Source organism: Bubalus kerabau, chromosome 22 (genome assembly GCF_029407905.1).
Source record: "Bubalus kerabau isolate K-KA32 ecotype Philippines breed swamp buffalo chromosome 22, PCC_UOA_SB_1v2, whole genome shotgun sequence".
In the NCBI taxonomy this organism is placed as follows: Eukaryota; Metazoa; Chordata; class Mammalia; order Artiodactyla; family Bovidae; genus Bubalus; species Bubalus kerabau.
The window spans coordinates 52,871,309-52,942,787 of NC_073645.1; the positions used below are offsets into that span (position 1 = coordinate 52,871,309).

The window sequence follows — 71,479 nt, forward strand, 5'->3', positions numbered from 1 at the left end:
TGGCAATCTTGATTCCAGCTTGTGCTTCATCCAGCCCAGCATTTCACATAATGTACTCTGTATATAAGTTAAATAAGCAGGGTGACAATATATAGCTTTGACATACTCCTTTCACAATTTGGAACCAGTCTGTTGTTCCATGTTCAATTCTAACTGTTACTTCTTGACCTGCATACAGATTTCTCAGGAGGCAAGTCAGGTGGTCTGGTATTCCTGTCTCTTTCAGAATTTTCCACAGTTTGTTGCGATCCACACAGTCAAAGGCTTTGGCATAGTCAATAAAGCAGAAATAGATATTTTTCTGGAAATCTCTTGCTTTTTTGATGATCCATCAAACGTTGGCAATTTGATCTCTGGTTCCTCTGCCTTTTCTAAATCCAGTTTGAATATCTGGAAGTTCACGGTTCACTTATTGCTGAAGCCTGGCTTGGAGAATTTTGAGCATTACTTTACCAGTGTGTGAGATGAGTGCAATTGTGCAGTAGTTTGAGCATTCTTTGGCATTACCTTCCTTCAGGATTGGAATGAAAACTGACCTTTTCCAGTCCTGTGGCCACTGCTGAGTTTTCCAGATTTGTTGGCATATTGAGAGCAGCACTTTCACAGCATCATCTTACAGGATTTGAAATAGCTCAACTGGAATTCCATCATCTCCACTAGCTTTGTTCGTAGTGATGCTTCCTAAGGCCCACTTGACTTCACATTCCAGGATGTCTGGCTCTAGGTGAGTGATCACACAATCATGATTATCTGGGTTGTGAAGATCTTTTTTGTATAGTTCTTCTGTGTATTCTTGCCACCTCTTCTTAATAGCTTCTGCTTCTGTTGCTGCTGCTGCTGCTAAGTCGCTTCAGTCGTGTCTGACTCTGTGCGACCCCATAGACGGCAGCCCACCAGGATCCCCTGTCCCTGGGATTCTCCAGGCAAGAACACTGGAGTGGGTTGCCATTTCCTTCTCCAATGCATGAAAGTGAAAAGTGAAAGTGAAGTCACTCAGTGGTGTCCGAGTCTTAGCGACCCCATGGACTGCGGCCCACCAGGCTCCTCCGCCTATGGGATTTTCCAGGCAAGAGTACTGGAGTGGGGTGCCATTGCCTTCTCTGCTGCTTCTGTTAGGTCCATACTATTTCTGTCATTTATCGAGCCCATCTTTGCATGAAATGTTCCCTTGGTATCTCTAATTTTCTTGAAGAGATCTCTAGTCTTTCCCATTCTGTTGTTTTCTTCTACTTCTTTGCACTGATCACTGAGGAAGGCTTTCTTATCTCTCCTTGCTATTCTTTGGAACTCTGCATTCAAATGGGTATATCTTTCCTTTTCTCCTATGCTTTTCCCTTCTCTTCTTTTCACAGCTATTTGTAAGGCCTCCTCAGACAGCCATTTTGCTTTTTTGCATTTCTTTTTCTTGGGGATGGTCTTGATCACTGCCTCCTGTACAATGTCATTAACCTCCGTCCATTCATCCATTCCTCCATGCCGTTCTTCAGGCACTCTATCAGATATAGTCCCCTGAATATATTTCTCACTTCCACTGTGTAATTGTAAAGGATTTGACTTAGGTCTACCTGAATAGTGCAGTGGTTTTCCCTACTTTCTTCAGTTTAAGTCTGGATTTGGCAATAAGGAGTTCATGATCTGAGCCACAGTCAGCTCCTGGTCTTCTTTTTGCTGACTGTATAGAGCTTCTCCATCTTTGGCTGCAAAGAATATAATCAATCTGATTTTGGTGTTGACCATCTGGTGATGTCCATGTGTAGAGTCTTCTCTTGTGTTCTTGGAAGGGGGTGTTTGCTATGACCAGTGCATTCTCTTGGCAAAACTCTATTAGCTTTTGCCCTGCTTCATTTTGCATTCCAAGGCCAAATTTGCCTGTTACTCCAGGTAGCTCTTGATTTCCTACTTTTGCATTCCAGTCCCTTATAATGAAAAGGATATATTTTGGGGGTGTTAGTTCTAGAAGGTCTTGTAGATCTTCATAGAACCGTTCAGGTTCAGCTTCTTCAGCATTACTGGTTGGGGCATAGACTTGGATTACTGTGATATTGAATGGTTTGCCTTGGAAACAGATAGATCATTCTGTCATTTTTGAGATTGCATCCAAGTACTGCATTTTGGGCTCTTTTGTTGACCATGATGGCTACTCCATTTCTTCTAAGGGATTCTTGCCCACAGCAGTAGATATAATGGTCATCTGAGTTAAATTCACCCATTCCAGTCCGTTTTAGTTCACTGATTCCTAAAATGTCGACATTCACTCTTGCCATCTCCTGTTTGACCACTTCCAATTTGCCTTGATTCATGGACCTAGCATTCCAGGTTCCTATGCAATATTGCTCGTTACAGCATCAGACTTACTTCCATCACCCATCACAATCCACAACTGGGTATTGTTTTTGCTTTGGCTCCATACCTTCATTCTTTCTGGAGTTACTTCTCCACTGATCTCCAGTAGCATACTGGGCACCTACCGACCTGGGGAGTTCATCTTTCAGTGTCCTATCTTTTTGCCTTTTCATACTCTTCATGGGGTTCTCAAGGTGAGAATACTGAAGTGGTTTGCCATTCCCTTCTCCAGTGGACCGTGTTTTGTCAAAACTCTGTGCCAAGTCCCGTCCACCTTGGTGGCCCTACATGGCATGGCTCATAGCTTCATTGAGCTAGACAAGGCTCTGGTCCATGTGACTGCTAAGAGTGTCGTGATTAAACTCGACTTCACTTAGGGCAGACTGAGAGCTGCTCTGGGTGTTGACCGAGGTGCCACAGGCAAAGCCCCCTCTGGCCTCCTGTCCAGCACCGCGGGCTGGCCAGCACCCAGCCACCACCTGCTCCCTGAACCGCCGGCCCGCACCTGCACCCAGCCACCACCTGCTCCCTGAGTCCAGCCATCCGCACCTGCGTCCGGCCACCACCTGCTCCCTGAACAGCCGGCCCGCACCTGCGGGCTGCAGCCTGCCTCTCCTCTGTGAACACATGCATTTGCTGAAATGAATGATTTCTGGCTCTAAAACTCAAATTACCATTTCACTCAAAGAAACACAATTTTTGTCTCCCTGATCCAGTTAACATCATCCTCAGTAGCCCCTTGGAGGCCAAGCCTGTGGGGAGGCAGGGACAGCCTGTCTGCTGGCGGCCTGAGGTGGAGGCTCAGGACATGTGGGAAGGAGGCTACAGGCTCAGCACGGGTGTCTGTGCTCCCCAAGGTGCCTGACTCACCCTCCTCTGCGGCGCTCTTGCTTGGTACCTCTTTGACATGAACCATCCCTCCACACATGCCTGGGCTCTGCATCGCTTTGGGTCTTAATGTTGGAGATTGCTTTGTGCAAACACTTTGGCTCTTTCCTTTCTTTATATAGTTTGCACGGGACTGGCTGTGGTACAGACTGGGCTGCGGAACTGGAGGCCCGGTCCCTGGCCCTTGAGCTTACTGAGGTGGGGGGAGTGAGCTCACCAAGACGGGGAGGGGTGGGTTGTTGGGGGACACAACCAGAGCCTGGAGGAGGCTCAATGTGCAGAGCTGGGGGAGCCCTAGAAGAGGCTGGGGAGCAGGAGATAAGGAGCTGGCTGGGCTGACAGACAAGGCACAGCAGGAGGAAAACGAAGTTTTCCAGAAAGCAGGAAATACCCAAATACTCAGTGCGGGGTGGGGGTGGGAGGGGGCAGGCAGGCAGCAGGGGAAAGTCTGGCTGGAAAGATGCTCAGGCCACTAGGGGCCCTGGGCCTGGACCCAATCCCTGCCCTGCAGAGGAGGGGAGCCACCAGGGGCCAGGGAGGGTGAGGTGCTGGTGGGCCATCGGGGCAGTATGCTGGCCAGGGCTGGATGGTGGATGTGCAGCTGAGACAGGGGCAGGGCCTCAGGACAGGTACCCTGGACACCCCGACCCCCACATGCAGAGTTGCCCTAGGCAGCGCCCAGAGTGGCCAGTCTGGGGCTGTGGGGAGGGCAGGAGGCTGGGCTCTGTCAGTTCCGAGACCACTGGCCATGCCTGAGGCCTGGCAGAGGGGCTGGAGGGCTGGGGGAGCCCTCACAGGCAGCAGTTAACCTCAGGCTAGGCAGGCAGCCCGGTGGCCCCCCAGAGCCTGTGTGGGGCTTCTGGAAGCTGCAATTCCCCTCCAGTCGCCCTGAAAACCAGATGTTGTCTACAGGTAAGTATTGGGAGCCACCTCCACCACTTGCAGGAGTCGGACAAAGCTCACCAGTCCTGGTGACCAGATCATGGAAATTCTACTGGAAGCAGCACAAGGAGCCAGGAGCTAAGGGATGGAGAGCCTTGCTCTCCCCGCTCCTCCTCCTGGGCCAAGAACTGCCACCTCTTCCTTCTCTCTAGAGACACAGCACACTTGCCTCTCTGTTGAATGAAAAGTGTTTTGCTTAGCCCTGAAGCACGTCTTCTATCACACACACACTTGCACACTCGGACTTCAGTGTCAGTACAGACATCACTCACGTCCACATCCTAACCACCCCACCATGTTTTGGTCCCTGAACCTGCCAGGCAAGGGTCCCTTCCCTGGGTTCACCACATCCATCCTCTGGGCTTCACCTGAGAAGCACTTCCTGGGAGGTGTCAGTTTCATGTACAGCTTCCCCCCACCCAGGAGGACTAAGGATCCCAATTGTTGCCTCTGCGACAGTATTTGAAAAGGATTCAACCAGAAGGAAAGATAACCACCCAAGCTGCCTTGGGCTCCCATCAGGAAGCACCACCCTCCTGGACTCTGGGGAGTGAACACACGTGTGTGATCCGGACGCTCAACTCCATTTGTTCTCGGATTTAAAACTCAAAAATCCACTGGGACTTTGAGATCACTTCCAGAAGAGCATCCAAAACAAAGAAGCTTGTGCTCTGGAAAAGCAAAGTGATGGAGCAGGTATGGGACAGCATAATTGAATTAGCCCAGCTGTGGATGAAATGTCAATATTTTAATAACTTTCCTTGAGAAAACACTTCTGTCTTCCCTTTTGTTCACTGTCAGCCCTGGTTCTGTCCCTCTGCGGGGCCAGGCTGCAGCCCTGGTTCTGTCCCTCTGGGTGGCTGGGCTTCAGCCCTAGTTCTGTCCCTCTGTGGGGCTGGGCTACAGCCCTGGTTCTGTCCCTCTGGACAGCTGGGCTGGAGGAGCTTGGTGGTAGCCATGGATTTCCCGCCCCCTCCCTCCTCTCCCACTCCCGCCCACCCCTGGGTCAGACTGGATATAAAGTTAACCCGGGTCAGACACAAAGGTGCTTCAAAGGGCATTTGGAGCTCTGGGTTTATATTTTCATCTGAGTGACAAGAAAATGAGACCACTTTTGCAGTTCAATTTGCTTCAAAATAGCTGTGCCAGCAAAAGCACTCTTTCCTCCCACAGGGGAACGGGCATAAGCACACACACACATGCACACACATGTACGTGTGTGTACATGTGCACGCGCGTGTGCAGAATGCACGTGTGCAGGTGCACGTGTGTACATGTACAGGTGCACACGTGTGTACACGTGTGCATGCAGATGCACACTCATATGCATGCACACACACACACACATACATATGCATCGTCCAGCCCCACAGTGAACCTGCCTCCCCAAAGGGAAGCCATGACCACCACAGCCAGACGCTGCTGCAAGGCCGATGGCCTGGTCATCGGCTGCAGCTCAGACATGGAAGGGCTGATGGAGGAGCGGGGAGGGCCTGGCGGAGATGGGGAGCTTTCCTCCAGGAAGCGCGGACACAGGCACAGCCCACCTTCCCGGCCCCACTCCCTAAGGCAGGGGCTGTGGGAAGGTGGGGCCTGAGCAGACAGAAGGTGATTCTCAGGTGCTGCTTTTTGCACCCATGAGGGCCATACGTCTCCGTGCCAACACTGCCCAGGAGCAGAAGGGGCCAAGGGCTTTGGAAGCCAAGCTTCAGACATCAGAGGCAGCAGAGCGAACCCGGCAGGCACTCCCCAGCCATCAGCGCTCACAGCCCAGAACCAGGCAGCATCTCCAGCGCCACCGCGGCCCCTCCCAGGGCCACGCAGGGTGGGACACAGGCACAGAAAAGATGAGCTCGGCCACCAGAGGAGGGGAAGGTGTCACCCGCTGCCCCCGACCCCAGGCCAGGAGCTCAGGGCCTCGGCGATGCTCACTCACCGGACTAGCTCCGTGCTGTTCCACATCACCCCCAACTAGATGTTACAGAAACCCCCGCCCCCCCCCAGCCAACACACGTCATATTCTGGGGTCTGCCTGTGGGGGGCAAGTCTGTGATACCCCAGGACAGGCACCCGGCCAGAGAGAACCGACCACATCATCAGCAGCTTGAGGACAGTGCACCCGTGGCCGGGCTTCCGCCTCTGAGGTGCCTGCCCTCAGCTCAGATTCCAAAAGCAAGACCCCTCAGAGCCCGGGTGAGCAGAGAGCAGCTAGCCATGCTTAGTCCCCAGAAAGACAAATACTGCACAATGCCACTCACAGGATGGATTTTAAATCGCCACATTCGCAGAATCAAACACTGGAGTGGCGGCAGCTGGGGCCAGGGTGAGTGGCCAGGGAACAAAGTGTCAGCAGAGGAGATCTACTGCAGGACTCCGTGCTGGCACTCAGAGGCGTCAGGGTAGATCTGCGTCTCAATGTAACAAAATGCTTTAAAAAAAAGAAAATCAAGGAATAGAAACAGTAAAACTCCTTCAAAATGGGTAAGAAAGAAGGAAAGGGCATGTGCCACCTTCCGGATTACCTCGTGTGGGGCAGGACATCACCCACAGACGGGGGTGCAGGGCTGGAGTGGCTCAGAAACAAACAGGATGCCAGCCTCTGCCTGTAGTTCAGAGTTATGGTCGGGGAGTGAGCTCTCTGCTCCTGGGCATGGGGCCCAGGTAAGGGTGAGGGTTCGATAAAATGAGATGGGGTGGCAGGCAGGTGGAGAGAGCACCCCCAGAGGGAGGCCGGTGGGCCTCCCGCAGCCCCCGGGCAGAATGAAGCCAGGACCCCGAGAGCAGAGGGGGGACCCTCCTCCAAGCGCCCCATTGCCCATCTTCTCACACATGGTCGGGTGGGCTCCTGGGGGACCTCTGGTGCCTGACTCGAGGGGTCCCGGGCTGCCCCTCTGCTCCACAATTGAGGGGAGCCTCCACCGCAGCACCTCTTTAAGAATGACGCTCTAGAGGAGGCGTCCTCCGCAGGAAGGCTTTACTGAGATTTCCATTCTCTGATTTCCTTCAGGACCGTCAGATCCAGTATCTCAGAATTATCATTTTGGTTCCGTCATTCAGAGCCATTTGGATTTTTCCATAACAATAATGGGGGGAAAAAAAGGAAATTCATAACAGGACTGGCCGGGGACTAAAAATACCTGGGAACACACACCAGCTCTGTCTGAGGCAGAGATAACAGCTCCGCTGATAATATTCCCCTACATTTTACGTATTGATTTGTCTCAAAAACGAAGTCATAAACATAGAGAATACCTGACATTATTCCCTCGGAGGGGGAAGGAGAATCACAGCCAGAACAGGGAGGTAATGACCGCAGGCCCGCAGGTCTCTGTCCGACTCCTGACCTCACACCTGCCCCGCAGGGCTGGGAGGGCGTGGGCCGGCCCCCTGGTTCTGGGGGCTCCCTTCCTGGAGCCGCATCTCTGCTTCGGTGCGTATCAGCCCTGACACCCTGCAGGTCCCGGACAGCCGCTCAGCAACCAAACTCCGAGGACAAGACTCCTCGGGAGAGGCCTGGACATGCGGGGGAGGGGACCACACAGGCCCTGGGGCTTTCGGCCTCCGTAATGCGGGACCCATCCCTGCCGATAAACCCACACTGCCTGAAACAGACCCCAAGGAAGCACTGGGCAGTCAAAGTCCTCGAGAAGCTGACGTCCACCCTCCGAGAACACCTCTGTCCCTCCTGTGCGCCCCCCGCCCACCCAGACCTTCCCTGTCTGAGGGCCTTTCCTCTGATTTCAGGCTCAGGAGGAGGACAAGGAAACGACGTAGTGAAGCTTGGAGGAAGGGGGGGTTGGAGTTCAAGTTTTCCTCTAGGGTGGGCTCACATTGGGCGTGGCTTGGGTCTGAGCGTGGCTTGGGTCTGGGCGTGGCCTTGCTTTGGGTAGGCCTTGGTCTGGGCGTGGCTTTGATCTGAGCGTGGAGAAGGCGGTGGCACCCCACTCCAGTACTCTTGCCTGGAAAAATCCCATAGACAGAGGAACCTGGTAGGCTACAGTCCATGCGGTCGCAAAGAGTCGGACACGACTGAGTGAGTTCACTTTGACTTTCTTGGTCTGAGTGTGGCTTTGGTCTGGGCATGGCCTTGATCTGGGTGTGGCCCCTGCTCCTAAGGGCTGGACATTTGCCATCACTCCTGGCTCTCTGGTGGCCAGCACTCAGATACCTGGCCTGCTCCAGTTTGCTGGGTGAGAACTCCAGGCTGCCAGGCTCCACGTGGGCTCCACATGGTCCTTTGTTATATTCTCACAAAGCCTGGAGGATACACTCTCCATGTGAGTCCTAGAGTCCACATCACACCCGAGTCGCCTGAGCCAGGCGTCCTGCCCGCCAGCCCCTCCTCCTCCTCTGCTGGGACGTCCCCCGCGGCTCTCCCGACTCCACTGTAGGTGCTGGGCTGAGCCAGCCTCTGGAAATGTCTCTCTGGCTGCTGCTTCAGTGGCACCTTTTGGCCCATTGAATTAAGCAGAAATCATGCCCAAGATTTTCAACAGAAAACTGATGTCATCAGCTTCTGTGAAAGTGAAAGTGTTAGTCACTTAGTCGTGTCCCACTCTTTGTGACCCCATGGACTATATAGCCCACCAGGCTCCTCTGTCCATAGGATTTCCCAGGCAGGCATACTGGAGTGGGTAGCCCTTCCTACTCTAGGGGATCTTCCCGACCCAGGGATCAAACCTGAGTCTCCTGCATTGCAGGCAGATTCTTTACCATCTAAGCCAGCAAGGGGCTTCTATGGCTACTATTCAAAACAAACTAAACAACTCTACAACTTAATGTTTACTGATGACTTACCTTGTTTAATCCCCACAAAGCCCATGAGGCTGATACTGTTATACCCATGGAACAGATGAAAAAAGCAAGACATGGAAGTGACCTGCCTGAAGTTACCCGGCTAACCAGCATCAGAACCTGCTCTCCACCCAGAGGGTGCACCTTCAGGGTACATTGACCTAACTCCCAAAGGGCTGCCTGGCCATGTCAGTGAGTACAGGAGAAGTCGGGGAGCGTGCCGTCCCTGTGTGAGCCATGGAGACAGAGGTGCCATCTCTGCTCCGCACACCAGGCAGGACCCCGGCCACAGGGCACCTTCACCCACTACGTGCCACGTGCACAGCCCACAGCTCTGCCATCACTTTTCCTGTTGAGTCTCCGCTTCCCAAAGCTCACTGCTAACCTCCTTCCCTTTCCCCTAAGGTCTCCTGTTTAAGGGTAAAGTCTGGGCAGGAGGCACTTGTTAAGGAGGAATTGTGTGGGTCCAGGGCTCCAAACATCTTGACCTTAGCATCCAGCACATGACGCAGTAGAAGCGGGCCCTGCCCCGCACCAGGCCCGCTCTGCCACCCGGAGGGCTTCTGTGCTTCTCTTGATAATTCACTCGCAAAGTCTTTGTCAGGCTCTTTCTGCCACTTAGTCGCAGGTAGGAACAAATAAAGAACGGGTTTGTGTACTTGACAAGGAAACATACATCTACAAGTGGCTGTAAAGGCCAGCGTGTCAATGCTTAAGAACAATATCAAGTGTGTTTTTCAAAAGAACATGATTTTTTTCCCAACAGAAAACATTCAGACTTGTGTAAGTCTGAATGTCTTAGACAACTATCACAAAGGTGCTGGCTCTCTGTAAGGTGAGCTTACAGCCTGCTGTCCAAGAACCACAGACCTTGCTCTGTTCTGAGGGTCTTGGTGGCCCCGAGGTGAGCCCCCGTCTGCAAAGAAGTTGGTCAGTTGGAAACAGCGGTGTGTCCCCGGCAGCCCTGGGGATCAGAGCTTTAACTTGTCCTGGGCCTCGCCCAGCAGCTCTGACCAATTCAGTGTGAAAGGAAACCACCAAGCCCACAGCTGACAAGTGGCATCCATCACCGGCATTGTACCTCTCACAGTTCACAAACACCATTCTATTCCCTCACATCTGTTCACTACTCAAAAGACCAAAGTGAAAGTGAGTGTGTTAGTCGCTCAGACGTGTCCGACTCTGTGCGACCCCATAGACTGTAGCCCACCAGGCTCCTCTGTCATGGAATTCTCCAGGCAAGAATGCTGGCATGGGTAGCCATTCCCTTCCCCAGGGGATCTTCCTGACCCAGAGATGGAACCCGAGTCTCCTGCACTGCTGACAGACTCTTTGCCATCTGAGCCACCAAGCAAGATCAGAAGACCAAATTGGCCATTAAATGTTCTGCCACCAGCCGTCAAGCGTTCCAAAAATCAAGTTTGCACTGTCGACGATTACTGGCAGAATCAGTGAACTCACTCTTCCCCTTTATTTGGAAAATAGCATTATAAAATGTATGACTTTAGTCAGTGTTAGTTCTTTAGGGAATAAATATAATCTAATGGGTTATGGGTCATGGATACTTTGAAGAATTCAATAAAATTCGGGAGTTTCTCCCCAGGGAACTGTACACTCATGCACCTTCAAAAGTTTCTCATGACGCTTCAAAAGAACAAGAAGCAGAATGAAAAATACTTGTTTTGAGGAACATTCTAGAAACTGACCTTATCAGATGACTGCAAATTAAAAGGCCCTGATAACCATGAAAAAAGAACTAGTAGCCATGACCCCCTGAGTTTTCTAAGTCACACCAAATGCCTCTTTGTCCTGTTTTGTTCTTAATAGGTAAAAAAAAATATATATATATATATATGTATATACGTATATAGGATATAGAGAGAATAAACACATAAATATTTATGGTATGTGTATTTATCCATATGAAAACATATATTTATGAAATTATTGAACACAAACTTAATTCCATGCAATAGTTATTGATCACATGGTGGGCCGGTCCCTGGGCCAGGTGTGGGCTGCTTGGAGAATTGAGCTCCAGTTTCTGTCCACAAGAGTCACACAGCCTGGCAAGGAAAATGGACTTAGATATAATGACTATGATAGAGCGCTGTGGGAGCAGAGGGCAGGCCCACTGTTTCAATCTGGCTTGAGGAGGCAGGAATGAGGGGAAGGTAGAGAGGAGAGTCTCCACCACAGCTGGGGGCAGAGCAGGCAGGGACCGCATCTGGAGCGAGAGGCCGCCATTCTGGGTGGTGGGGCCGCGCCAGGGAAGCTCAGCGGCACCGTGTCCTGCTGCACAGACGGAACAGTGGCCCCTGGTGCGCACTGCATGTGTTCTGAGCCACTTACCTAACCACCTATCACCATTAGACCCTTAGGATCATTCCACTTTTTTATTTTTCAAATGCTGTGATTGATAGCACTTTTTAAAATTTTCCCTAAAAGTCTTTGTGAGGAGAGGATTTGCAAAGTAGAAGCATGAACATGCCCTGCCCTGAAACTATTCACCCAAGCACAGTTACAATCATGTTGGCCACAGAGCTGTTTGCAGACCAGAATTAAATCCCATAAAATTACACTGGGCAGTTGTAGAAGAGGAAAAAACGCCCTGGAAATAGCTCAGAAGTATTCAGATTAGAATAATTTTCATAATTAAATAAAATTTAATTTTTCATTCCTATTATAAAAGATTATATCAGGTTTCTCATTTCTTGGAAAATCAGAGAGAACTTAATAACAAATACCATAATTATCTGCGAAGACTGAACTGTGATTAAATTATCAGGTGGCAGCTCCTCCTGAAACTACTTCTTCAATTAGCTAAAGCTGGCAGTATGTATGAATATTTCCAAAGATATTTGCATACACTCACAACAAGCTAACCAGATATTAGAAATATAATCTTTCTGTTATATTAGAAATACGTTTAAGATTAAGTTATATCATTATGTTTTTTCTATTATTAAAGTACACACTCTTGATTTATTACCATAAACTCTCTAATTTAGAAACTGTAAATGCTTCTCCTGGTCCTTGATGAGATTTTCCAACTCCATGTATAAACAGAGGGAGGTTCTGTTCTCCTGGCAGCCAAGATCTGCTTGGGAGAATATGATGCTGACCAAACCTCAGGCGGAGCTGCTCACAGCCCATCGGGGAGGAAAGTCCACCCAGGTGTGCAGCCGGCTGACCAGTCTGGGCAGGAGCAGGAAGGGCACCCTGAGCATGCTGGGCCGGTGACACCAGGTTCCCATCTAGGGGAGGGGCCCCGCCCACAAGAATGGAGCCACAGTCAACCCAAGCCCTCCCTCCCTGCTGGTGTGCAGCTGCCCAGAGCAGAGGGCACACACAGATTAGGACAACTCAGCCTCACAAGGGCATCTTCAGCAGGACGGGGAGGCCTCACCCGCAAGCCACATGGGGCCCAGCACCACTGCCAGAGGGGGCCGCGGAGCAGGGAGGCGGTCCTCGCCAGAGGGTCCGCGGGGGTTGGGATGGACCCTGCCCTCGCTGCCCTGCCCTCCCCCTTCCTGCCTGGGTCCCCCAGCCAGACCCGGTGGAAGCCAGAGGCCTGCACGTGTACCCTTCACTGGCCCCCCAGGCCGGCATGCAAGCCTGAGAAGGGAGCGATTTGCGAGGCCCAGGGAGACGCTGGATGGGCAGGAACTGCATCGCTGCGTGGACTTGCTGTGTGGAGACGGGGGGCTCCACCTGGGAGACCCCACGGCAGGGGCCTGAGGCCTGCGTGTCTCTGCAGAGGCACCTGCCGCCTGCACACAGCAGGACTTTCCTCTTTGGGCTGGGGAAGGCTGGGGGCGGTGACGGCAGGAAGACCTTGGTGGGGGTGGGGTTCCATGGAGCTGCCCCGACTCCCGGAGGCCGCTGCTCCGGCACGTCCTTAGCTCTAGGCTCGCTCCAGCCAGATGCTGGGTCCGGTTGTGTTTCCCTGTTGGACTCCCAGGACCAAGCGGGGCGGTTAGAGGAAGGCGGGATGAAGCGCGGGCCCTCGCTCCCGGTCTCCACTGTAACCTCCTGTCTGATGGCTGCGGTTAGAGGAAGGCGGGATGAAGCGCGGGCCCTCGCTCCCGGTCTCCACTGTAACCTCCTCGTCTGATGGCTGCAGTTAGAGGAAGGCGGGATGAAGCGCGGGCCCTCGCTCCCGGTCTCCTGTAACCTCCTTGTCTGATGCCACCTCTATGGCCTCTGGATGGCATCTGTGCGCCAGTGCCCCTGACTCGGGCAGAAGCGGCTGCTGGGCAAGGCCCCGCTCAGACCCTCGCCGCAGAGCCCAGGAGAGGCCTGACCCTGGACGGAGGGTGGGACACGGCGTCTGGAGGCGTCCCCTGCCCTGGACAGTGACAAGGCTCAGTCTCCAAACCCGTCCTGCTCCCATCTCCTCTTCCAGACAAACCAGATGGGAAAGGGTTGGCCCGTGATGCCTGTTGCAAAGAAACTATGTCTGTGACCCTTCTGAAAACATCACAGAGTGCCTGCAGACACTCGATGCCCTGTGGAGGCCCCAGCTTGAGGCCAGGACTGTGTCCAGCTCAGAGGCTGACCGTCCAGCACATCCGTTTCCTGTAGGAGGACGAGGCTGGGCCCAGGGCCCAGCAGAGAGGAGGCCTGGCTGCCCTCAGGAGGTAGGGGCCCCCGGCCACGCAGTCCTCTGTTGCCTCTTTGAGGCAGGCACGTCCACAGACAAAGGTCTCTCTGCTCAAAACAAAAATGTTATCCCTGAAAAGATGCTTTTCCCTTCCCAAAGACTGAAAAAGTATTTTAGGAATAAAATGCAGTACATTCAAATTAAAGTCTATTCAAATCATGATACTAAAAAGGAAATGTAATATTCATACTCAACTTGTCATCTTAATTAATTTGTCTGTATTATTCCAGGAGTCCTAAAAAAAAAAAAAAAAAACAAAAACAGGGTTGTCATCAAGAGGAAACAGCAGTATAAATAAAGCAATTCAATTAATTCACTATCCATCTTAGCAGATTCATGGGAGGAAAACCTTTCCACGGAAAAGTGGGCTAGACAAAACACTCCCAGAAAAAAGATGTTTGAGAACAATTGCTTTATAAAGTGTGACTTTTTAAAGCTATATACAATATTATCCAATCTGAAATTTCAGCATGTTTTTTTCCCCTGGGATTTTTTTTAAATGCACTTTATTTTTTCAAGAGCAGTTTTCACAGCAAAATTGAGTGGAAGATACCGAAATTTCCTATACAACCCCTACCCCTGCACACACTGAACATAAAAGCAGCAATCAGGTGGCGTGCAGGTACCCGGGACCCACCTAAGAGCCCACTTAGGGCAGTGGAGATGCTCAGCGCTAATGTCTTTTCTGCCCTCTGCTCAGCCACTCAATCGTGTCCAACTCTCTGCTACCCCATGGGCTGTAGCCCACCAGGCTCCTCTGTCCATGGGATTCTCCAGGCAAGAATACTGGAACGGTTGCCATTCCTTCCTTCAGGGGATCTTCCCAAACCAGGGATCTTCTGTCTCCTGCATTGGCAGGCGGGTTCTTTACCACTAGCACCACCTACGATTATCTTGAAAGTGAAAGTCGCTCAGTCGTGTCCGACCGTTTGTGACCCCATGGACTATACAGTCCATGGAATTCTCCAGGCCCAGAATACCAGAGTAGGTAGCCTTTCCCCTCTCCAGGGGATCTTTCCAACCCAGGGATCGAACCCAGGTCTCCCACATTGCAGGCGGATTCTTTACCAGCTGAGTCACAAGGGAAGCCCAAGAATACTGGAGTGGGTAGCCTATCCCTTCTCCAGCGGATATTCCCAACCCAGGAATCAAACCGGGGTCTCCTGCATTGCAGGCAGATTCTTTATCAACTGAGCTATCAGGGAAGCGTCTTGAGGGAAACACAAATTAAAACTACAATGAGATACTACAGCTCACCCACTAAAATTGTTCAGTTTGAAAAGACTGACATTACCAAATGCTGATGAGAGTGGGTAGCAACTACTGGTAAAAATGCAAAACGATACAGCCACTTTGAAAAATAATCTGCCAGTTACGATGTTAAATATGCACTCACCATGTAACAGGGCAATCCCATTCCTACTATGAACCTAAAAGAAATGAAACATATGCTCTCATGAAAATGTCCTTGCCCATGTTCATAAAAGCTTTATTTGTAATAGCCCCCAACTGGAATCAACTCACATTCTCATCAACCGAAATGGCTAAGTACATTGTGATGCAGTCACACAGTGGGATGATTCCCAGCAGCTAAACAGGAAAGACTACTGAGAGGCAACAACACGGATTAATCTCAGAAACATTACACCAAGTGGAAGAAGCCAGACACAAAAAACACAGGCTGTGTGAGACTATTTATAAGAAAGTCTAGAAGAGGCAGAGTTTCCTGGGCTGGCAGGGAGAGAAGCCACTGCCTGCAGAACACAGGATCTCTGTGGGGTGATGGAGCTGGTTCATGGCGCGATCGTGGTCATGGCCACATGACTATAAACAGTCGTTGGAACTCTCTGAACTGTACGCTTTAATTCTGTGAATTTTATTCATGTAAATTTTACCATAATGAGGCTGACTTAAAGATACTTGTCTTAACCACTCCCGTCTGATAACCCCATCAGTCCTCCATTGCCCACAACACAAAGTCATATGACCTTGTTCCTGACTCTCTCTCCAGCCTTACCGCCAGCGGCCGGCTCCTCCCTCCTCCCCTCCCCTCCCACACCCTCCACTGGAGCTTCAACAAACACTTTCAAATCCTTGGATCAGTGCTGCTTCCCTCCGTGCCCTCTGTCTACCATTTCCTTTGCCCGGAACACCCATCTCTTCCCTCTTCTTTCATCTACTGCAAAGTATCCTGTTCTCGAAGACCCAGCTGGAAGCGTTTTCAAAGACCGCTTAGCAGGGTTTACCCAGGAAAGCAGACACAAATATCTGAGAGCCCCCCTGCCAGTCACCATTGGACCAGAGTTCCTGCCACAGTGATATGTTCATCTTTTAAAACAACTCATACAGATTGTTAAAAAATAAGATAATTATTAGCAGATCTTTGTAACTGCTTACAAAAAAAAAGATAAAAGAAAATTTACAATTAGGACTCATAAGAAAGTCCGGCAAGGCCACTGCTTCCAAGCTCAATACACAAAGATGAAAGCATTGTCACACATCAGCAATGACTAATTAGGAAATATGATTTACAAAAGACACCATTCACAATAGCAAACAGAAAAGAAGAAAAAATAACTAAGCTCTCTAAAATTAAACCTAAGATGGCCCAGATGTTTATGGAGAAAGTAATGATAAAACATCACTCAAGGACATTAAGAAAAATGAATAAGTAGAGAGACATCCAACGTTGATGAATGGGAAGACCCAATTTCCTAAAGATGCCAATTCTCTTCAAATTAGTCTATAAACTCCAAGCAATTCCAGTCAAAATCCCAAAGGCTTTTTTTTTTTGTGGAACTTGTAAAATGTATTCTAAAATGTATATGAAAGCATAAAGATCCAAGAATAGTCAGGACGATTGTAGACAGAAGATGGTGGAGGAAGGACTTTCCATAGGAGGCTGTTAAGGTTGATTATAAAGCTGCAGTAGTTGTGATGTGTGTTAGAAAGCCCAGGAGTGACCACTCGGTCAGTGGAGCAGAAGAGCCGGCTTGGGAATGAACTGACAGACCTGCCCACCCACTCACAGAAGTGCTGCAAGTCAAAGGGAAGACGAGGACGGATCAGTGTTCAATAAATAATTCCAGGATGCTTGCCTTTCCACGTTGGAAAAATAGTTGATCCCTACTTCTCAGCAAGGACAATTATGAATTCCAAATGTATCAAAGGCCTAATGGTAGGAGCCAGGAAAAAAGGAAACATTTTCCTAATCAGGAAAAAAGGTACAAGATGATTCTAATGAATCACCAGGAAAGAAAGGAGAACATCAATCATGAAGGGAAAGACTCATAAATATGAAAATGAAAAAGTTTAGTATAACAGAAGACACCCCAAACAAACCAAATAATCCAGGCACGTAATAGAAGGAAATAAAGAAAGTGAAGTCGCTCAGTCGTGTCCAACTCTTTACGACCCCATGGACTATAGCCCGCCAGGCTCCTCGTCCATGGGATTCTCCAGGTAAGAATACTGGAGTAGGTTGCCATTTCCTTCTCCAGGGGATCTTCCCAACCCAGGGATCCAACCCAGGTATTCCGCACTGCTGGCGGACACTTTACTGCCTGAGCCACCAGGAAAGTATCTGTAGTTTATGCAATCTATAAATTCTGAGTATCTAGGAAGGTAGCAACAGTTAGAACTGGACATGGAACAACAGACTGGTTCCAAATAGGAAAAGGAGTACATCAAGGCTCTATATTGTCACCCTGCTTATTTAACTTCTATGCAGAGTACATCATGAGAAACGCTGGGCTGGAAGAAACACAAGCTGGAATCAAGATTGCCGGGAGAAATATCAATAACCTCAGATATGCAGATGACACCACCCTTATGGCAGAAAGTGAAGAGGAACTAAAAAGCCTCTTGATGAAAGTGAAAGTGGAGAGTGAAAAAGTTGGCTTAAAGCTCAACATTCAGAAAACGAAGATCATGGCATCCGATCCCATCACTTCATGGGAAATAGATGGGGAAACAGTGGAAACAGTGTCAGACTTTAGTTTTCTGGGCTCCAAAATCACTGCAGATGGTGACTGCAGCCATGAAATTAAAAGACGCTTACTCCTTGGAAGGAAAGTTATGACCAACCTAGATAGCATATTCAAAAGCAGAGACATTACTTTGCCAACAAAGGTCCATCTAGTCAAGACTATGGTTTTTCCTGTGGTCATGTATGGATGTGAGAGTGGGACTGTAAAGAAAGCTGAGCACCGAAGAATTGATGCTTTTGAACTGTGATGTTGGAGAAGACTCTTGAGAGTCCCTTGGACTGCAAGGAGATCCAACCAGTCCATTCTGAAGGAGATCAGCCCTGGAATTTCTTTGGAAGGAATGATGCTAAAGCTGAAACTCCAGTATTTTGGCCACCTCATGCGAAGAGTTGACTCATTGGAAAAGACTCTGATGCTGGGAGGGATTGGGGGTAGGAGGAGAAGGGGATGACAAAGGATGAGATGGCTGGATGGCATCACTGACTCGGTGGACATGAGTCTGAGTGAACTCCGGGAGTTGGTGATGGACAGGGAGGCCTGGCATGCTGCGATTCAAAGAGTTGGATATGACTGAGCGACTGATATGATGTGATATGAGGAAGGTACTGACTTTCCTACAAATCAGCAAGCAGCAGAGCCCATTGAGCCAAACACACAAAGGCTCTGAAGACAAGGCCACCTGTGGGGAAGGGAGCTGACCGTCATGAGGAAGTGTCTACTGACACAGAGAGACAGCCCTGCACAGCCTCCCACTGCAGAGACTACAGCAGGTGTCGGGTCCACAAAGTGAGGACAAGGGGGCCTGGTGGGGAGTGTAAGCGGAAGCCCACCCTGGGGGTTACATAATATAAATTCATTACTATAAAGTATCTATTTACAGGTGTATAATATTTTATACTTCAGCTGTGCTGCATGGCATGTGGGATTTTAATTCCCTGACCAGCGATTGAACCTGCACCCCTGCAGTGCAAACAGGAAATCCAAACCACTGGACCTCCAGGGAAGTCCAACATACATGTACATTTTAAGACACACACAAGCTGCACTCTGTTATTTATCTGTGCAGAGCAAGGAGGCTCTACTCATGGGCTAAAAGTGCGTCCCTCTCAGGGCTGGGAAATGTCCACAGGAGAGAAAGATGGGAGGGTCTCAGGCAGAGCTTCAGTATTATCTAAAATGCTCTATATCTAAGGAAAACATAGAGATCAGGAATAAATAGCGCAAAATGTCAACATGGGGAACAATAGATACATTGCTATTTCCTAATTTTTCATCTGTAATTTTCCATATGTTTTTTTAAAGTGCCCAAAATGATACTGAATTATCTACAAATGAAATGACATGATATCGCGAGTTTTGTTTAAAATACGGCAGGAAAAAAATGGAGTGGAACTAGCTGAAACGTCATGGGCAGAATCTGAGTTCTCTATCTCGGCAGAACAAATTACCCCCAAATTTAGTGGCTAAAAGCAGCAAGCATTTATTACCTGGGGGTTTCTGTATGTCAGGAACGCAGGGGTGGCTTAGCGGTGTCTCCGCTCAGGGTCTGCTGGCCGGGCAGCCTCCTCTGCAGGCTGGCGGCCTCAGCCCCTCACTGGGGGCCTCCACAGGGGCCTCCCAGGGCCCTTGCAGTGTGGCAGATGGTGCCCCCGGCCCCCAGGATCCAAGAGGGAAGAAAAGAGGAGAGCCCCAAGGGTTCCACACCCCGACCCCAAAAGGGAGAAGACAGGAGGAGGCCCCGCCTCCAGCCAGACTCCAGGGCCCCAGTCCAGAGGCTGAAAGCCCTCCTATGGAGAGCCAGCACTTGGCTTCCTAGGCCCTACATGAACCAAGCCCTGAACTCCGAGCCATCTCTTTATCCTGGGAGGACTTCATCGTTTATTTCAATCAGCTGGTTTGAGAGCAAAAAAAAATCACGTTGCAAAGTAACTATTCTTGCAAAATGGGAGCTGATACAAGTTCTACAAAGTTGGAAATTAAATGACTGCTCTTTTTCTGAGACATATGTTAAGCTAGTAGCTCATTAATCTTCTTTCTGCTCTAAGCCTGTAACAACCTGGCTACTAAATCTTTAAGTCACTGAATCATTACTCTTTTATAATCCCCAGTGCGGGGCTCAGAGAGAAGTTCATCTTTCTTACAGCATTTCAACAGAAGCCGGCTCAGACGGAGCAGAGCAGGGTACCACTGGATCAGGTGGTCCTGTCAGGGAAATGGGTACATCGCTGGGGCCAGAGTCCGACTGCTGACCAGCTGGAGTGCTGACCGGGTGAACAGAAACAGGGAAAGAGAAAAACACACAGGGGAGGGTTGCTGCAGTATTTACACGTTCGTTCAGGGGCTACCAAAGCGGTAAAGGTTCATTGCAGGAGAACCCAAAGACTCGGAAGTGCCCAGAGAAGAAGGCAAGAGCCCGCCCTAGTCACAGCTTCTAGAGAGCGAGCTGGTTACTCTGTTCTGGGCGCTGACCTCTGGCCCACAGCCGGGCCCACCTGTCTCCTTCTGCTTTTCCTGAAATATCCGAGTGCATTTTCGCGTCGGAAGCCCTGGCTCCCGCTCTCATTCACGGCCTCCTCTGACACTGTCTTCTGTCCCCCTGGCCCCTGGGGGTTCCCTTAGGGGCCTCCTGTGGTTGCTCTCCTCTCTCCATCCCCTGCAGACGCCTTCTATGCGTCTCATCCCTACCCACCAGCTGCTGGATGCCGCACACCTCGTCTCTGTGCCCAGTGGTCCTGCAGACGGTCCCACGTGCCTTTCCCACCTACATGGACAGTCAGCTGACCTATGGATCTGCCACAGTGCCGCTCGCCAGTTTCCTGGTATTGAGCACTGACATGGCTTCTAATCTTCCATTATTACAGCCTTTTAATTATTATCCTATGCAAAAATCACATCTAGTAATTTCTCCAGGACCAACCCCTGGATCGGAGACTTCTGGATGGAGGGTTTGCCCTTTTTAAAGCTCTTGCCATCAACAGACAGCCCTCTGGGGGCTCGGGCCCCCCGCCAGCCTTCCCCTGCAGCCCACCCACCCTGGGCTGCATCTGCGGTCATCGTCACGGTTACAGGTGAGACGTGGTGGCATTTCACTCTCATTTTGTTTGCTTGACCACTAACGAAGCAGCCGTTTCCTCAGGTCTGTGGGTTGGTTTCTTTGACTTGGGCTGTCAGGAGCTGGGGAGATTTGACCATCCGTGGGCCAATTCTTGGTTTGTCTTCCTCTTACCTGCCCCACAGTCCTCCCAGAACGTCACCCGCCCTCTGCGACAATCCACACACAGCCGTCAGCAAGGTCGCTGTGTAGGGGACGCTCCCTCTCCATCCTCTGAGCCACAGGCGGGCGCCAGGGGAGAGCTGGGGACCCAGTCTCCAGGGCTGCTCCCCTTCACCCCACACAGCTTTAGATTTATTATTATGGTTGATGCTGTTATTGTTGTTAACAAGGGGCAACCTCCTGGAAAATCATGCTGGCTAACCTACTTAACATCTAATAAGGTGAGAATACCAGGTACCTGTGAGACGTAACTAGAATTCCCAGGGTGTTCATTCCTCCGGCAAAGAACCCCAGTTTTCCAACTTTGTCTCTACGACCCAGGACACAGAAAGCCAAGTGTGGAGGCTATTGATAGCAGCTTGAGTATCTCAGAGAGAAATGAAAGTTGATACAATTGCTGTGCAATCTTTATTTATATTCTTGGAACCAGCTTCAAATGGAAATACAGATAATGAGAAGACACTGATTAAATTGCCCATATGAATATTCATCAAATCACCTGGACTTTCCTGTTTCTGAATAACAAAGCTTCCTACCTTCTCCAAGGAAAGGAGTTCAGCGCTGATTAGAAAACAAAGGGAAAAACTGAGTTTGAATTTCTGGTAGAAAAAAAAGCAAAAGTCTTTAGTAAACAATGTCATCTGTTTCAGGGTCGAATTCGATCTTTTAAGTTCCACCTTCAAAATCTAAGCTGATGTAGTTTCTTCACACAATAGACATGAGAAATAAGAACTACAGTCAGCCCTCCATGCCCCCAGGTTCTGCATCCTCAGTATCACTTGTTAAGGATCAGAAATATTCAGAAAAAGTACCAGAAAGTTCCAAAAAGCAAAACTTGAATTTGCCGCTGGAAGTTAACTCCTTTCATGACATTCCCATTGTATTTACAACTATTTACGTGGATTTACATTGTGTGAGGTATTAATCTAGAGATGATTTAAAGTATAGAAAGGGTGTTGGAGGGGGTTATATGCACACACTTGGCCATTTTCTATAACAGATTTGAGCATCCTCAGATTTTGTATCCTTGCGGGTCCTGGAACCAACTTCCCACAGACACAGAGGGATGACTGTATTTCATATGAATGGATGTATATTTTGTGAGTGCTGTGGGAATACTCTATTTTAAAGGATTGCCCTGTTCTGCTATGGTGCTGGAGTTTCCTTTGACAGATGTCAAACCAATGTCTCTGTCTGGCCAAACATCTAACAGGGAAACAGTTCTGAAAAAATTTTAAGCTGAATATTTGAATACACCTGGATTTTGGTGGAATTTTCAAGTACAAGCAAATACCCGATCTAACCCACACTTCTGCTTTGGGGGCGGTGGTTCTCATCTGTCGCTGACGAGGGGGGAGCAGTCACCAGGTACACTTAGAACTCTCATTCCCGCCGTGAACTTGTGTTCAAAACAGTCTCCAACCACCTCCAACTCTGTTCTCCAGACTCACCTGGGATTGGCCCTAGTTCACTCATCCTGAATTGCGATTCCTCAGCTATTCCCCAATAAACTCAATTTTGCGGGCTGAATCGGGTACCTTTTTCTTTTAAAAGGCTGACGGGGGGTAAAGAGGAGAAAAGTCCAGGTGAGACCAGCACATCACAGCTGCGCCCCGGGGCGTGTCCACTGGGGTGTGCCGTCCAGGGCACAAGGGACAAGAGAGCCCATAGCGACGTCATCACAGGGCTGGTCACGGGCTCCTGAGCCAGGGCCCCGGGGTCAGGAGGGGGCCGCCCAGCACACTGCTCTGCACTCCAGTGGCCGAGGGCCCTGCAGGTGAGCAGCCCTGGATAAGACGCCCCTGACCAGGTCACCCCCGGGGCGCCATTACACAGGCGTCCACATGGGTCTGCTTGGCTGGCTTCCTCCTTAACAGTCAGAGACAGGACTGGCAGCAGAGGGCACGCGGATTGTTGGAAGGAGGCAGATGGGTCCAGAGGCCCTGCATCCAGTCACTGCCGTGGCCAGCAGCCAACCCAAGGGGCTCTCAGGAACGTGCCAAATTCTGCCAGATGTCACCTGGGAGGTGGCCAGCCCACGCTCTGGGCCTGTGGCCTCAAAAGCTCACACCCTTCCCCGCGGTGCTGTGTGCTCAGCCAACCAGGACCCTCAGGACGGAAGAGAAGTGAAGGTCTGGTCATCACAGGAAGTCCACATGGGAATCAAATGCCACCACTCAGAGAGAGTAAGGTACAGCTTCAAACGCCACCACTCAGAGAGAGTGAGGTACAGCTGGTCCTGTGAACAGGTAACCCGAGGTCACACGATAATGTGCTCAGCCAACCAGGACCCTCAGGACGGAAGCGAAGCCAAGGTCTGGTCATCACAGGAAGTCCACATGGGAGTCAAACGCCACCTCTCAGAGAGAGTGAGGTACAGCAGGTCCTGTGGACACGTAACCCGAGGTCACACCGTAACTGTCACACCGTCACATTTGTTTTTTATATCGGACTATTTTCTATTTTTCTATTTCTACTTAGTAGTAATTATCAGTCTTAACTGTGAGTAGTTGCTTCCAACTTGAGACCCATACAAAACAATACATTTATTACAATTTTGGATGAAATTATTGCCTTGAGTTAAATTTCCAAACAGTTAGGAAAGGCGACCTCCTGTCTTGGAACCTGTGAGTCCCTGCAGCAGCCCTGTCTGCACCCCACGCCACCCCGGGCCCAGCTGCCCCGTGACTCCCTACTCTGCCCACGCGTGTGCCAGGCGGCCAGTGCCCAAGCTGACACTGGAGCAGTCCTCAGCCAGTGAGGACGCGGGGGTGGGGGTCCCCAGCCCGTCACTCCTGGGGAGGGGCGGTCACTGAGGCGCAGGGTCCATGGTGACTCAGAATCCCCTCCCCCCGGGCCCAGGTGTCCACTCAGCCCCTCCCGGCCCTGGACCCTCATCCAGGTTCCCCCCCAGCTCATGTCCCCACACCCAGCTCCGGCTTCCTGGCGTCCACTCCCCCAGATGGACTCACACCCCCACCCTTGTGGCAGAAGCTGCTGCTATTTATTTCAATAAAGTGCAGCTGTGCCCTGCTGCGTCGGCCACTCAGCCTGCGTTTGGAAGCAGACGAACCCGTCCGTGTAGCCGAGAGATGGTGACTTTTTTAAAGGTGACCTTGAAACAGAGAAGGATGAAGAAAGCACGAATGGCTGTCAGTCCTTCCCGCTCCAGAGGAGCCCCCGCACCCCACCAGGCGAGAGGGCAAGGCACGTGGGCCACCCAGAGCCGTGACGGGGACAATGGTCAGAACAGGGGCGGGGGTGGGGGGCGGTCCTGCTCTCCTGCCTCTGGGATCGGTTCGCGGAGCAGGCCCGGGAGTCCTGATGGCAGACTGGCTGGGGTGGGTCAGGGGTGTCCACTGAGGTCATGGCGTGGAGGGGCCCCAGGGGTGAGGGGCGAGGAGGGCAGCTGTGCCAGTCGGGGTGGACAGGGAACCCCTGGAACGCGGGAGATGTCTCTCACCAGTTCCTGAAAGCAGGGTCCTTGGAGTCAGGACCCTTTCTGCTCCCCCCACAGCCCACACGCAGTGGTGCCAGCCCTGAACCCATTTCTCATCAAAATACAGAGCTGCAGCATTTCCCCAGGTTGGTGCCATTAATGGATTAAAGGGGACCCAGCACGGTGGCTACAGAGTTGCCATCACAGCAGGTCCCATCTGTGGTCAGCGTCACCCCAGCAGGCTGAGATGGTGTCCCACGGGCAGGGTGTCTGGGGAGCCCCCGGGAAGGGGGGAGGGACAGGGTTAGCAGAGGAGCTGGAGCTGAGAAGCAGCACACCCCGGTGAGCTCTGGAGTCACCTGGCCCTAAGAGTCATCCTGGGCGGGGCCCCCCTGCCGGGCCCCTCGCCCCGTGTACCTGGGAAAGATGTGACCTTGGAGATTCCTGCGGGCCTGACCTCCCGGTTGGCCGCCTCCAGGCCCCCCACCCTGTTTGCGGGAAACTCCAGCCTCCATGAAGCTTCGGGGATCAAGACACACATCTTAATAAATTCCCAGGCATCCTCTGGCCCTAATAACTGCAGAAAAGATGGAGCATCTGGAAGCCCGGGCAGGGGCCCCCCTGGAGGGAAATAAGCTTTTGTTGGATGAGAAGTGTCTGGAAACACAAAATGCAGCGATAGAACACACCCGAGGCATCACTCGGGGCCACAGCCTGGCAGAGACGGATGGTGCGGTCAGTAAGATGGATGGAAGGTGTGATTAGGAACAAAACGAGACAGGAGACAGACGCAGGCCTGGCACCCCTGAGTCACAGCCGCAGCCACACGCTGCCCCCCACCCCCGGCGCCCGCTGGGCAACCGCGGGAGGCTCAGCTCCGACGCTCCAGAAACTCCAGCCCCTGTGGGTCCACAGATGCGTGCCTAGTGGTGGCCAGGGGCTCTCCCTTGTTTTTCAGAAAGGCATCTTCAAAGAGCTCCTGGAGAACACAGTCAACGAGCCACACATCCACAATCTCACCCAGGTGGGGTCTGATCTCTTCTCCTTCCACAAGAACCACGTCCCGGGTGTGCATGGGGCGGAGAGGGGGGCAGGGCTGCAGGCAGTCTGCTCAGAGGTGCGGGGGGTGGGCAGAGGTTCTCAGGGTGAGCCTGGTGGGCCGCAATAAGCTTGGATCCCTGAATCTCAGGGGCTCATTAAAAGGGAAGCAGAGAGAGTGCACGTAAGTGTGTGTTTATGTGTGACCAAGGGGGTCAGCGGGGGGCTGCAGGGGAGGCCCAGCTTGGGCAGAGGAAGATGCCCCCCTCTTTTCTTCCCCTGGGCTTTCGGCGGGTTGCCCACACTGGACCACCTTCTCTGCTGGTCACTGGCCAAACACCAGTCACCCTCAGAAACACTGCACAGGGGCTTCCCTGGCGGCTCAGTGGTGAGGAATCCGCCCACCAGTGCAGGAGACACAGGCTCTATCCCTGGTCTGGGAGGATCCCACGTGCCTCGGAGCAGCTAAGCCCGTGCACCCCAAGGATGGAGCTGCGCTCCAGAGCCCGGGAGCTGCATCTGCTGAAGCCCCCACACCCTGGAGCCCCTGCTCCACAGCAGGAGAGGTCCACGCACCACCCAGCAACTAGGGGAGAGCCCAAGCAGCGGCAAAGACCCAGCACAGCCAAAATACGCAAACACAATTATGTTAAAAAAAGAAAAGAAGCACTGCACAGACCCACCCAGGGAAGGCTGACCAGCCACCCAGGCAGCCGGCGCCCGAGCAGGCTGACACATGAAATGAACTGTCACACGAACACCTGAAATGATGTGAGTGACGTCGGGATGAGGGTCCTCGCAGGAGGGGAGCTGTGGGGGCAGAGCAGATGGAAATGACCTTGGAGCCGCCAGGCTGCTGGCTTGAAAGTGGAGGAAAAGCAGGAACAGGGGGGCCTCTGGACAGAAGGAGGCCGGGATCACGCCCTCCCCAGGGAACCCAGGAGCACCCGCCCTGCCCACACGGCGGCCGGAGCCCATGGACACACTTCAGGCCTCTGACCCCACTGCCAGAGGACGATTGATGCGTCTTGTTTTAAGCTACTGAGTTCCTAATACTTTGTTACCAAGTAAAAAGCACTGCACTGTCTCTACACCATTATTTCAGAGACCCCTCTCTTGTGACATTTTAAAGTGGTCCATATTAGCCATCAGAGCAGTGGGAATGATCAGAGGACATTTTGCTTGCAGTTCACCAGACTTTTTTTTTTCCCTAACTAAAATTATGTCCTTGCTTCATCTGAAGGAATGTTCTCCCAGGCTGATCTAAATTCTAAGGAGGTGGATTAATCTTAGTAAACTTCACGGTAACAGGCAGGTCTCAGTGATGAAAGTCGTTTAAATTAAATTATTTATGCAGATTTATGAAACCAAATGGAATTCCATGACCGCGATATTAGAAGCCAGAGATGTGGACAGTGTGGGCCCTCGGACAGCAGGGGAGCTCAGATGTTCCCCGCCCCAGGGGACCCCAGGCTCCAGGTGGGGAGGGGACAGAGAGGGGGCAGAATTCAGCTTTCCTGACTCTACCAGAGCAGTGAGCCCTAATTTTACATGTCACTCCTGAGTCCCCCTCCCTCCTTCCCGAGACCACCTCCTCACAAACACCATGCGAAGACCAAAGTTCAAGTTTTCCATTCCTATTGGACCAGTTTAGGAAACAGTCAATTAGCTCTATTTGGCTGATTTAAAGCAAATCTTGGCTTCCCAGGTGGCACTAATGGTAAAGAATCCGCCTACCAACGCGACAGACCCAAGAGACACAGGTTTGCTCCCTGGGTAGGGAAGATCCCCTGGAGTAGGAAATGGCAACCCACTCCAGTACTCTTGCCTGGAGAATCCCGTGGACAGAGGAGCCTGGGGGCTACAGTCCACTGAGCTGCAAAGAGCTGGACAGGACTGAGCGACTGAGCGCATAGCACCTCTAACCTGTGGCTCTTCCTTGACACGGTCAGCTTCCACACACCTTTTCAGAGGGTGAAGACAATGGAATATTAATGACTACCAGAAATCAGAAGCAAACACTGGGTGTCTCTATACTTCAAAGTTCAACTGTTTCTCAAATACTAGAAAATACTTACTTCTTATCCTGTGCTCATCTAGCATCACAGGTCAGGTTACTGCTGTGCCCAGGCTCTGGGTAGCTTGCTTTCGTGCAAAGCTGCGACTGCCACATTTGGGCAAACAAGCCCTTCTGGTCCAGTTACAGGACAGCCCCCAAGCATCCAGGGGGCTCTCAGCCACATCACTGCACCCCCTGGGGGTGATGAGGGGACGTATTCTCGCAACTCTGGAGGCGGAGACCCCTTGTCCCAGGACCTGGAGATAACTTTCCACAAATTCACCGGACCATGACTCTTTTGGGTTTTTTGATCATTTGAGGTTCACATCTTCTCAAATGTCTGAACGTGTAAATGTGTTTCCTGAAAAAGAAGTCCTGCTCAACAAATAATGGAGAAAAATCACAAAAACCGTGTGCAGTAAATAACTAAATGACGCATTCTGCAACCAGGTCCTGGACTTCAGTGCTTTTCTGGCTCCACTTCAAAAGCAGGAAGGGCACTTTTCAAAAATCAGCAGAAACTCCTGAACTGCATGGCGGAGCCTGCTGGCTCTCTGGCCATCTCAGCTCAATATTTCAATCCTCTCCCTGGGTGACTGGCCCCTTAAATAAATAAAACCCCAAAGCCACACCCACCACCTCCTCTGTGGGCACCGGCCCTCTGAGCTTCTCCCCCGTCAGGAGAGTCCCTCAGAGGGAGCCAGTAAGGCTCCCCGTGTCCCCACTGGGCAAGACAGGGCATCACTACTGAGGGCCAGCATCTCTGGGGGACCGTGGAGGTGCCCCCAGGGACCAACCTGCCCCTGCCAGACACACTGCCCAGAATCTGAAGCCCCCTCAGCACCCCTCAACTCCCTCCCATGCCAGCACTTGGCCACAGCATCCCTCTGGAGGGGCAGCGGCCCCTGCTCAACCCCACTGATGGGGGAGGCCTGAGGTCAGCGTTACAAATAGCGCTGACCATGTGTTTACAGAGACGGGGGTGTTGCTGCCGAGACCACGCCCGTCAGAGAAGCTGCGGCCTCTGGAAATATTGGAATTGCTCTTGGAAACTGGAGTCACGTTCCTCCTGATGTTGTGGCGTCAGAATATGTGGTGGACAGTAGCCAACGGGGACAAGCAGTGCGCTCCCCTCTGGACACAACAGGCCACTGCAGCACACGGGAGGAGGCACAGACCCAGGTGTGAGTCTCGGAACAGACACCAGCAAGAGAGCAGGATGTGGGGGGACGAGTGTCCCGTATATCACTGTAGGGAAACCTCGGGAAACACAGCTCATCAATACATCCACACAGCTCATCAATACATACACACCGTTCATCAATACATCCACACAGCTCATCAATACATACACACCGTTCATCAATACATACACACAGCTCATCAATACATACACACCATTCATCAATACATACACACAGCTCATCAATACATACACACCATTCATCAATACATACACACAGCTCATCAATACATACACACAGCTCATCAATACATACACACCATTCATCAATACATACACACAGCTCATCAATACATACATACAGCTCATCAATACATCCACACCATTCATCAATACATACACACAGCTCATCAATACATACACACAGCTCATCAATACATACCCACCGCTCATCAATACATCCACACAGCTCATCAATACATACCCACCGCTCATCAATACATCCACACAGCTCATCAATACATACACACCATTCATCAATACATACCCACCGCTCATCAATACATCCACACAGCTCATCAATACATACAGCTCATCAATACATACACACAGCTCATCAATACATAGACACTGTTCATCAATACATACACAGTTTATCAATACAAATACACTGTATATCAATACATCCATGCTGTTTATCAATACATACACAGTTTATCAATATACACACACCGTTAAAAGTATTTTGTAAGTATGCATGAGAATAATAAACACCAAATTCAGAGCTTGGGTGCCCTCCGTGGGGTTGGGGGTGGGGTGTGGAAGGTCCCCAGGGCGTGCTTGTCATGTTTTATTTCTTAAGCTGAGTTGTGGAGAATGGCGTTGGTGTCTTATTCCCTATTTTTTATACACTTTAAATATTTCATTAGTAAAAAAGCCAAGTACATTTTTACTTTTAGCCTTCCCTGGTGGCTCAGATGGTGAAGAATCTGCCTGCATTGCTGACCCGGGTTCAGTCCCTGGAGGAGGAAATGGCAACCCACTTCAGTATTCTTGCCTGGAGAATCCCATGGAGAGGAGCCTGGTGAGCTGCAGCCCGTGGGGTCGCAGCGAGTCAGACACAACTGAGCAACTAAAAGTTTAAATATTTCATTAATGAAAAAGCAAAGTACAGAACAGATAACACACTGTCGTTTACCAACTTCACAAAGTGGATGTGGATTTGCAGGCGTCGTCCAGACAATTCCAGGGGGGCCATAAAGACAGTATGGGGGCGGGGAGGGGCGGGGTCTGGGCGGGGCGGGGCCGGGAAGACGGGGCAGGATGGGGCGGGCCGGGGCGGGGCCGGTGAGCCGGGCGGGGCGGGGCCGGTGAGCCGGGCGGGGTGGGGCCGGGCCAGAGGCGGGGCAGCTCTGGCGCCGGGACGAGAGGCTAGTAAAGCTCTTTCCTGCCTCCTGCTGCCGGGGTCTGTGTACGGCTGTTTCAGGTGCACACGGTATATTTTCAACTTATAACAAAAGATTTAAGTGTTTAAAAGGAGCATTTTTAAGGGAACGAATGACCTCCCCCACGCCGCCACCTCCCCACCTCCTCTCCTCACTCCCACCTCAGCCCCCACCTGGGGGTCCAGACAGGTGTCTCCCTGAGAGCGCGGCTGAGGACCCCAGACCTGCCGCCCCCGCCCCCTGCCCCTGCAGCCACAAGCCCCCCAAAGACAGCGGTCAAGCTGCTGCCCGCGCCGGCCCAGGCTGCCGACCCCCACCACCTGTACCCCGACCACGAACCCCGCAGATATTAACCAAGCAGAGCGGGCGACTCGCTTCCATCCTGAAGATTGACGAGCTTACCTTCAGAAAGATTTGAATTATGTATGGTTTGGGAATGACCATATTTCTTACATAAAATATTGATTTGATTCTTTTAAAACAAATAAAATGCAGGCAAGTGATCCCCAGAAAGGTGAGCTGGGCTGCAGACAGAAGCTCCCGGGACCCTGGTGAGAAGGCCCTGCGATTAACAACCAGTGGCATGGACTTCATTTACCAGAAACCGTCTTTTTATTTACTTGCCTAAGCTTCACGTTCTCAAAGGCGGCAGAAGCCATTGCCTGAGATCTTCCTACAGAATACACAAGAGCCATCAGAGATGCCATCACGATGACTGGACATGGTCCCTCCACGGGAGCAGGGACTCAGACCCCAGCCCCAGTCTGCCCTGGAAGGAAGGATGCGGCCAGCGGCCCAGGTACAGCTCCCTCGTCCTGGTCACCTGCAGCAGGCCATCATGATGACCAGGAGATGGTCCCTGCACAGGAGCAGGGCCGCCTGTCATGCCGTCGTGCCCCCTGATACTGACCAGGGTCTTTGGCCTTCCCCACCAATAGAAAGTGACTGTCAAGAGGGAGGGGACATATGTACACCTGTGGCTGATTCATGTTGAGGTATGGCAGAGGCCAACACAATATTATAAAACAATTATCTTTCAATTAAAAATAAATAAATTAAAAGGAAAAATACTGATAGAAGCTGGACAAGGAATTTAGGCAAGGCTTTCTCAGGCCCCTACTTCAGCACTGGGGAAGGAGAGAAACAACAGGTTCCCTTGCTCCTCACTCCCCCAGGGGCGGGGCTGGGTCCTTCTACTGGGGGGAGATTGGGGCCCACGGAGGGGCGGCTTAGGTGGGCTGTGCACCCTCTGCTGTGTCGTGTGCAAGAGGCATGTGCACTCCCTGCTTTTTTATTTTTGCATCTGCGTGCTCAGTCGTGACTGACTCTTTGCAACCCCACGGACTTGTAGCCCACCAGGCTCCTCTGTCTATGAGATTCTCCAGGCAAGAATACTGGAGTAGGTTGCCATTCCCTTCTCCAGGGGATCTTCCCGACCCAGGGATAGAACCCACGTCTCCTGCACTGCAGGCAGATTCTTTACCATCTGAGCCAAGGGGGAAGATCCTCTTTTGCATCTAGATATCCAGTTATTCAGCAAGATTTATGGACATACTCCTTTCTGTGTTTAGTAACTGCAGTTACAGGGACTGTTAGGGTCAAGTGGCACAGTGTGTGTGGACGGGACTGTTAGGGTCAAGTGGCACAGTGTATGGACACGTTTGGCGCGTGGGAAAACTTAAAGTGCTGGATCAACAGGAACTTAAAAACCCCACCTTCTCTGTGCCCAAAAGTTTTCATGACACGTGGGGTACAGCGCATCTCAGAAGAGCTCCAGATGCATCCCGTGCTCCGTGGCGGCGGGGAGGGGTGAGGACTCAGAGCTGTGAGGCTCAGTCCCTGGTGGGGCCTTGGGTGCAGACAGCAGTTCTGAAAGGCTTCCTGCCAGCTCACGAAGCAGAGGCAGGCACGGTGCCTGAGCCCCCGAATATTTATCTGATAGCAGTGCTTCCTGCGCCTGAGATCTCACTGTTAGTACCCGGACAGCCATATTTAGAGATACTTTCCTTAGAAAGTATTTATTAATAATTGATTGGGCGATTACTTCTCACTTTGCCCACTGAGGACATTATTTGCTTTGTGTACAGCACAATTGATTTTGTAAACAGAGTGTATTTAAACATAACTTGACAACAGTGATGATTTATTTGATGTTATCCTTTGAAATTATATTTATCAAGCCATGTATCTTTGGCATTTCTAATAGCTTCAGCCGAACAAAATCACCAGGAGTCAGGCCAGCCTCCCAGCAGGCGTTTAATTCAAAGGATCATACGAGAGAAGCACCACCTCCCCACAAGGTGGCCCCAGCTCTCGCCTGGGGTCAGGGGTCTTGTGCACCAATGTGCCCTGGACAGCGCGTCCCCCCAGGTCACCCTCCCAGCACCCTAGAAGCAGGAGTTAAGACCCACGTTCCAGAGAAAACTGTGTCCCAGAGCTCAGCCTGCACCTGAGGTCCAGGGGCAACCCCAAACCACTGTCTGCTCCCCATCCTCCACAGCGGCTCCCTGGAAAGAGCCAGGTACTCTGAGGACAGCGGCTCTTGGCCCAGTGTCACTCAGTGTCACCCCCAGGGGGAGGGGCCTGGGCCCTTGGTGCCCCCGAGCCAGGCTGAGGGTCCCCCACTCTCCAGGGGACGTTTCTGCCAGGTTCTCAGGGAAGGGCCTTCCTCAAACACACACCCAAGGAACACCTTCTTCAGCAAACACACGCAAAGCCAGGCCAGGAGAGGAGTCTGTGCAGAAGCTGAGTCTCCCTGAGCACCTCTTTCCTGGGGAGTGTGAGCCCAGGGCTGCCTGCACGTCCCCCCACCGACTGCCGTTTGTAATCCGTGGCAGCCCGGGGTCAGGTCCTTGGTCTTCCCAAATCACGTGAAGGTGGACACTCCCAGCCACCCAGGAGTCGCAGGGTCCCTGCTGTGTCTCCAGATTCCTGGTGGAGGTCCCCATCCTCTCTTTCTGATGCCCCCTCGCTGGCTAAGCCCCAGCTCACTGCGCTCATCCGGGTGTGTTTGGCACTCGCCCAGCACCAGTGAGGGGTTCATCCCTTGTCCTGCACCCGAGCCTGTGTCTGTCTGGGGTTGGGAGGGACCTGCAGCGGGACCGGGGCCCAGTTCCTTGGCGTGTGGACTCTTTCGGTTATGAAATGCACCTTCATCTCTTAACAACTAGGAAGAAAACCAGAAAGTCATGCCAACAAGAACTGTAGCCCTGACAGCCCAAGACCCAGGGCTTCTGGGGGCAGGACTTGGTGCCACCACCAGGAACTTCCAGGACTAGCGGGGATGGCTGGGACCCCTCCTGCGGCCCTGCCTGAGGGCATTACACCGCTGGGGAAGGGACAGCACACCTAGGAACCTGCGGTGACCCCTACCCTGGCTCACACTGAATCATTTCCAAGGTCCCCTTCAGGCTGCCAGGGAGCAGGCTTGGGGGCACTAAGCCTGGCCCATCCTCACTCATACCTGGGACCCAGGCCCAGCTGCAGGGCCGTCACAAGCTTTTCCATGAGCTCATCCCAGGTCAGGCCGCCCGGGTTCAGACACAGACTCGGTCACGTGCTCCACAATGACCTTTACCCCTTGGTGCCAGAGACGAGACGCGTTGCCCCAGGAGGGCTGGAGGATATTGGCGAGGTTGTGCAGGCCCGCTGTGCCATCAGCCACCGAGAGCAGAGCGGGTCATTGTTGCTAACCTCCTGGAGGCCCAAGTCAACTTCATCGCTGTAGATTTAATAACCTACATGTTTGAGGACAATGATTTTGGAGGGGGGAGAGTCACACCTCATGGCTTGTGGGGTCTCGGTTCCCTGACCAGGGACTGCACCCCAGCCCCAACAGTGAAAGCACCCAGTCCTAATCACTGGACCACCAGGGAACTCCCGATAATCTACACTTTTTGACAGAAACAGATTTCAGTCCAACAACCGTGATCACTCTAACCAAGTCTGTGAGGAAGCCAAGCTGGTTTAAAAAGAAGACAACCACAAGCATAATATTATGACCCAAGCACGAGGGAAAACGAAGCACTTAGGCCGCTTCAATCACCAGCATATTTCAATGATGGGACGATCCCAGAGCATGCGAGGACAAGGACATCCCCCGTCGTGAGGTGGGGTGAGCGGGAAGGCAGCCAGTGCTGGGACACAGACCGTGCCTGGGGAAGGTCAGGCAACGACTGGACAGAAGACACGCGCTGACTGCAAAGCCAGAGGGGCTGGCGGGGACACCACCACAACCGCTGGGAGCAAACCGCGGAGCTGAGAGCTTCCAGGGACCCCTCTGCCCTGGACACACACCCCGTCTGTTCAAGCTCCTTCTCTTCTGCCCTGTGTCTGTCCTTGTTGTTGCTGTTCAGCTGCTCAGTCGTGTCTGACTCTTTCCAATCGCACAGACTGCAGCACGCCAGGCTCTCCTGGCCTTCACTATCTCCCACAGTTTGCTCAAACTCATGTCCACTGAGATGGTGATGCTATCTAATCATCTCATCCTCTGTTGTCCCCTTCTCCTCCCGCCTTCAGTTTTTCCCAGCATCAGGGTCTTTTCAAATGAGTCAGTTTTTCACATCATGTGGCCGAAGTATTGGAGTTTCAGCTTCAGCATCTGTCCTTCCAATGAGCATTCAGGACTGATTTCCTTTAGGATGGACCGGTTTGACCTCCTTGCAGTCCAAGGGACTCTCAAGAGTCTTCTCTAGCACCACAATTTGAAACCATGAACTCTTCAGTGCTCAACTTTCTTTATGGTCTGTCTACCGGACTCCTGTGCAACCCTCATGGCCCTCTCAGACCAGCCCCCTGGGTTGACCTTCCTCATGAGATTTCCTTAGGAACCTACTGCCCTTCTCATCATCTCAGCATCTCCCGAGCCCTTTGCTTTAAATATCCTGGGCTCTGCTCCCAACATGAGCTTACACCACAGTGACCTGTCCCCCTTCTGGAGGTCACATCCCTCTCCTCCAGACTAAAAGTTCCTGACAGCAGGAGTTGTGTCTGAACAGTGTTTTTAACTCAGTAGATTATGTGGTACAAATACACAGCATTGGTTGGCTGGGCAGTACCAGGAAAAGCCCTTTAGGTACATCCCCTTCCATCCCCTTCAGCGTGAGGCTTGGCGCCCGCTCTCCCTGCAGAGCCGGGAGCTGGGCCCACAGCCCGGGATGCCTCACACACCATCTAGGCCTCCCAGGCCCGGGAGCCGGCTCTCCCACTGCTGGAGCCCTGCCCTAGGGCCATCGCATGACGCCCCCACCCCACACACAAAACCCAAGCCTGCCCTTCAGCAGTGCTGACCCAGCAGCCTGAATGAGGTCAGGAAGCTTGAGCTCTGAAGTGGCTTCAACAGCAGCAGTAGAATGAAAAGAAACATGCCTGCCCTTTGAGGCCGAGCGAAAATCGGGGCTCTGAGAGCCCCGCCAGCCCCACGCCGCCCCTTCAGCTTGTCCATCCCGGGAGCCACACGGAGCCCACCTCTGCGAGCAGGCACAGCTCCGGGGGCGGCTGGTGAACTGTATGCTATTGGATAGAGATTATCCAACTGTGGACAGACCGCGGGGAGCTCCTTAAACGTGCCATCAGACAAAGACTGAAGTGCCAAAGCTGGCCAGTGACTATTACGGGAAATCGATTCCAACATTAGCCAAAGAAATCCACCTAATAGTGGGTATTATGAAAAACTTATTATTAAGTGGGTTCAAGAAATAATGACTGCCCTCTGCTCTGAGAAGTACTAATCCATAGTGAGAATATATAGACACACTGTATTTATTCTTCCTTCCAAGGTCTAGGTGTTAACCAGCCCTTCCTGCCTGATGTGGCCATCAGTCAAAACATGGGCTTAACAGAAGCCACACACAGCAATTACTCCCTGAACATAAAACCCTGTGGCCCCGGGTTGACAGACGGACAGACTGCCTCAGGGACAGTCACGGCCGAAGGTCAGGGGGTGGCCCCTGGGTGAGGGGACAGAGGGCTGTGAAACTGCCTGGAGATCGACCACCGACCCACACGGGGGCCCCTGCCCTGAGCCCGCACCGCCCCCGTGGGGGCTAAATTTGCAGGCAATACCCAGGTGGGTCTAGTGGTGAAGAACCCGCCTGCCACTGCAGGAGACACAGGAGATGCGGCTTCAGTCCCAGGGTCGGGAGGATCCCCTGGAGCAGCGCGTGGCAACCCACTCCAGTATTCTCGCCTGGAGAATCCCATGGACAGAGGAGTCTAGCGGGCTACAGTCTGTAGGGTCCCAGTGAGTCAGACACGACTGAAGTGACTTAGCACACACCCACACCCAGGGCGCAAGAGAGTGTGGGCCTCTTTACATACTCGCCTGTTTCCCCTCTAGAAGGGGTGGGGAGGGAGGCAGCAGAGAGGGGGGACAGTGGGGGAGGAGGACAGCGGGGGAGGGGGAGAGTGGGGGAGGGGGACAGCGGAGAGGGGACAGTGGGGGAGGAGGACAGCGGGGGGGGGAGGGGGAGGGGGCAGTGGGGGAGGGGGCAGCATGGGGGGACAGCGGGGGAGGGGGCATTGGGGGAGGGGCAGTGGGGAGGGGGAGAAGTGGAGGAGGGGGTACAGTGAGAGGGGGCAGTGGGGGAGGGGCAGCTCTCCCCACCCACCCAGGCTCTGGCCCCATCCTGAGAGCCCTGAGTCCTCAAACCCAGACTCAGTCTCCCAGGAGAAGCCCAGGGCCATGTGCAGGCACTGATGCCTGCCTCCACCACAGGCAGGAAGCCTCTTCCTGGGGACGGTGGCCAGGATCCTGTCCTTCTGGAATCAGCAGCTCCTAAAGGGGACTCTGGTCAGGCTGCCCAGGCCTACAGCTCAGCAGAGGGTCCGTCCTGTCCCCTTGCAGGCTCTGCCCAAGGCCCAGGCCTGAGAGCTTCCGGGACTCACACTTTAACACAGAGGCTGCAGAGGGCTGCCCCCACCTGCCTCTCAAGGGGTGCCTACCCCCAGCTGTGGCTGCGCTGCAGGCCTCCCAGGGGTCCCCACGGGGCGGCTGCTCAGGACAGCCAGGGGTCTGTCCCCGGGTCAGGAAGCGGGACACCCAGGGGGCTTAGAGTGAGGGGTGAGGGTGGCCTTCTGCCTCAGAGACCACCTGGAGGGCTTGGGGGTGCAGGGCGTGGAGTTGGGGAGGCCCCTGGCAAGATAATAAGGAGGGGGGCTGAGTGTGAGCCTGAGGGCCACCCCGGGGAGTGCACAGCATCTCTGGACACTGAAAATGCCAGCCCTCTGGCCTCACGTCCCCCTGCCTGTCTGGGGGGCGGGGGGCAGGGAGCAGGAACCCACATGCGCCACTCCCCACAGTGACGCTGGTTCTGACACAGTGAAGGAGGAAACAGAACAGGCTCCGTCTTGAAAGCAGGACTCCATCCTGGGCTGGACTGTGGACTTGGAGCTCTGTGCCCAGTACCTATAGAAACGACATACCACCTGGAAAACCAGACCCCCCCCCACCCATGGAAGAGCCCCAGGGCTCATACCTAGACTCTCTGTTGCCTAAAAGAATACCCTAATTATCTGCGTAACCGAATAGAATCATACATTCTATTACGCTTATTGGGGTGTGACCGCAGGCCTATTGATAATTGTCCAGTGTTAACTACCTAGGCTTAAGGCATATGATCACAGTTAACTTTGTATCTTTCTTTTCCTTTGTTCAGACTAGTTTCAAGGAATTTGTGGAGGTGGATTTGGGCACGTATGCTTAGGGTATATAAGGTTTTCACAAAATCTGGTGGGGGTCCTTGGCTAAGAGCAGACTCTGCCCTGGGCCCGCCGGTGTTGTAAACTGCACTCCGCTATCCGCATCGTCCTCCTGAGTGAGTTTGTTTCCCGGAATGCGTGGCTACAACAGCCAGACCATCTTCTCAGGCCCTAGATGGTGCTTCTGTCAGGAAACACCGTAACAGAAGCGCAGCTTCGGGAGAAAGCCGGGTGCAGAGCCCATCGGCCACGAGCCGAGCGATGGCTGGCTGCTCCCGAGACCACCCAGGACACGCAGCTGCAGTAAGTGACCCGAGTCACTGAAGGCTCCCTAACCTTCACAGCTGGCCTCAGGCCTGGTCCTGGGACTCTGAGGGATGAGAGCAAAGGGGGCCAGCCAGCCTGGAGATGGACCCTCACGGCACGTCCGGCCTCACTGCCACTCAAGGCCCACCGTCCTGGCCCAAACCCTGGGTCCCACCCTGCATCGGCCAGTCCCTGGGGGAGTCCTCATCCCCAGCTCTGCCTGCAGGGCTCCCAGGCAGCTTGCCTGGGGACTCAGATCTCCCTAATGAGAGGATCGGCCTTTGCAGGCAGACGGCAGCTGAGAGAGAATTTACAATGACACTTGGTAATTGAACCCCCAGGGGTTGATTCCGCTCCTGTTAGAAGCCCGGGGAGCCTCCTCTGTTGGTAACAAGGCCAGGCACCCATGTCTCTGGAGCTCATCCATCGTGCAGAAGAGGCTGTTAGCATGGCACTCTGAGCTGCTCAACAGTGTTAGAAAAAGGATGTTAGAAACAGGAACAGGGTCAGGGGGCCAGGCGTGCCAGAAACCATGATGACAGCAAGAAGTCAGGCCACAAACATGTGCTGGGCCTCAAAGCCTGTCTCGGGCAACCATAGCATCCCCAATGCAAAGGACAGCCTCGTCCAAGGCCCTCTGACCCCAAGTGGGGCTGGGTGAGGGTGCCCCAGGAAGGCACCCCTGCTTCTGACTGCTAGTTCAGGGAAAGCTGGAGGCAAGGGGGCCCAGGCGATGACATTGAGTAGAGATGCTCACACTTTTCCACAGTGTTTGGTCAAAAGCAATTTTTTTTTTAATTTGGTCAATGCATTTCAGTTAAAACAAAATTGGTAAATGAGGCAATTTTAAAAACTGATGAAAAATGAGAAACTTCTAATTCTGGTTAAGATGAAGTTAACACACTACACCCATCTCGCCCCCTGACTACAAGTAAAAACACCTGGCAGAAAGCATAGGCAACTGTCTGGGGACACTGAAAATCAAGAAACAGCGAAGACTGGAGCCAGAAATTGAAAGTCAAAGGGAGGTAACACAGCAGCCAATCTCCTGGCTTATTTCTTCCTGCTCTGGGTTGGACTCCAGGCAGTTTGGATTCAGCAATCCCTTAAAAGAGTAACACATCACAATCAACCAGGGTTTGTTCTGAGAATGCAAGGTCGGTGCACTTTTGTGAGTTAGTCAATGGAATCCACCAGCTTAAGAGACTGAGACAAAAAACACATGATCGTGTAGGCTGAAGCAAGAAAAACATTTAACAAAATTTGACAATCTTTCTTTCTCAAGAGGGAGGGAAAAAAACGTCCTTATCCTGATAAAGAGCACTGACAAAAAAACAAAAACAAAACTTTTTTCTAAAAGCATCCCATTCAATATGAATAGCATCACACTTACTGGCCAAAGGCTGAGTGCTTTTCTGATAATATTGGGGACAAGGCAAGAGCATCTCCCTTCCTTTCCCGATTCCTGTTGCACACCCTTCTGAGTCCCAGTCAGCGCAGTAAGAAAACAGCATGAAGTAAAAAGCCATAGAATACAAATGAAGAAAACATTGTCCCTGTGCACAGATACCATCATTGTCTATGCAGAAAACCCCAAGGAATCTACAAAAGTTCTGGAATCAATACATGAGTTATGAAACGCCTCACAGAATAAAGGTCAACATATAAAAATCAACTATTTTTCTATATACTAGCAATGAATATTTAGAAAAGAAAAAAATTTTAATAATGTCATTTACTATAGCTTTAAAACATGAAACATGTAGGCATAAGTGTAACGAAAGTGAAAGATATAAGAAGTCCTAAATAAATGGAAAGGCATACCACGTTCATGGATTGGAACACTCGACTTGGATAAGATGTTAATTCTCCCCCAAACTCATTTGTAAAGTTAACACAATCCCAAGCAAATTCACAGCAGGATTTTTTAAAATACACGCAGATGCTTTTTCTAAAGTTTATGTGGAAAGGCAAAGCAAGCATAATAGACAAAGTATTTTTGAAGAAGAATAAAATTGGCAGACTCATACTGCTGGATTTTACTTACCCTAAACTGCAATGATTAAGAAAGTGTAATACTGGTGAGAGGTCACACACACAGCTCAATGGAACAAAAAGAGAGACCAGAAATAGACTCACAACAATATGACCAGTTGATCTTTGACAAAAGTGCAAAGACATCTCAATGGAGGAAAGATTATTGTTTCAAGAAATGTTTCTAAAACAATTGGACATCTTAATGCAGAAAAAAAAAATGCTTACTCCTTGGAAGAAAAGCAATGACAAACCTAGACAGTGTATTAAAAAGCAGAGACATCACTTTGCTAACGAAAGTCCATATAGTCAAAGCTATGGTTTTTCCAGTAGTCATGTATGGATGTGAGAGTTGGACCATAAAGAAGGCTGAGCACAGAAGAATTGATGCTTTTGAATTGTGGTGCTGGAGAAAACTCTTGAGAGTCCCTTGGACTACAAGGAGATCCAACCAGTCCATCTTAAAGGAGATCAGTCCTGAATATTCATCGGAAGGAGTGATACTGAAGCTGAAGCTCCAATACTGTGGCCACGTGATGTGAATAGCTGACTCACTGGGAAAGACTCTGATACTGGGAAAGATTGAGGACAGGAGGAGAAGGGGACGACAGAGGATGAGATGGTTGGATGGCGTCATCGTCTCAATGGACATGAGTTTGAGCAACTGCAGCAGATAGTGAAGGACAGGGGAGCCTAAGGTGCTGCAGCCACAGGGTGGCAGTGAGTCAGACACGACTGAGCGACTGAACACCAGCAACGCAGAAAACAATGGACCTCAAGCTGTGCCTCACACACTACACAAAACTCAGTTCAGAACAGTCCTTCAGCTTAAATGGAATGTGAGAAACTATAATACACTTAAAATAAACATATGGGGGAAAAGTCTAACTCTTTGGGTTAAGCAAAAAGTCCTTGAATGGAACACCTAAAGCTTAATGCATAAGAAAAACTTGGTGAATTAGGCTTCATCAAAATTAAGAATTTCTACCCAGGTGGTTCAGTGGTAAAGAATCTACCTGCCAATGCAGTAGATGCAGGACACCCGGGTTCAATCATTGGGTTGGGAAGATTCCCTGAAGGAGGAAATGGCAATCCATTCCAGTGTTCCTGCCTGGAAAATGTCATGGACAGACGAGCCTGGTGGGCTACAGTCCATGAGGTTGCAAAGAGTCAGACATGACCAAGCGACTGAGCATCTCTGCAGGCACTCTTTGAAAGACATTGTTCAGGGAACAAAAGGACAAGTCACAGAGCAACAGGAAATATTTAAAATCATATATTTGATAAAGGACTTATATCCAGAACATAGAAATAATTGTCTAAATCATAAGAAATCTAACAACTCAGTTTTTTTTTTTAATGGAAAGATTTGAACATATACTTTGCTTAAAAAGCAATATGGACGGCAAATGAGCACGTGGAATGTGGTGGTTTTTCTTGCTCTTTTGCTGGAAACTGCTCTCCCAAGGCCCCGGTGCCTGTCCCAGGGCAGCCCCTGGTCCCCCGGGGCCATCAAGCCCGGCCCGCAGACTGGCGCACGCAGAAGCCCCAGGCAGCAGTCGTTAAAAGGGAGATTTACAGCAAGTCAAGCGCGTGGCACACGTGCAGACAGACAAATGACCGAGATGGCATTTTCCTCCTTGGCCTTTTCTCTGATGAGCAGGATTTACGAGCTTTGGTAACGGGCAGCAGCGAGAAGGCCAAGTTTGTAAAACACAGCTCCTTTATCGAAGGACACCGGCTGTCCCAACTCCCAACTCCGCAGATGTCACACTCCTGCTCCCCGCCCCGGAGCAAGCTGCAGGGCTCACAGGCGCCCTGGGCGACCGCTGATGAAGGCCCCCCTCTGTCCAGGTGCCCCTCCCACCCCAGCGCAGGCCTCCGCTTCCTGCCCACTGAGGGCACAGGACAGCCTGCAGCGGGCGTGCTGACCTAAATCACGTGCGGCTTTGGCTCAAGCTCCTGGACCCCCATGAAGCCAGCAGGCAGCAGGACACCAGGTCCTGGCCAGCCTCTCCCACAACCCAGCCAGCAAGCTGCAGTTCTGCCCAGGCCACCAGGCATCAGCAAGTGTTTTCAGCGCTCCTGGGGCTTGTGAACACACACGCACACAGAGTCTGGGTGCCCACAGGTATGTGAGGCCATCCCTGGCAGGCAAAGGGGCTTGACCTTCTCAGAGGATCAGTCGGGTCTCCCTCAGGTGGTCAGCACAGAGTCCCTTCGTGGCACTCCTCAGCCTGGCCGACCCCGAGGCCAGTCCTCAAGGGCAGAACCATCCTTTGGTGCCAGGCCATACGTCCAGTCACAGTCCTGGCCCCCGCGAAGTGCTGATGGGCTGCCCAGGGGGCTGGGCAGGGGTGGCTGCGGGTGGGGAGGGCAGAGTCCTCACTTAGGGTCAGCTCGAGCTCAGCCCCGCCACCCCCAGCACAGCCTTCGTGAGCCCCACCTTCCTGGCTGTTGGCGAGCTGACATCGAGCCAGGACACACTCCCCCTACGTTTGTTTGACGGCCCGGCAGCCCCTGCAGGGTCAGCGCCATCATGAGACTTGTCCTTATCTCTGTCCACGTTTCCTCCAGTCACGCTCCAGACTGCGCTCCCCCGTGTGAGCCTGGGTGGGAAGAGCCCCGCTTGTGGTCAGGGACCCAGTCTGCCCTGTTTCCTGTGTCCATTGAACACACCGTCCACGTGCTCATCCTCGCACAGAAGTCTCAGCCTGCCCACCCCGATTCCTGGCTTCTGACACTGGGGTCCACTTCTGTGAACCACCCGATGCTGCACTGCCCTTGTAAAGCGCCCCCAGGCTCAGAGGAGAAAACATTTAAGCCTCTCAAGCCCCCCAGGGGTGGTAGCATCTACGGGCTGGAGTTGCATGTACCAGGGCCCCTCCCTGGGTGCCCCCCACTTGGGGTGGGCCACAGGGAAAACACATGAGGTCACCAAAGGCAGAGGCTGGTCACAGGAGACACTGTCACTTCTGCCTGCACTATGCCCGTGCCTGACCCCAGGCTGTGAGGAGCCAGGCCACCCAGGCCACCCCACCTGCAGTCCCAGGCTTCTGGTCATCCAGACACAGGAGTGCCCAAGCCTCTGGATGATCCCAGAGCCCAGCTGTGCCATCACCCCTGCCCTCCAGTCTTCCCAGCTGAGGTCCAGACACTGTGGGCCAGAGATGAGCCATCCCTCATTCCCTGGCCAAAGCCCCCACCTCTGAATCTGGAAGCCCAACGAAATGACTGCTAACTCCTGGAGCAACTTGTTACACAGCAGGAGTGACCGAGACGCCATCTGTTTCAGCCACAGCTTGACTTGACATTTGTACCCAAGAGATGAAAAGCTTTGGGCAAGAGAGACTGTCCCGGGGACATGATCCCATGAAACACCTTCTGTTTTCTCATGCTAACAAGAAATACTTTGCTGGTCCGAGGCTCACCTCCGCCCTGTTACAGGTGAGGAATGTTGGCATCACTCACCAGGCTCAGGGGCTTGCCATCCTCTGCCCAGCCTGGCTGAGCCCGGCAGGTGGGTGGCCCTGGTTAGCCACCTCAGTTGATGCTGCTCTGGCCCCTGATTAATCACAGGCTGCTGGGTGACAGCAAAGCCTCTTTGTGGGTTTTCTCGGGTTCCTGAGCTGTTTGGCCCTCCTGACCTGCGGGTGCCTCAGGCAGCTCTGCGTGGACGAGCCCAGTCTGCCTCTGAACCTGACACTGCATTCAGCGCAGGGAAGGAGGGAGTGTGCAGAGCGGAGCTGCGGCTGGTGTTCCATTTAGAGAATGTTCATTGCAATAAACACACCCAGATACGATTCTTCCAGGGTGTTTGACAGACAATCTCTGGAGGCCAACTTCCCACATCATTTTTTCTAGCAAAAACACAGTCCTTACGTCTTTATTCTGGAAGAAGGAGATTTACTTCCTTAATAATGGGAGTCCTGATATCACGGGGGTGTGGCGTGCTGGAGTTTGCAGTGCCATTCCGTCCTAAGAGCGGTTTAATTGACAACTTGAGATTTAACATAGCGAAGCTATGAAACATCTGGGGAACTCGAGGAACGCATGTTTTTATAGCCTGAAGGCTACCAGCAATTTGATAAACATAAGATGCGGATAATTTAAATGTTTAAGCATTTAATTACTAGTGAATGGGGATGTTTTGTTTTATGTTGTGTAGCTTATTATTTCATAAGTTTTCATTTAAGCATCGGGAACAGGAGCCAACTATCTGTCTCCCAGTGTCTCTCTTCCTGGTTGTTCTTCTCCTGAAGGCAGCGCCCGGGGGAGCCCATGTGGCTGCAGAGCAGACACTGACTCTCTGCCACCAGCGCGTTGACGAGACTCGCACCTCTCCGGCAAGACCTATCTCCTCCTGCCCCTCACCCGCCGAGCATCCATGCCCAGGAAGCCCAAGACCACGACCTGCCGGAGCTCCCTGGCTACTGTCAACAGCCCAGAGACGCCATTCTGAGACCCAGAAGAAGAGAAGGACCCATCCCAACTCCCTTCATCAATTCAGACAGAAAATCTGCCAGCGACGTGGGCTTTTAAACGTCTTTATATGGGTATCCACAGGTGTACACTTTAATAAAATTGCACGTGCATGCAGCATGGCGCCATATAAACTAATTCTAAAGCCTAGCCACTTTCCTCTACTTTCACATCTGTCTCCCTCCCCACCTGCTGACCGCTCCTCCACCCGCCCCCAGCTCTCCCCTGGAAACCAGGTGGAAAATATCACAGGGGTGTGTCTGCATTTTTCTCTTCAGTCACATACACGTAAAGGTACCGCTATTTAGGCAAACCTACATCTAGAGGGGTTTTGCCTGGCCTGCCTCCAAAAGTAAGAATGGGACACGCACGTTCTTCTGAGTCTAGCTCTTCTCCTGAGGAACTCCCGACGCCCTGCTGAGCCCTGCTGCGCTCTCAGTCTTCATTGCCTAGTCCTCGGTGTCTGCCCCCTCTGCCGGCTCTCGAGGGTTCCCAAGGCTTTGACTCCATGAGCCGGTGTCAAACAGCATCCTGCAACGGGAGACTTGCTGGGTTCATGCGTCTTCCTTGCAGGAGATGGACACCCAGTGACATCCCAGGGTCACAGGACAAGGGGATGTTTGATGGTAACAGTTGATGCAGAATAAGCTGTCATGGGAGCACGTGTGGCCGCAGGGGCCTACGTGCAGACGCTGTGACCGTGGCGAGCACAGAGCAGAGGCGTGGGAAGGGCCCCCAGCTCACCCCTTTGCAGCCCCCGCTCTCAATTCTCATTCGCTGGCTGTGGACGCGACAGTCTCCAAGTGGGAAGAAGGGTGAGACATGAACGTTAGGGGCTGTATTGCTGCTGTGATTCCAAAGTCTGAATGCACTTACAAGGCTCAGCCCAGCTGCCAGCCGATCACCGCCTCAGCGCACTGCACACGAGAACCCAGCCCCGGGGCCGCCCCCCAGCGGCAGCATCACCGTGCCAGCACCCAGCACCTCGGTCCCTGCTGGACAAGCCCCCTGGGCCACCGTGCACCTGTCCCTGCCCACGATGGCAGCCTGGTGTCTTCCAGGGCAGGGCCCAGAGCCAGCCACCGTCCCCCAGAGCAGACCCCCCCCCACTGCACCCACCCCTGCTGGTTGGGTGACAGATACTCTGCAGCAGACGCTCGGCTGGGGTGCGGGGAGGGGGGTCGTGTGAGAGGCCTGGGAAGGTGACGGCGGGGACCCACCCTTCACGGGGAGGGGTGGCAGAGGGACAGGGGACAGGCCGTGGCAGGCCTTCTGCGGGAGGGGAAGTGGGGTGACAGACCACCTCGGCCAGCGCGTGCTGCACCAAAAGCGGGGAGCCAGGGAAGAGGCTGGGGCTTAGGGGGGCTGGGCTGTCCTGCAGGGCAGGGCCCCAGCGGACATCAGGGTGGCGGGTTCCCCCAGGAACCCTGGCCCTTGAGCGAGTGGAAAGGCCCGGCCTGGTCAGTTCCCCACACCGGAGGAGCGGGATGCCAGCCCGGCATCATGCATCCTCCAGACCCACCCCAAGTCAGGCTGGACACGCACCGTCCCCGAGGTCACATGACTTTTAAATCTGCTCACCTATATGAAATGACAGTCGACGAGGAGACGGCACAGGGGCCAAGAGCAGGTCTCGCGCCTTCTGGCTCTCGCCCCCGATTGTCTACATCTTCATATTGAAGAGCAGTTTCCGGTTATTGACAGCAACGCTTAATCCTCCACAATCCCCGGAGAAGCAGCTAAGCGCCAACGGCAGAGTCCACGTGTCACGACAGAGGCCTCTGGGCGGGGTTGGGGGCAGCTGCTTGGTGCAGAACACTGGGGAGAAGCCAGCTCACGGCACTAATAACAGGGCTGGAAAAGAGGCTCATTAGGAGCCTGAATGGAAAATGGAAAGGCCCGCAGTTGCTGCTTAAATTCTTTTAAACTTGCACAATCCTGGGGGCATCTGAAGTGCCGAAGGGCCAGGCAAAAGTGCAGGGAGACGGACGCGCTGTGTCCAGCCTACACCTCCCAGCCTGGCCACAGCCCAGCCCCTCCCGTGTCCATCCCAGGTAAATAAGCCAAGATGGCCAAGGCCTAGGGCCGCAGACGGGCTCCTCTGAGCCCCCGCACCGCCCCCCTGACGGAGGAGGCTGCAGCAGACGCCTCCCTGCAGGGAGTCCGCACTCAGAGACCTTCCTGCCGTGCAACAGGCACACTCCCTCCTTCCCAGGGGGCCCCACCACCCACCAGCCCCCTAAAACAAGTCGTTCTAATTCAGTCTCATTCTAAAATTAAGAAACATGCTGTCTGGTTCTCAAAGATTTGGCATTGCTAAGTGATATGAAGAACTGACTCATTTGAAAAGGCCCTGATGCTGGGAAAGATTGAAGGCAGGAGGAGAAGGGGACGACAGAGGGTGAGATGGTTGGATGGCATCACTGACTCAATGGACATGAGTTTGAGCAAGTTCCAGGAGATAGTGATGGACAGGGAAGGCTGGCATGCTGCAGTCCACGGAGTCTCACAGTTGGACACGACTGACTGAACTGAACTGACTGATTGGTCACCTGATCCTCTTGGAGGACGTTGCATTTTCTTCTGTGGGCATCACTTGATGCCCATACTTGATGCCAACTACACACAGAGCTGCTGTGAGCTCTGTAAATACTGGGTTCAGTTCATTTCAGTTCAGTCGCTCAGTCGTGTCCGACTCTCTGCAACCCCATGAATCGCGGCACACCAGGCCTCCCTGTCCATCACCAACTCCCAGAGTTCACCCAAACTCATGTCCATCAAGTCAGTGATGCCATCCAGCCATCTCATCCTCTGTCGTCCCCTTCTCCTCCTGCCCCCAATCCCTCCCAGCATCAGAGTCTTTTCCAATGAGTCACCTGTTTGTATAAGGTGGCCCAAGTACTGGAGTTTCAGCTTTAGCATCATTCCTTCCAAAGAACACCCAGGACCGATCTCCTTTAGAATGGGCTGGTTGGATCTCCTTGCAGTCCAAGGGACTGTCAAGAGTCTTCTCCAATACCGCAGTTCAAAAGCATCGATTCTCTGGCGCTCAGCTTTCTTCACAGTCCAACTCTCACATCCATCATGACCACTGGAAAAACCATAGCCTTCACTAGACGGACCTTTGTTGGCAAAGTAATGTCTCCGCTTTTGAATTATGCTGTCTAGGTTGGCCATAACTTCCTTCCAAGGAGTAAGGGTCTTTTAATTTCGTGGCTGCAGTCACCATCTGCAGTGATTTTGGAGCCCCAAAAATAAAGTCTGACATTGTTTCCACTGTTTCCCCATCTAGTTGCCATGAAGTGATGGGACCAGATGCCATGATCTTAGTTTTCTGAATGTAGTGTCCTGGAAACAGACTGATTCCAATATTTAATATGGCAACCCACGCAGTCCTATTGTATAGCACAGGGAAGTCTGCTCAGTGTCATGTGGCAGCCAGGACCAGAGGGGAGCGTCGGGGAGAATGGACACATGTACGTACGTGGCTGAGTTCCCTCACCGTCCGCCTGAAGCCATCACAGCACTGTCCATCAGCGGGACTCCTCCGTCAAATAACAAGTTCTAAACAGAGGAGCAATTCCAGGGTCTTCCCAGGTCGTGCAGTGGATAAGAATCCGCCAGCCAGTGCAGGAGACACAGGTTCCACTCCTGGTCTGAGAAGATCCCCCAGTTGGAGCAACTAAGCCCATGCACCACAGCCACTGAGCCTGCGCACTGGAGCCGGAGCCGCCGCCACTGAGCCTGCGCACTGGAGCCGGAGCCGCCGCCACTGAGCCTGCGCACTGGAGCCGGGAGCCGCAGCCACTGAGCCTGCGCACTGGAGCCTGAGCCGCCGCCACTGAGCCTGCGCACTGGAGCCGGAGCCGCCGCCACTGAGCCTGCGCACTGGAGCCGGGAGCCGCAGCCACTGAGCCTGCGCACTGGAGCCTGAGCCGCAGCCACTGAGCCTGCGCACTGGAGCCTGAGCCGCAGCCACTGAGCCTGCGCACTGGAGCCGGGAGCCGCAGCCACTGAGCCTGCGCACTGGAGCCGGGCGCCGCCGCCACTGAGCCTGCGCACTGGAGCCGGGCGCCGCCGCCACTGAGCCTGCGCACTGGAGCGGGAGCCGCAGCCACTGAGCCTGCGCACTGGAGCCGGGAGCCGCAGCCACTGAGCCTGCGCACTGGAGCCGGGAGCCGCAGCCACTGAGCCTGCGCACTGGAGCCGGAGCCGCAGCCACTGAGCCTGCGCACTGGAGCCGGGAGCCGCAGCCACTGAGCCTGCGCACTGGAGCCGGGAGCCGCAGCCACTGAGCCTGCGCACTGGAGCCGGAGCCGCAGCCACTGAGCCTGCGCACTGGAGCCGGGAGCCGCAGCCACTGAGCCTGCGCACTGGAGCCGGGCGCCGCAGCCACTGAGCCTGCGCACTGGAGCCGGAGCCGCAGCCACTGAGCCTGCGCACTGGAGCCGGAGCCGCAGCCACTGAGCCTGCGCACTGGAGCCGGGAGCCGCAGCCACTGAGCCTGCGCACTGGAGCCGGGAGCCGCAGCCACTGAGCCTGCGCACTGGAGCCGGAGCCGCAGCCACTGAGCCTGCGCACTGGAGCCGGGAGCCGCAGCCACTGAGCCCACGTGCTTCCCCTCAACTCGAGAAAGCCCACGCACAGCATGAAGACCCAGCACAGCCATCAAGAAATAGTAATTTTTAAAAAATAAAATTGATTCTTTTGTTTTTCAAAGGCAATTCCAGATTGAAATCAATAATGTGAAGGCAGGAGAATCTATGTGCCACATTTATTCCCTTCAGGACACGGGTTCCCCTAAAGCAGAAAAACACCAGAAGTGGTCTTTGGTTTGATTTTCAGATCATCAGAGTCAATAAATGGCTTTTCTGCACTTAATAGCTCACTTTATGCCTTCTGTAACGAACCCTCTGTGAGGTGAAACAGGGGTGCCAGATAATAATGCCCACGCTTGATGCCAAAGCTGCCCGCGAAGGCGTCCCCTCTTTGGGTGCCAGAGGAGGACATCAGCCCAGCTGTAACTCAGCAGCTGGAAGAAGCTTGGCCACAGGGCCGCCAGACACGTCCAAGCCCACCGGCCCACTGCAGCGCTGACCGCTGCCCGCGAGGCGCGCCTGCCCTCTGCACTGACCACTGCCCGCGAGGCGCGCCTGCCCTGCAGCGCTGACCACTGCCCGCGAGGCGCGCCTGCCCTCTGCGTGGAGACAGGGGACAGGAGGGGCTCCCCCTCCCCACAACCTGCCAGACCGCCACGATTCCGTCAAGCACCCACAGACCCCACCCCCGGGGCGGGAAGGGAGCCCCCATGCCTGCCCACCTGCACCCAGCCGGTCTCTCGCCCCTGAAACACCCGTAAAATCAGGTACTCAGCACTGACCCAGGCCCGCTCCACGCCTACCTGCCCCTTGAGACCTCAGAGGCCTGTGTCTCTCCCTCCCCGAGAACAAAAGGATGGAAGGCATTTGCTTCCAAAACGCATATTCTCCAAAGTCCCTTGGGGCAGCCGGTGGCTCTGGCGGCCCCTCGCCCTCTGTTAGGGGCAGGGTAGCTGATGTCCAGCATCAGAGCTGGTGCCGACCATGCACACTGGGGCCGAGCAGGATGCGGGGGGCAGGGGCCTCCCCAGGAGCACGAGGACCCCGCTGACTCAGCAGCAGCCATGAGGCCCACTCAGTCAGCTCCTGCTGGGGAGGACCCTGGACTCAGGCCCTGAGCTGGTGGGTTCCAGACAGCAGGCCCGGGCCTCCCCTCCCCACACATCCCCCGAGAGCCCCCATCGGTCCTTCAGTTTCTGCTCTACCAGCTCAAGCCCTCGGTCTCGCTTAGACCCCCAGGATCACTCCGAGTGACGAGTGCTTTCTGTCTCACTTAAACCAAGGCCATGAGATTAGACAATCTGAGCAGCTAGACTTCTACACTGAAGCCGAAGTCAGAGGTCACGGCCCCGCCTGGTGCCCTTGATGCCCATCACGGCCGCTGTGCCCAGGAGAAGCTGCAGGAAGGGCGGCTTCCCCAGGAGTGAGAGCTCGGCCAACCCCATGCTGTAACACAGGAAAAAGGAGTGAAAAGCAATTGGGAGTCCTGCTCCCGAGTCTCGGTCTCATGGGACACTCGCTCTGCCTGGTGGAGCCTTGACCCCACGTGCCACCCAGAGGTCACCTGTCCAGGGAGGCGAGCCTCCCTCTCCCCCTTTCTTGCTTGGGAGCCACCCCCTGATGACCCCCGGGGTGGCCAGCCAGCGCCCCACGGCCCCACTGCTGCCCCCAGTTCTCCGTGCCCCAGGCAGGGGTCAGACTCTCTGAGCAGCTCAAGGCCGCTCCTGGTTAGTGACCCTAGAGCCCCATGGGTCTGAGATGGTTCAGAGAGGCCAGACCACAGAGGAAAGCAAATGCCTGACGCTAGCCGTGTGGTCTCTGTGAAGGGGCAGCTGCTTTCCTCGTGGGCATTAGCACCGTCTAACCCCATGGCACACAAGCAAACAGCCCTCGGGACAGGCGTCCCGCTGGCAGCGCCCTGCTCACGAGGCCTCTGCTGCAGGAGAAACCACTTCTTTCATCCCGTGGAGATGCCTTGGCACGTGAAACCCTGCCCACAACACAGCGCTCCAATGAGAGAGGGCTGGTGTTTGCAGAATGTCCCTGGCCTGCAGGCCCACGTGGCAGAAGCATGGTCCCAGGCCCGAGAGCCACCGGCACTTGCCCAGCTCCACTCGGGAGGACCAGAGGCCCAGCTGCAGCCTGGTCTGCTCAGGGCCAAGACCGCCTCCTAAGGGAGGTTCCCGTTCCCGCCATCCCCGGGCAGAGGCCTGAAGGCTCACACATGCCCCCTGCCCCTCGAGCAGCACAGGCTCGCCCTCCTCCTCGGGGTCCCACCAGGAACCCCATGTGTCCTGCTGGGACCTTTCTGCCACGGATGCCATGACCGTACCCTTGGCTGGAGTACACAGTCCGTTCCCGAGCAGCTGCATAGAACAGAAAAGTGAAAGTGAAGTCAGTCAGTTGTGTCCGACACTTGGCCACCCCCTGGACTGTAGCCCGCCAGGCTCCTCCATCCATGGGATTTTCCAGGCAAGAAAACTGGAGTGGGGACTTCCCCGGTGGTCCAGTGGTTAGGACTCCGAGCTCCCAATGGAGGGGACATGGGTTCGACCCCTGGTTGGGGAACTGAGATCCCACATGCTGCATATTCAATAAAAATAAAATAAAAAAGAGTACTGGAGTGGGTTGCCATATTTCCTTCTCCAGGGGATCTTCCCGACCCAGGGATCAAACCCGGCTCTCTCCCGCATTGCAGGCGGATTCTTCACCGTCTGAGCCACAAGGGAAGCTCCACATAGAATAGGAGCGTCACCCGAAGCACACGGACCCGGAGGAGAACGGGGCGGGGGGCAGGGGGGTTGGCCAGGGGTGCTGCTGGGAAAACCTGGAAAACGTTCTTGCTTTTCACCAAAACAGCCCCACTTCTGAGATTTTATCCTGAATCCCTGAGGGGGTTTTTCTTCAGACAAAGGCGTCATGGCCTCTCTGTCCAAGGAGCCCCCCAAAAGGACAGAAGAAAGTTGTTGTAAATGTAAGCCCACACGCACAGGAGTCACCCAAGAGAGAGGGCAGAGGAGTCTGGGGAGAGCGGCGGGCGGGTGGCCAGGCAGAGTAGGGGGGCCAAGTGTGAGCTCACTCTCCGCTTGAGGCTGGGGGGCTGTCAAGGCCACCCTGAGCAGACCCACCGATGGAGGATCTGGAGCCCAGCCCCCTGGTGGCTCAGCTGGTAAAGACTCCGCCTGCAATGTGGGAGACCTGGGTTCAGTCCCTGGGTTGGGAAGGTCCCCTGGAGAAGGGAATGGCTACCAGTATTCTAGCCTGGAGAATTCCATGGACTGCATAGTCCATGGGGTCACAGAGAGCCGGACACGACTGAGCGACTTTCACTTTCCTCTGAAAGTGGACCTTCTGTCCAGCCACAGACCCCCAACTGGCCCACAGCAGAGGACGGGCTAGCTTTCTGGGGTGCACAGGTCATGGATGGCCTGGCCTCCCCGAACATGGCTGGGGGCAAGTGATGGCCTGACCTGACATGAGGGGTCCAGCGAGGTTCTCATCGTGAACAGACACGGCTCCCAGAACACCGCCCAAGGCCGAGGAGACACACCAGACCGGCCCCTTAGAAAGGGCCCCCGGCCCTGGTTTGCAGGGGGGGTCCTTCCGTCAGGGACCAGCCCATCACCTCCTCTGCCCAGGGGGCCCACCCCTCAGCAGCCTCCTCAGGGACCCCCACCCTTTCACTTGCCTCACTCTTTGGCTGCCCAGGCTGGAAGATACGTAAGGAAACACCTGTTGAGTTAGAAGAAGTAGGGCGCGGGGACAGAGAGAATACAGGGAACTGAAGGGAACGCTCCAAAACCATAATCAGTCCTGATGTTGATAAGAAACGATATTGCGCCTGTGAAAACCCGGAGGGCGCCCTCTGGGAGAAGCGGGAGGCAGGGACGGGGTGTCTGCTGGCCCATGGAAACGCCACAGTCAAAGCCCGAGGCACTGCAGCTGGCTGTGGCCACGAACGTTACGGCCAGCGGGCTGCAAACAGAGACGACGTGTGCAGCTTCCAGAGGGCCCCCAATTCTGCATCCTGCTGCATGGACCGCAGACCAAGAACGGGTCACCTGCAGGCCAAACGAAGGTCATTCACAGGAGGGAGGCAGAACGAGAGAGAAGGAGCCTGTGTCCTTGGAGGGCCGCGGGGAGCACAGACATCATCGTAGCCTGGGACCCCTTGTCTTTCAACTACAACATAAAAGAGATGGAGATTTTTGTGTCTGCCATGGTCACTAAGGTATCTCTGTTACATCCAGCCAAACCAACTTTCTCAATAATACTATATATGAAAGAATCGATAAGTGGTATTAAAGACTTAGCCTGGAAAAAAATACAGGGCACTTTCATCGCCCTCAAATCCCCTTCTGCTGGCTGTTTAATCAACCCTCTCCCACCCTCAACCCTCCGAGGCCACTTCTCTGCTTTCCGCTCCTCTTGCATTACCTTCTGCTGAGTGTCATGCAGACGGAATCACTGCATCTCCAGTCTGGCTTCTTTTGCATCGCGTAGCCGCTCAGGGTCCACCCATGGTGCTGTGTGGCTTTGCTCGGCCCCCCTTTTCTGCCGTGCACCCTTCACACAGACCGGTCACTCTCTGCTCATCCACTTGCCAGCTGAAGGGCTTTTGGGTTGTTCCTCGTTTGGGGCAGTGAGGAATAAGCCCACTCTAAATGCTCATGGACATTTAGGGAAGGACATTTAGGGACCTTAAGGGAAGGTAGCTTTTTATTTCTCGTGGGCGTTTCTCGAGGAGTTGAATGTCTCATTATAAACCCGGATTAAGCATCCCGAAGGAGCCACCACACTGTCTTCCAAGGCGACTGTGCAGCTCTGACTCCCACCTGCAGTGAACCAGGACTCCTGTTTCTCCACGTCCTCACCAGCACTGGGTATTGGCAGTATTTTTCGCTTGTTTTGATTTTTAGCCTTTCCAGTGGTCTCCTATGGTTTTAATTGGCGTCTCCCTGATTCACTAGTGAAGTTGAGTGTCTTTTCATGTACTTACTTCTCATTCATGTATACTCTTTAGAGAAGCATTTATTCAAATCGTCTGCCCATTTTTAGATCCTTTGCCTACTTATTACTGAATTTTGAGATTTAGCTACATATTCTGAATGTGCGAGGCTTTTTCAGAATACGATTTGCAAAGATTTCCAGCTTGTGGCTTGCCTTTTCCTTTTCTTAACAGCATCTTTCCTACAGGAGTTTTTAATTTCAATGAAGTTCAGCTAACTGGGTTGTTTTTTCTTTTTTGGTCTGTGACTTTGATATCACACGTAAGTTTTCACCAAATCCGAGGTCATAAAGACATACGCTCCTATGCTTTCACCTGGCAAGTTTTCTGTTATTCCTGTGTGTGTGCTCAGTCACTCAGTTGTATCTGACTCTGTGACCCCATGGACCATAGCCCACCAGATTCATTTGTCCATGGAACTTTCTAGGCAAGAATTGCGGAGAAGGTTTGCCATTTCCTCCTCCAGGGGATCTTCCCAACCCAGGGATAGAAGCTGTGTCTTCTACATTGCAGGCAGATTCTTTACCTGGTGAGCTGTCAGGGAAGCCCTCTGTTATTCCTACAGGTATTTAAAGTTAATTTTAAGAGCTTGTTGGGACAAAGGAAGCAATGAAGGAAATAAAATGGGAAGGGGAACAAATGAGCCATTATCAAATAGAGAAGAATTGGAAAGCCACACAAATTTCCTGGATGGCTTAGCTTGTGGGAGTGCGAGCCGTAATGCTAGGAAGATGCAATTAAAGCTGAATTCATAAAATCGTTTCTATAGGGCAAACATGGTCAGAAAATCAGAAAGCAAATCAGTAAAATTATGAAATTTCTTTAAGCCACTGAAAACAAGGGGCAGATATGGGGATGCACTGAAAAGTAGCCTTTTCTTGATGCCTACTGGTCACTCTATTGGTACCTTGTTGGTCCGGGTGCGTCAGTGGCAGGGAAAGGTGTGATTAGACCCTTTACGGTACTTTCCACACAGATGCTTCCAGAGCAGAGATGGGAAACCTCCTTATTTCATCACAGGAAACTCTCTCTCGGGAAAGCCAGCCACGATTGACGTGCACACATGCAGACAGTGACTTGGTGCTTTTTTAAAAAGTTCTGAGTTGGAGGCCGAAAAATAAGACACATAAATGCTTTTAAAGTTTAAACCACAAAAGGGGGGGCAGTGGGAATTTCATTTGCTTATCACTTCCTAGAGAAAAGAAACCTGTTCCATGGCGTAACAAAGGCAGAGATTGACAACGCGGGACAGACGGAGGGGAGAGAGAAATGGGAGGAAAAGTCCAACACAAAGATGACGGGAAAAGGGCCGAGCAGGATTAGGAAGAGGGAGGGAAGGGGAAACCGAGCCCAGGGGGAGGCAGGTGCAGGGACAGCGTTCACATCAGACCCGGGGACACGAGGCCCTCCCAGTGGTGCTTTTCTCAGCAGTTTATTATGGATTATCCACGTGCAAGCCCCAGTGAAAGTGTTAGCTGCTCAGTCGTGTCTGACTCTGACCCCATGGACTGTAGCCTGCCAGGCCCCTCTGTCCAGGGGATTCTCCAGGCAGGAATACTGGAGTGGGTTGCCATTCCCTTCTCCAGGGCACCATCCCAACCCAGAGATCGAACCCGAGTCTCCCGCATGGCGGGCAAATTCTTTACTGCCTGAGTCACCAGGGAAACCCATAAAATACTTACATTCTATAAATGCTAAGATTTGGGATATGGATAAGAGGATGATTTAGGTTCTAGAGATTTATTTTGCGAAGTGCACGTATCATCCAGGCCTGGATCGATGTCCCTGGGTGATCGGCACTCACCCCACCACATAAACTCACAGCGTCGTCGACTCAACGGACGTGAATGAGACAGTGGAGGACAGAGGAGCCTGGCGTGCTGCAGTCCATGTGGACGCCAGGAGTCAGACACGACTTTTGTAACTGACGGAGAACATTCCAAAGGGACAGCTTCATTCCGTAAGGTCTGAAGGTGGGGCTGGAGACCTACCCCCATGTCAGGTAGGAAACACTTTTTCCACTTCACATCAAGCTTTGGTTTCACTAAGGGGTGTTCAGGGAACAGCGCACGGAGAGCCCGATCCTGCACAGCTAACAGCGAAGCCCCGCCTGGCAGCAGGAGCTCCCGCCGTTTGCGTCAGGACACTGCCCTCTGCTGCCCACGGGGCGAATGGCAGGCCATCCCCACAACCCAGGAAAGGCAGGACCCCCAGGGCCCCACGTCCACCACCCAGGAGGCAGGTCCACCTTCCCAGCACACCGAACCCCCCAGAAGGGAGGGTGGACCCAGCTTCGCACCACCTCCAGGCTGTCCCCCTGCAATGGCCTCCCCAAAGGCAGGAGCCAAAGACGCGTCCCTGTGAAGCGGCCGTGGGTGTAGAATGAATGAGTGAGTGAATGAATGCATGAGCAAGTTAACACAGGATGTGACACAAAGCCCCTGGCGCCCCCTCCCCTGGTGGTGGTGGTTTAGTCGCTAAACGGTGTCCAGTTCCTGCAACCGTAGCCCTCCAGGCTCCTCCGTCCATGGGATTCTCCAGGCAAGAATACTGGAGTGGGTTGCCATTTCCTCCTCCAGAGGATCTTCCCAACCCAGGAATCGAACCCTTGTCTCCTGCACTGCAGGCGGATTCTTTACCACTGAGCCTCTAGCAAAGCCCCGGCACTACAGGAGAGAGGCGTTTCCAATTCAACCAAGATTTAAAAACTGATAACAACATCCATTGACCTATTTCTTGCACTTCCGAGAATGAAATCTAAAGAACCAATACTAAATATTCACAAGGTGTTTGCATTAAAATATCCCTATACTGACAAGCAGGGGTCCAGGGAACACCAGGGGGCCCACTCAAGTGCCCTACCGTGGGGTGGGGGCGGAACAGTAGGCTGTTGTTAAAAATGATGATCAAAAAGACTTTTAAAATATGGGGGAAGGCAGGATTCAAAGTTGTATCTATAATTTAATGAAAATATATTAAAATTACATGTGACAATTAGCTAAGCTGACTACTTAGGAGGGAGAAGAGAAACCGTCCTTTCCTCGGCCTCCCAGCTCCTGCAGTAACTCGTCTGTGTGGACGGGCAACTGGGGGACTAGTAAGTAAGTGTCTTTAAGACGCGTGGCCCCAGGAAGCTCACAGCCTGGACCAGGCCCTCGGCTACAAGGTCAGGGGAGCCCCATTCCAGGGGAGGAAGGGGGCAGGGGGACAAGTTTCGAGAGGCTGAGCGAGCCCCTGAAGCAGGCTGTCGCTGGCAGACGCACGCAGGACCCCTTGTGATCCTCGTGTCCAGGGGCAACGCCCCAGCTCTGTCCTGACGTGGGTCAGGAAGACACCACTGTTGGGTCTGTGCTGCTGGGAGGCTGCGGGGGGCGGCAGGGGCAAGGGGGGCTCGAAGCCCAGGGCCAGGCATCCCGCCAGCCACCAGAACCACCACCCCAGGGACTCACTTGCCAGGTTCGGGGGCCCACGGAGAGGGGCAGCGTCCCCAGCCCAGAAGGAAGCCTGACTTCTACGGGGAGGGTGGCTGGAGTCTGGACAGAGGTCGATAAGGGCAGAGAGCAGTCACTCTCTTAGCTGGCTTCTCTCCAAATCCATCAAAATGGGTTTCCATTCTTGCTCAAGAGTCACCAAAAGACCGCGATAAGGTTCAGTCGTTTCAAAAAAAACCTCCCCACCCAAAATAACCTCCCCAGCACCACTCCCCAGGTCCACGTACCAAGCACCCATCCCCAGACGGGAGGGTGGACCGAGCTTCACACCACCTCCAGGCTGTGCCCCTGCAATGGCCTCCCCGAAGGCAGGAGCCAAAGAGGTTCCCTGTGAGGCGGCCGTGGGTGTAGAATGAATGAGTGAATGAATGCATGAGTAAGTTAACACAGGATGTGATGCAAAGCCCCTGGCGCCCCCTCCCCTGGTGGTTGTGGTTTAGTTGCTAAACAGTGTCCAGTTCTTGCGACCCCGTGGACTATTGCCTGATTGAAGAGGCTCTACGGGAGGTGTCTGTGAAGTCTGGGCCCCCATGACCCCCCATCGAGGGCCATGCCCAGCAGCCTGGCTGAACGGCCACTGCCTGACCAAGACCCTAAGCTGGGGGCTCCCTGCATCCTACCTCTTGGGGAAAAGGCTCATGAGAGGCATGGCGGGTGGAGGGTGGCTCCAGGCTGTGTCTTGTGTGGGTGCTCAGTCAGGGGGCCCCACTGCGGCCACAGGGGAGGGGCAAGCCAGCCGGAGCCAGGAGGGGGTCACATAAGGCCCCCTCAGCCACCTGACCGAAAGGAGGGCTGGGCTGCCTCTGCCTCCCTGCCACCTGAAAGGCCCTTCCCAGCCTCAGAGTCGCCACAGGGCCAAGAGAGAGGGTCTCCCACAAGAAGCCCATCGACCAGCAGCACCTCCACACAGGAAAACCAGCGGAGGGCAGAAAGGGAAAGCAGGCTGGTGGAGGCCACAGGGACGCTCCAGGGCCCATCTGCCGAGCGAGGGCTCCTTCAGGGCGCCCGGGGGCAAGCCTCCCACACCCCAGCATGTACGCAGCACCCCCGGTTTACAAAGGTGGCTGTGAGGAGAAAGCAAAGGAATGGATCTGAAATGTCTGCAGACAGGGATCGCGGCCTGGGGGTGCAGACCCACATCTTTCCCCCAGGGGAGAGCGAGGGAAGAACCAAGGTGAATAAGAAAGATACAGACGGTGTTCAAAGTGATGATTAATCAGGGGAAAGGGACAGGGTGGGGGACGGAACAGGAGGCTAGTTGCAACTTTACCAAAGTGAATGGGACAGTCTCTCTGGGAAAATGAGATCTGGGCAAAACTCTAACAAGATGAGGGAGAGGTCACCCAGAAACCTGCAGAATGTTCCAGGCAGAGAGGAAAGCAGGTGCAAGGCCCTGGGGCTCCAGGAGCCGCTAGGGAGTCAGGAAGGTGAAGGAGAGGGGAATCTGGAGGGTGAGGAGGGAGACCGGAGGGATGCAGGGAGAGGCAGGGGGCAAGGCCTGGTGGCCACGGGGAGCTCAGGTTTCAGGCCAAGTGTGAGATGGGGGCCTTGGGTGGGTTTTGAGTGGAAAAGTGACCCAGGTGCATTGAGACAGCTAGGACCGGGGTGTGGGTAGGGCGTAGCATGTTGGTCAGCCACAGACCCCCCAAGTGCCCATCCCAGCCCAGGCTGAGAGCCAGAACAGGAAGGTGGTGGCCTCAGAAGAACCAGCTCCAAGCAGGGGAGGCCAGAGGTAAGGTTCAGTTCCCAGAGCAAAGCCGGTCGGGGCTGGGCAGACGCCGAGCGGAGATGGTCAGGGCTGAGCGGAGACGGTCAGGGCCGGGCGGACACTGAGCAGAGATGGTCGGGTGGGAGGCACCAACACAGAACTGGGTCAGAATCCAGAGACCACAGGGCCCAGGGCAGGTCCAGCCAGAGGAGAGGGGCTGTGAGCTCAGAATCAGGGCCTAGGGGCCCTGAGGGACGGGCAGCTGGCCGGACGCTGGGGGAAAACTGGAAGACACCCCCAGCCCAACAGAAGAGAGACTGCCATTCTCTCTGGGGTCCTCGGGGCGCAGGCAAGCCCCCGGGCTTGTCTGACGTGCCTGGGGAGCTGTAACGAATCAGCTCACACTCAGCAGCTCACACCGGCACACACTTGTTATCTCAGCTCTCTGGAGGCCAGAGTCTGACCTGGTCCATTTGAGCTGGAATCCAGGTCTCCGCAGGCCTGGCCCCTCCTGGAGGCTCCAGAGAGAACCAGCTCCCTCCCCCTTCCAGCTTGAGAGGCACCCCCTCCCCTGGGTCATGCCCACCCCTCCATCCTCAAAGCCCATGATGCCCAGCCAGTCTTGGCTCTCAGGTTCTGCTGGCCCCCAGGATGAGGCTGCACCCGCCTGGATGGTCCAGGAAAGGCCAGCTGCTCATCAGCCTCTGTCCCCTACATACTCACCGGTTCAGCGGACCCAGGCACAGAGGTCTCTGGGGCCTGCGCCCTGCCAGCCCTGCTGGGCTGCTCTCCAGGCGGGTCTGAGATGGAGAGAGAAAGAGACGAAGCCCACGGCAGGTGCATTTGCAGGCAGGGTGTGGCCCCAGCGCAGCTGGAAGCAGCCCCTCTAGCGGGGGTGCGGCCAGGAGGGGGGGCACTAAGGAGGCAGCGGCAGGTCTGTCCTGGGAGCTGGTGCAGGTGGCTGAACCAGACGCCCGTCCGGGATCGGTTGTGGAGAACCATTCGGAGCACACCTAGGAGGGAGCCAGCCAGGTGGGAACCCAGGGAGAGGACCCGCCCCGGCCCCGAGAAGGACACACGGGGCTTGCAGGCAGCAGGCAGGGAGGGCTGTGGGTGCCGAGGGCCCCTGGGGCACCCCGAGCACGGGCACCACAGTCCACCACCAGCGAGGAACGGGGGCCGTCCTGGCCACTGCCTGCAAACAGGAACAAGGACCAGCGCACCCAGCTTCGATCCACCCAGACAAAGGATGAGGTGTTTACAGAGACAGAGCAAGCAGAGGGCGGAGAGAGACACATCTGCTACAAAGCCTGTCTCTGTGTTCCGAGCCGGGTACACAGTCTGACTAAATGCTGAGCCCGGCCCTCTCCCACTCCCCCCAGGACTGAGCTGACCTCAGACGGCCACAGGCATGGCTATAGGGGGCGCGTGACACTCCACCGGCAGAGGCTGTCATCGTGGCCATTCAAGTCCAAGGAATAATGACCGATAGCCACAGGGGGCAAATTTTTCAAAAAATGTTTCTTAAATGTGTCGACTTTGTGCAACGCACAGTGATCCCGAAAGGGGTGCAGACTCCAGAAACACAGGAACATCTCAGTGGGTATGCAGGGCATGAGGGAGAAGTCCAGGCTGCGGCCCAAGGACCTGACGGTGGGACTCCGGCCCTGCGAACGCTGAACCACTGGCAGCTTCCAGCTTTAGGTCAGGGATCCGCCAGTCAGGGTTCTCCAGAGAAGCAGAGCCAGCAGGACAGAGATGTGTGCACATGTGGAGAATCCCAGGGACGGGGGAACCTGGTGGGCTGCTGGCTATGGGGTCGCACAGAGTCGGGCACGACTGAAGTGACTTAGCAGCAGCAGAGACAGAATACTGACAGATAAATAGACCAGCAGGCAGGTGGAAGGAGGGGAAGGGAGGGAGAAAAAAGGAGACACAGTTTAAGGGCTCAGCTCACACGATACGGGAGGCTGGCAGGTCCAGAATCTGCTGAGCAGACTGGCACCCTGGAGCCCACGCGGGAAGGTGTCTGCGAGCAGGAGGTCCTCCCTTGGAGACGGCGGTCCTCTCCTTAATGCCTTCATCTGACTGGAGGAGCCGGACCCCCGACACACACACACACACACACAGAGCGTAATCTACCTACATCCACTGACACAGATCTTCATCTCATCCAAGGCACACCTTCACACAACACCTAGAGTAACATCGGCCCCAACGCCCGGGTACCGCGGCCCAGCCAGGCTGACTCATGACGGCACCGTCACAGGGCCCGTGGGCGACCGTGCCCCTAACGGGAGGGCCCGGGAGAGCCAGCATCTCTCTCCAAAGCCCGAGAGGGCATGTGCAGCTAGCACAGCTCCCAGGAACGGGATGAGGCCGGCCGCCGGCGGTGCGTCCACGCGGAGGGGAGCGCCCGGTGCGCAGATGAGTTCATCTTGTTAAAAATCTTCCACATGAGTGGGTGAGTGCAATGCCGCTTGAGTCAGAATCCTAAAGTGATCTTGCCCATTTTCTTTGCTTAAAGAAGCAAAACAGTGTGTAAAATCACACGGAAGAAAGATGTCTGGAGATAGCTGAGAACTTTTTTTTTTTTAATCGTGAGATGGGAATCAACCTTTTCAGCTATGAAAACTTCCAGCATCGCCAGGGAATCCCGACCACAGGCCTGAACCCAGGAACCCGAGGGAGGAGCAAGGGCCCAGCAGAGTGGCCAAGGCTGGTCCAGATCCCGACGGGAAGGCAGGCTGAGGCAGGAACAGCAGCTGGACGTGAGACGCCGGCATCACTGGAACGAAGGGCAGAAATGCAGACCCTGTGCCCACCAGGGGTAAAACCCACCCCACGTGGATGGAGACGTGCATGGACAGGCTGAGAATAGGAAGAGATGACTGAAGACAACATTTCATCCTTCAAAGAGGAGAGACCTTCCCCCGTAAGACAGCTAACCTGGAAACCATACAGGAAATTATGATGGTTTAACAAGTGCAGTTTTTCTTTTAAAGTATTTTTATATATCTTATCACATCATCATTTTCACCTTTTTTTCTTGTGCAGTTTACATACAGATAAAATGCATACGTTTATATGTACAGTTTAATCGATAATTATAAAAAAAATTCATACACCTATCACCCAGATAAATAAACTACTCCTAAACAATAAAAGCAGATGCTAAGAAAAATAACTGCCAGCTCAAAATAACAGTAGCAAGAGTGTGTGGGGTGATTACAGTGCGTGGAGAGATGAAGACAGGCATGGTCAGCGGCTGGGACAGGGAGCTGGGAACACTCTGCCGGGAGGCGCCGGACTACAGGTAAAGAGGTAAGGTGCTATTTGAAGGCAAACTCCGATCTGTTAAAAATGTATATTAAGAACCCTGGGGCAGCCACTAAGAAATTTCTTAAAAGAAGGAAGATTGATACCCTAAGAGAGGAGATAGAACAGAATCATACGAAATGCTCAGTGAAAAACAGAGCAGGCAGGAAAAGTGTGGAGTGGCTCAGTCGTGTCTGACTCTTTGCAACCTCATGGACTGTAGCCCACCAGGCTCCTCTGTCCATGGAATTTTCCAGGCAAGAATACTGGAGTGGGTTCCCACTTTCTTCTCCAGGGGATCTTCCCAGCCTGGGGATCAAACCCGGGTCTTCCACACTGCAGGCAAACTCTTTACCATCTGATCCAAGTGGGAGCGGGAAAAAAAAAAGAATAAAGGCAAGAAAAAGAAACGAGTTAAAAATGGTAGGTATTAGTATTAGTTCAATAATATCAAACCAATTTAAATGTGAATGGTCTAAACACATCAATGAAAAGCAGAGATGGTCAGAGTGACTTTTTATGAAACGAGGCCTGACTAGCTGTTGACTACAGTAATCCACTTTACATAGAAAGACAAGGACAGGTTAGAAGTGAAGAGTTGGAGAAAGATGTGCCACGGATCACTAGTCAGAAGAAAGCTGGATTGGCTCTATTTATTCAGATTTCATTCTCTGGTGGCTCAGACGATAAAGAATCTGCAGGCTATGCAGGACAGCCGGGTTTGATCCTTGGGTCGGGAAGATTCCCTGGAGAAGGGCATGGCAACCCACTCCAATATTCGTGCCTGGAGGATCCCCTGGACAGAGGAGCCTGCTGGGCTATAGGCCACAGGGCCACAGATTTCAGAACAGAGAGAATGATCAGGGACAAGGAGAAGCGTTACAGAATGACAAAGAGTCGGTTCTCCAGGGCACACGACAAACCTAAGAACGAAGCATCAGAACACGAGACCAGCACCGGCAGAACGAGAAACGAGGGGCTCCAGTGCGATAGATGGAGACTTCATCACCACACCTCGTCCCTGACGGGCCCAGCAGGCTGAACGCAGCAAGGATGCAGCTGACCCCAACAGCACCTTCAGTCACCGGGAACAGCTGACCCCTGGGGGCTGTCTCACCCAACGGCGGCGGCACGCACGCTGCTCACACCAACTGGATGACAAAGGGCATTTCCCCCTACCTACCAGCAATGCACAATTAGAAACTGAAATTTAAAAACAGCTCCAAAAAACTGAAATACTTAGGCGCATATTTGAACAAGAAAGAACTACAGGATCTGTCTGCTGAAAACTGCAAACACTAATGAGAGAAATCAGATTTAAAGGAGCAGAGGGTTGTCTGTGCTCACAATCAGAAGACTTGGTAATATTTAAGGTGTTGAGTCTTACCAACTTGATCAAGACCTTCAACGCAATTCCAAAGTCACTTGGTAGGTATTGACAAACTAGTTATAAAGTTTTCATGGAGAGGCAAAAGACCCAAAATTGGCCACTCTGAAAAGGAGGACAAGTGTGAAAGTCTCACTCTACCCAATTTCAGGAACTACTGTAAAATTACAGTGATCAACACAGCATGGTTTTGGCAAAAGAAGAGACACATAGACCAATGGACTGAATAGCTGCTGCTGCTGCTAAGTCGCTTCAGTCGTGTCCGACTCTGTGCGACCCCACCGACGGCAGCCCACCAGGCTCCCCTGTTCCTGGGATTCTCCAGGCAAGAACACTGGAGTGGGTTGCCATTTCCTTCTCCAATGCATGAAAGTGAAAAGTGAAAGGGAAGTCGCTCAGTCGTGTCCGACTCCTAGCGACCCCATGGACTGCAGCCTACCAGGCTCCTCTGTCCATGGGATTTCTCCAGGCAAGAGTACTGGAGTGGGGTGCCATTGCCTTCTCCATGGACTGAATAGAGGCCACATAAACATGGTTGGTTGATTTTTTTTAAAAAAGTGAAAAGCCAATTCAAAGGAGAAAATAGAGTCTTTTTAAGAATGCAACAATTGTGCCTACATGCAAAAATAAAAAATAAAAAGCCTACACACAGACTGACTTCTAATGGGACTGGATTTCTCTTTCACTTGGTGAACCTTTTCTGGAAGTAGAGAGCTTTGGTTTCCTCATCTGTACAATACAGGATTTATCTCCTAGGAGAACGACAAGGATTAACAAGCATCCATGCTGAGCACTGAGCATATTCTTTTACACAGAACAGCTCAGGTCAGCCGCTCAGCCGTGTCCCGCTCCCTGTGACCCCGTGGCCTGCAGCACGCCAGCCCTCCCTGTCCATCACCCACTCCCAGAGTTCACTCACACTCATGTCCATTGAGTCAGTGATGCCATCCAGCCATCTCATCCTCTGTCGTCCCCTTCTCCTCCCTCCTTCAGTCTTTCGCAGCATCAGGGGCTTTTCCAGTGAGTCAGTTCTTCACTTCAGGTGACCAGAGTATTGGAATTTCAGCTTCAGCATCAGTCCTTCCAATGAATATTCAGGACTGATTTCCTTTAGGATGGACTGGTTGCATCTCCTTGCAGTCCAAGGGACTCTCAAGAGTCTTCTCCAACACCACAGTTCAAAAGCATCAATTCTTCGGTGCTTACACAGAACACCCCTCAGTAAATCAGCTGCCATCACACTTATTGTCTCATCCTTTATATATTCCGGCAGAGAAGCCTCTTTTGATGAGACAAGGGAAAACGTAATTGTCCTAACGGGATTTTTAAAATTATTTGTTGATAGACACAGTTTCCCTTATTGTGATACCCACGTATTTTCAATGAAGAGCAAGGAGCAGAAACTAGTCAATAAAGAAATCAAACAATCGCAGACACTTCGTCCTACCTGGAGGTTAAGGTCCCGTCATGAAATGAAATGAGGAACAGAAGAGGGGGCCTGAGGAGACGGAGGCCACTTCATGGCAAAGGCCTCCTCCGGGTGCCAAATACCAGATACCCTGACCCCTGGGGGATTGCTCTAGGCCGGAAGCAAGCGGGAACCTGGCAGAAGGCCCTAGGATGCGGGCAGCCGGAGCAAGGATGCTCTTCAGGGGTCACTGCCACCTGCCTGAGCTCCTGGGCACCCACCGGCTGCTGCGGGACCTTCCAGGCTGGCCTCTGCCGGCAAACAGGGAGTGTGGGCCTTCTTTATAAGCAACCCCTGCTGGCCGACACTCGGGGCTGGGCCTGGGACAGGGTGGCATCTGGTGCTCAGGATGGAGCACGAGGTCCACCTGCTGGCAGTTCCGTGGAGCTGCCCCCCAGCCCGAGGGGACTGAGCCTGCCATCGCCCCCGCCCGTCACCGGGATCCTGCCCATACCTGAAAGGGACACGGAGATGCTGCCAGCTGACTCACCGTCACCCATGGGTCCCCAAGGGGCAGAGCACGGGGAGGCCTGAGAGGAGGCCAGGGCTGGGGTGCCCTGCAGCTAAAGCATGTCTCCGCACCTGCCCGTCACACCTGGGCAGGGCAAGGCCCGCCGCTCTGGGGAGTGAGTGCTGAGAGGGGTTCGTGGCCCGACCCCCGGCCCATCCTGGGCAGACCCTACGGGGCCAGGCTGGCCACGACACCCATCTCCGGGGGTCAGAGAGCCCCACATGGGCTTTGTCAATCGCCAAGAGCTAAATGCACGTCAGGGCAGTTAGTATCACTGCTCCTCATCAGACTAACCAGCCATATTCCATGATCGCAGTCTTTCTGTGAAGAGCAGGTCGGGACACGAGTGTTCATTAAGAATTCCAAGTGTCTTTACACGGTTCTGCTGACCTTTGCATGAATTCTTGCTTTTTCTCCCCTCATTAAATCCTATTCCTGGAGCCCTTATTAGCTCCCCGGCCTCTCCCCTGATTAAATAATGACCCAAGATCACTCACGCCAGTGTTTCCCCTTCTCCTCGCACGGCAGCCGGCGGCACCCCCTCTTCGGGCACAGCCGGCTTTGCCGCGGGTGCCGGCCGGTTAGCAGGCGCCTCGCCATCCTCCCGTTGGTGTGCACAGACCATGCCTCTCACACCAATTATGAAAAGCTTGCAACTTTCAGGGGGAGAAATTCACTTTTACCGATAATTAGGTTAGGGTTTGATGTTCCCCGCAGGAAAAGAGCTCTAATGACTCCCACTCCATCAGCCAAATTCTTACCCTGAAGCTTGGGACACCGCGGGGAGGTATTCTCTCTGACAGCACAGAGGAGGCCCTTTCAGTTTCTTCTTCTGAACTGAACCGAGGCCACTCCGCTAGGCTGCGGGTGAGCACCCACGCGAGCTGCGACAGTGTCTGTCCTCCAGCAGCTCAGGCCCTTTACATCAAGTGTTTATCAACTTAGATTAGAAATACTTCCCTGATTCCGTACTGTGCAAGCACCACAGTGTAGGTTTCCAATGGGTTTAAAGTTTAAGGTGGGTCAACAATAACAACAACAACAAAAAACCACTACACAAACCAACAGAAGACTCTTGAGAGTCCCTTGGACTGCAAGGAGATCCAACCAGTCCATTGTAAAGGACATCAGTCCTGAATACTCATTGGGAGGACTGATGCTGAAGCTGAAGCTCAAGTACTTTGGCCACCTGATGCAAAGAACTGACTCATTGGAAAAGACCCTGATGCTGGGAAAGACTGAAGGTGGGAGGAGAAGGGAATGACACAGGATGAAATGGTTGGATGGCATCACTGACTCGATGGACATGAGTTTGAGGAAGCTCTGGGAGTTGGTGATGGACAGAGAAGCCTGGCGTGCTGCAGTCCATGGGGTCACAAAGAGTCAGACACGTCTGAGCGACTGAACTGAACTCAGCTGAACACAAACCAATTCAAAAGTATGCAAGAGTCTCAAATAGACATTTCTCAAAAAAAAAAAAAGAAAAGAAAAAAAGACCAATAGCAAATAAGTACATGAAAGGATGCTCAGCATTACTTATTATTCAGTTCAGTTCAGTTCAGTAGCTCAGTCGTGTCTGACTCTTTGCGACCCCATGAATTACAGCACACCAGGCCTCCCTGTCCATCACCAACTCCCGGAGTTCACTCAGACTCATGTATATCGAGTCAATGATGCCATCCAGCCATCTCATCCTCGTCGTCCCCTTCTCCTCTTGCCCCCAATCCCTCCCAGCATCAGAGTCTTTTCCAATGAGTCAACTCTTCACATGAGGTGGCCAAAGTACTAGAGTTTAAGCTTTAGCATCATTCCTTCCAAAGAAATCCCAGGGCTGATCTCCTTCAGAATGGACTGGTTGGATCTTCTTGCAGTCCAAGGGACTCTCAAGAGTCTTCTCCAACACCACAGTTCAAAAGCATCAATTCTTCGGCGCTCAGTTTTCTTCACAGTCCAACTCTCACATCCATACATGACCACAGGAAAAACCATAGCCTTGACTAGACAAACCTTTGTTGGCAAAGTAATGTCTCTGCTTTTGAATATGCTCTCTAGGTTGGTCATAACTTTCCTTCCAAGGAGTAAGCGTCTTTTAATTTCATGGCTGCAGTCACCATCTGCAGTGATTTTGGAGCCCAGAAAAATAAAGTCTGACACTGTTTCCACTGTTTCCCCACCTATTTCCCACGAAGTGATGGGACCGGATGCCATGATCTTCGTTTTCTGAATGTTGAGCTTTAAGCCAACATTTTCACTCTCCTCTTTCACTTTCATCAAGAGGCTTTTGAGTTCCTCTTCACTTTCTGCCATAAGGGTGGTGTCATCTGCATATCTGAGGTTATTGATATTTCTCCCGGCAATCTTGATTCCAGCTTCTGCTTCTTCCAGCCCAGCGTTTCTCATGATGTACTCTGCATATAAGTTAAATAAGCAGGGTGACAATATACAGCCTTGATGTACTCCTTTTCCTATTTGGAACCAGTCTGTTGTTCCATGTCCAGTTCTAACTGTTGCTTCCTGACCTGCATACAGATTTCTCAAGAGGCAGGTCAAAGTACACTGAGATACTCATTAGAATGGCTATCATGGAGGGGGGCGGGGGAAGCAAAATAGAAAACAGCAAGTTTAGGCAACTGTGGTGAAACTGGAAACTTGGTGCATTATCAGCAAGAATGTAAAACGGTGCAGCCTCTGGAGAAAACAATAAGGCAATTATTCCAAAAAAATAAAAAATGGAATTACCACATGAACTAGCAACTCCACTTCTGAGTATAGCCCTAAAAGCATTGAAAGCAAGGACTCAAACAGGTATCTGTAGACGGGTTCACAGCAGCCTGATTCACACCCAGGGAAAGGCAGAAAGAATCCCAGCGCCTGTCAGGGGACGCACGGTCCATCCACAGCAGAGGACGCCGTCCAGCCTCCAAGGGAAGGAGGTTCTGACACGAGCTGCAGCACGGGTGAACCCCGAGGACCTCAGGCTACACGCGCTCCGCCAGGCACCCTGGGCGATCCCACCTCACCAGGTGCGCGGGCGAGCCTGACTCTAGAGACAGAGAGTAGAGTAGAAGATACCAGCGCTGGAGAGAGGAAAGAAGGTGGCGCTTGATGGGGCAGAGTTTCTGTTTGGGACAATGAGACGCTTCCTGAGACGGAACTCGAGATGGTTGCACAACGTTATGCATAAACTTTAATGCCACTGAACTGTACGCTCGAGATACGCTTTATATTACAGGTATTCACCACGCTTTTTAAAAAGGAAAAATAAAATACACTTTTTTTAAAGCTCAAGGCCCATCCCTTGACTACCCGTAGACCAGCCTGGGCAGACTGAGACAAGCTGAGACCTGGGACCTTGAGCTGCAGTCCTTGTACCTGGACAAATGTCTCCTTGAACAACAAATACAAAGAAACTGTAGAGGGCATAAAAAATAACTTCTTGCATGAGCAGTTGGGACAAATTCTAGACAAAAGAAACCAAAGGACCCAAAAACTCAACCGCCACTTCTGAAGAGCATGGGAGCGAAAAGAGGGGACTCAGCACTCCCCCTGCTCACAACTCTACTGAAGGGCAAGCAAGCCACCTGAGCCTGCACAACCCCTGGACACTCCTACCCCACCCCACAGACGGAACCCGCTCCCCGCCCCGGGGGAGTGAGGAGCAAGGGGACCTGCCATTACCCCCACCCCCCGACACTGCAGGGCCTCCAATAAAGCGTTGCCTGAACCTCTGTCTGGCCTCTAGTCGATTTCTGTTGACTGGGAGACCAAGGAGCCTTTCTGTATCAGGACAACAGCCCAAGTAGTCTGACGAGACAAACAGTCCTGCCCAGAGGCTGTGAGCCATGCCATCGGCCCTGGGAAGAGGGGAAGGCTGCAGGTGGGTCTGCACCATCTTCCCAGAGCCCCCGAGTCCTGAGAAGGCACCCTTCAAGCCAACCTCGGGAAAGAGGGAGCATCACTAATGTTCTAACAAGAATAAACTGAAACTTTAACTCGATTCTGTTGAAACTGTCCCATTTTTATAACCCACCACATGTTGAGATCACGGCAAAACAGGCTCAGAGAGTTCCTGCTGTGACTTCTCAGATTCTGTCCTTTCAGCCCACAGAGCAGACTTGGAGATCCAAGGCTGCCCTTCACATAAGGGGACAGCAGGGTGCTCTGTGCTCTGGAAAAGCCTCTGTCTGAGATGTTGAAAAGGTTCTGTGCCCAGCCTGAAGACCTAAGCAGGAGACTCATTTGGGCTCTTTAAGGGTCTTTAACATAAGAAACATGAAAATAGATGCAGCAAAAAGCCTTCCAAGCAGGCCTTTGGCCCCTGAGGCCTGGCAGAGAGATTCCTCCACACAGAGCAATGCTGTTGCTACCCTGGGGTTTCGGGAAGAAATGACTCGAGGTTTCTTGAGAAGCTGAGGAGAAGTGGGAAATAAGTCACCAGTGGCTTCCTGATAAGAACCATTGTGAATTCTATACTAAACCTACATTCATGAATGTGAGAAGATTTACAAGAGGAGAAAGTCCATCTTTCTCAATAGGAGAAAGATGGACTTGCCAAGCAGAGGCAGCACTCATACGGTGCCCCCTCATCCTCAAAAGTCCTTCAAGATAGTCAGATTCTCCCAGCATGCACAGGGTGGCTAATACCCGCCCCCCGATCCTGGGATTCTCCCAGCATGCACAGGGATGGCCTGGATTCCCCCAATCCTGGGATTCTCCCAGCATGCACAGGGTGGCTAATACTTTCCTGATCCTAGGATTGTCCCAGCATGCACAGGGTGGCTAATACTCTCTTGATCCTAGGATTGTCCCAGCATGCACAGGGTGGCTAATACTTTCCTGATCCTAGGATTCTCCCAGCATGCACAGCAGCGGCTGGACCGTCACTGGAGGTGGAAATGCAGACCAGCTGCCCCAAAGGCTCGTTTGTTGTTGTCGTTCAGCCGCTTAGCTGTGTTCAACTCTTTGTGACTCCATGGACTGCAGCATGCCAGGCTCCCCTGTCCTTCACCATCTCCCGGAGTTTGCTCAAATTCATGTCCACTGAGTCAGTAATGAAGACAGAGATGAGCTCTAGGCCTCCTACTAGAGTTTATCACCCAACATGGTAACCATTAGTCACATAAGCTATTTCAGTTAAATTTAAATGAATTAAGCTTAAATAAAACTTAAAACTCAGTTCTGCAGCCACACTGGCTGTTTCCACAGCAGCATGTGGCTCGTGGCAGTTGTAGCGGACTTGCCAGGCGGCTCAGTGGGAAAGAACCAAGCAGGAGACCTGAGTTCGATCCCTGGGTTGGGAAGATCCCCAGGGGAGGAAGTGGCAACCCACTCCAGTATTCTTGTCTGGGAAGTTCCATGGATGGAGGAGTCTGGCGGGCTATAGTCCATGGGGTCGCAGAGAGTCGGACAC

General features: G+C 53.0%; 2 long non-coding RNA genes across 2 annotated transcripts; one reads left to right on the forward strand and one right to left on the reverse strand.

Annotated features, from left to right (window-relative positions):
- Window positions 1–30,022: 30,022 nt before the first annotated feature.
- On the forward strand, window positions 30,023–44,499 carry LOC129636520 (uncharacterized). Its single transcript, XR_008706977.1, has 4 exons — window positions 30,023–30,101; window positions 30,556–30,574; window positions 30,690–30,859; window positions 44,361–44,499. It is a non-coding gene; the product is annotated as an uncharacterized LOC129636520 (long non-coding RNA).
- Window positions 44,500–44,629: 130 nt separating this feature from the next.
- Window positions 44,630–48,320, reverse strand: LOC129636519 (uncharacterized). The gene is made up of 3 exons (XR_008706976.1): window positions 48,065–48,320; window positions 46,162–46,422; window positions 44,630–45,377 (listed from the first exon to the last, which is right to left on the reverse strand). It is a non-coding gene; the product is annotated as an uncharacterized LOC129636519 (long non-coding RNA).
- Window positions 48,321–71,479: the final 23,159 nt, after the last annotated feature.